At 35.5% G+C, this 71654-nt stretch overlaps 5 protein-coding genes across 11 annotated transcripts; all 5 read right to left on the bottom strand.

Annotated features, from left to right (window-relative positions):
* Positions 1–705: 705 nt before the first annotated feature.
* LOC131651667 (1-aminocyclopropane-1-carboxylate oxidase homolog 12-like) lies at positions 706–5799 on the bottom strand. 4 transcript variants are annotated; one of them, XR_009298474.1, is made up of 6 exons: positions 5561–5799; positions 4845–5390; positions 4404–4725; positions 3993–4262; positions 3475–3630; positions 706–978 (listed from the first exon to the last, which is right to left on the bottom strand). XR_009298474.1 is itself a non-coding variant. In XM_058921335.1 (5 exons), exons 2-4 carry the CDS (start codon positions 5381–5383, stop codon positions 4002–4004), a joined length of 1122 nt encoding a protein of 373 aa, XP_058777318.1. In that variant the 5' UTR covers positions 5384–5390; positions 5561–5799; the 3' UTR covers positions 708–978; positions 3993–4001. The 4 variants fall into 4 exon arrangements, 3 of the variants coding, with proteins under 3 accessions (XP_058777318.1, XP_058777317.1, XP_058777316.1); XM_058921335.1 differs by lacking the exon at positions 3475–3630 and having other exon boundaries at positions 708–978; XM_058921334.1 differs by lacking the exon at positions 706–978 and having other exon boundaries at positions 1075–3630.
* An 11167-nt stretch (positions 5800–16966) lies between these two features.
* LOC131651668 (1-aminocyclopropane-1-carboxylate oxidase homolog 1-like) lies at positions 16967–19450 on the bottom strand. The gene is made up of 3 exons (XM_058921337.1): positions 18419–19450; positions 17760–18081; positions 16967–17668 (listed from the first exon to the last, which is right to left on the bottom strand). Exons 1-3 carry the CDS (start codon positions 18943–18945, stop codon positions 17408–17410), a joined length of 1110 nt encoding a protein of 369 aa, XP_058777320.1. The 5' UTR covers positions 18946–19450; the 3' UTR covers positions 16967–17407.
* A 154-nt stretch (positions 19451–19604) lies between these two features.
* LOC131651669 (uncharacterized) lies at positions 19605–25277 on the bottom strand. Its single transcript, XM_058921338.1, has 4 exons — positions 25029–25277; positions 23484–24122; positions 20772–20818; positions 19605–20658 (listed from the first exon to the last, which is right to left on the bottom strand). Exons 2-4 carry the CDS (start codon positions 23650–23652, stop codon positions 19789–19791), a joined length of 1086 nt encoding a protein of 361 aa, XP_058777321.1. The 5' UTR covers positions 23653–24122; positions 25029–25277; the 3' UTR covers positions 19605–19788.
* Positions 25278–49299: 24022 nt separating this feature from the next.
* Positions 49300–52134, bottom strand: LOC131651670 (uncharacterized). Of its 4 annotated transcripts, XR_009298476.1 has the most exons (7): positions 51510–52134; positions 51133–51228; positions 50434–50655; positions 50179–50275; positions 50029–50095; positions 49870–49932; positions 49712–49787 (listed from the first exon to the last, which is right to left on the bottom strand). XR_009298476.1 is itself a non-coding variant. In XM_058921339.1 (6 exons), the coding sequence occupies exons 1-6, from the start codon at positions 51843–51845 to the stop codon at positions 49594–49596; spliced, it is 1008 nt and encodes a 335-aa protein (XP_058777322.1). In that variant the 5' UTR covers positions 51846–52134; the 3' UTR covers positions 49300–49593. The 4 variants fall into 4 exon arrangements, 2 of the variants coding, with proteins under 2 accessions (XP_058777322.1, XP_058777323.1); XM_058921339.1 differs by lacking the exon at positions 50029–50095 and having other exon boundaries at positions 49300–49787; XM_058921340.1 differs by lacking the exons at positions 50029–50095; positions 51133–51228 and having other exon boundaries at positions 49300–49787.
* Positions 52135–52288: 154 nt separating this feature from the next.
* Positions 52289–55651, bottom strand: LOC131651671 (uncharacterized). Its single transcript, XM_058921341.1, has 7 exons — positions 55495–55651; positions 55238–55391; positions 54081–54143; positions 53901–53948; positions 53740–53793; positions 52726–52786; positions 52289–52631 (listed from the first exon to the last, which is right to left on the bottom strand). Exons 2-7 carry the CDS (start codon positions 55373–55375, stop codon positions 52537–52539), a joined length of 459 nt encoding a protein of 152 aa, XP_058777324.1. The 5' UTR covers positions 55376–55391; positions 55495–55651; the 3' UTR covers positions 52289–52536.
* Between the last annotated feature and the right edge of the window lie 16003 nt (positions 55652–71654).

Raw genomic sequence — 71654 nt, forward strand, 5'->3', positions numbered from 1 at the left:
GGCTTTTAATAGGAGGTGTATGAGGTGGTTTGGAAATGCGAGCTTCCTTGTTAGCACTACTTTTGGATTTTGGTGTAGGTGAATCCGGGAATAAAGAATCAACAACTTCATGGTAAGAAGGAGTCTGCTTAGTTGACATGTCATCTTGGGTACTTTGCACCTTTTTAGGCGCACCTTTGGTTTTTACCGGTTGCGAAGGAGGTTTCAAATCGGTTGTTTCCGAAAAAGTGATTTTTCTCAACTATTCTTTTATGTACAATTTCATGGTGTCACCCGCTTTAGAAAATCTATCCATGATTACTTTCAACTCAGTTGTGATGGTCACATTGGATGTACCCTCCATTGCTGGTTCGTAATCATCAAATCAGAGTCTTTTCCAATGAATGTAGACTTCGTCCATGCGTATGGGAGAATTCAACTTCATCTTTTTATAAATAAGACAAGCACATGATAGTAGATTCAACATATTCAAAAAATTTAAATATTCAACACACAGGATGTAACACCTCAAATCGACCCCACAAACATTTAGGAAAATCAGAGTGTAAATGTCTCAAATCATACATCACATTTGAGGTGTCACAATTACATCGTAAAACAAATCATACACAAGCTCACATATATATATATATATATATATATATATATATATATATATATATATACATAGAAAGTAATACGGAGGAAACTCACATCCATTAAACATCAATACTTAAATAGTCATAATATCGCAACAGAACAGCATCAACAACAATATTCAAGTCATACATGCCAAATATGGGCAACTAAAAATTCAACATATCTCTGTAGGACATAACAACATAATCCAATGAGAGATAACAATATCCAAATGTAATGACAAAAATGACGAGACAACATGACATAGTCAAACAAGCTAGACGTCCCCCGAGTGCTACGTATCAGAGCATAGACACACCGACACGAGCTAAAAGGTAAACGGATACTCCATGTTGTTACCTGCATGTTAACAATAGAGGGTAACATTCAAACAGAAGGGATGAGATATCATTCATTATAAAGAAACGTATGATAATATTTAAAGCAAGAGAAAAGATCATACATTGGTCACCACTTCTCATCACAACACACAATACAACAATTCACATCACATAATCAACGTATGAAACGGAAACAATGTCAACAATTAACCATGACAATATTTGCAATTCACAAGTAAGATTCCAACACATCACGACAAACATCTCATCATCAAGTCATCGCATCACAACAAACATATCTTCATCAAGTCACAACAACATAATCAAATAAGACTCAAATACAATTCACAAGTGACTCGACTTATGCAAATGCATGTGGTACCATTTGAAGTAAAACTCCCACGTCTCAAAATTTGCCATTGAGCACATGTCGCTATTTGCCATCAATGCCTCGTCGCTTTTGCCATTAAGGCCACGTCTCTTTTATGCAATGGGTGTGACTCGATGAATGAAACATCCACACAAACATAACATATACAACAAATCACCAACATCAATTAAACATCATTACTTTTATAGTAATTCATCACTTCACAACCACGTCGCTATGTTGTAACATCATACAACAACACACCACTTCACAACAACAATTACAACATCAAACAAGTTCATTTAAAGAAATCTTCAAAAAGGTTCCCAAAGGTTTTCAAATCATATTTATTAGAAAGACATCAATTAAGGCTTCACGGAAGTTCGAACGACACTTAAAAACAAGTTACGGTTCAAAAGAGACATCATGTCCAAGTTTGAACAAGTTTTGCACAGCAAGGTCCACTTAGTGAACTGCGTAATCACTTATCCATCACCCAAAAATCATTCTAAATGGCAATTAAACACATATAATCACAAAATCTATCATCATCTATCATCAAACATCAATTAAAACACATTTCCAAATTAAAGATTCGTGCATTTTCATCATAAACCCTAAAATTCTACACACCATTCCATGGATACAACACACAATCAAAACCCCACACTAAACATCATCATACATCCCTTTAGCGTGAAATAATCCCACCCTTACCTTGGGATTTGGATTGAAGCCAACTCTAATCTTCAATCTCTTTTTCTCTTCTCTCTTCTCTTCTTTCACCAAAAAAATCCCAAATGAGCTTCTTATTCTATTTTCCTCTAAAACCCTTGTTTTGTTAAACCCTTACTATCTTCTAATTGCTAATGGGCCCTAATTAACACATCTCTAATGCTAGTCCTATCATAGGCCCAATAACTAGCCTAATCACCAACTTATGTCATATACAAGTAAAACTCAATTAATAACATAAAGCCACATAAGCACATATAAACACACTTAATCCATATAATTCATAAATAATAAAATAAAATACGAAATAATAAATATGGGTGTTACACTGGGTCCTGAAGTGTACCACATTCTTCGTATACAACTCTTATGTACATGAATTTAAAATATTTGTCCATGCATCCATTATCTTCTCGACCACAACATCGGATTTGATCATTTTTTCATCTTCATCATTTTTTTCTTGGTGCCAACTGCAGGTTTAAGCCTAGATCTCACATTTTTTGTTATATGATACCAACAAAGTAATGCGGTTGATGTTGGAAACACAGTACCAACCGCATGCATAAGGGCATTATCTCGTCAGTAACAATGACACTAGGCATATTTTGTGGATCAATCAGAAAAGTCTTGCATATTCCCAATGCCCATGTAACATGATCTTCTTTCTCAGATTCCAGAAAACTGAATCCTACCGAAAATGCCTTGTCCATAGAGGTGACACCAACAATTTATAGAAGCGGAAGCCTATATTTGTTGGTCTTGTATGTCAAATCATTTATAAGGATGGTCGAAAATGTGTTGAACAACTTGAGACTTTCTGGATGAGTCCAAAATATGTCACGAATAGTAACATTGTCTTCACAAGTTCTGTACCTTGAAACGTATTGGTTATCTTCCAAAAGTCTCAAAGTTGTTGCATTTCAGACCCCAGACCTCTTTACTCGATGTTCAATTGATAATGTTCATTGTATATCTGTCTGATATTTGAAATACTTTGTGGTTTTTTTCGTTTCAAATCGACAAGTATGTTTCTCAGCCCAACTTTGATTATCGATAATTCTGAAATAGATTCCTTCTCTTCTGCCTTAAGCTGACACACAATTGGTTGCCCTTGTAGCTTGGTATCCAATGCATGATTATGAATACCGCAAATGACACTAAAACGCCACAATTTAAACGGACACACATTTTTCTCGATATTGTGTCATCATGTTTAACGTCCGAACTTTTGAAACATATTTCTCACTTCTCTCGCATGCCATCATAACAAACGCTTGGATATGCACTTCCGAATAATATTTTAGAATTTTCAGAAGTATTTATATAGGGGTGACTTAAAAAGTTCCCATTATGTTTTACTAAGATAAGCTGACAATGAGATTTTAAAAAGAGGGCAAACAAGCTCACCTTACCAGAATACCCAAATCAGGTTCAAAGGAAGCCAATATCCACCAATTCCAACGCCTTCTAACAACAGAAGCCATTGATACCCACCTCCACTTTCAATTGCTGACCATGAGTATATGTGTTGATTGATGATACTATTTGTTGTTGATGTTTTTACTGTTCATCATTTAAATTGAACAGAATAATTTATTGAAAGGCTAATTAATGATTAGATGATTAATTACTCAACATGGAAATTAGTTAATCAATAAGCATTTTCTTACTAAATTTGAAAACTATTGAAGCTTTTCTATGAACTTAAACAAGTCACTGAACATTGGAACAATCAATCATACTTCCTCTAATTTAGAAGTTCTTGGTTATAATTCCATAGTTCAATCCAATTATTCTAGAAAATGTTAACAAGCCTATATAATTTATTTGTTTCAGTCTATAAAACTGGATACATATAAAAGCACAAACAGAAAATGTGACTTGTTATTTAGATAAATCATGGCCAGTAGTAAAATCATTTTCACCTGTTGAATTCACAACTTAAAAGGCTCTAAGTAAGAAGTTCCATCAAGGCCTTTTGCATAAAAATGTGCCAAGAAATCTTTTAGAGTGGTGTCTTTGTAGATAGGTGGGTTTTCTTCTGAAAGCAATTCCTTAATAGGACCATAAATCTTTGATACTCCTTGAATTGGTTCAGAAGAATTCACAAAGAAGCTTGCAACAGAAACTCTTGAGCCTATGTTCTGTGATAAGACTCGGTGAAAAACACTAACAAACCTGTCATTTGTGATAAGCTGCAACAGTATAAAAGAAATTGATAAAATTGTTGCGACGTAGAACCAATTATCAACATCAATTTTCAAAACATATAATCTATAAAATTCATACCAAACTTCGACTAATGAAAAGAGAGAACTATAACTTTAAAAACTTACCTGTAAAAGATCTCCAATGTTTACAACAAGAGCTCCATGTATCGGAGAAACATTGACCCATTTATTCTCGTGAAGAACTTGAAGACCGCCAAGTTGGTCTTGTAGAAGTAATGTGAAGAAGTCACTATCAGTATGCTTGGAACCGCCCATAGTTAGTTCAGGTTCAGGACATGGTGGATAGTAATGACCTAAAATAAATAGTCCTTCAGCACAATCCAACTCTTTGAGATAAGAAGGATTAAGTCCTAGTGCCTCTGACAGTAACTCAAAGATCTTGAAACCCAAATCTCTTATTTTCTTAGAATATTCAATCACAATATCTCTGCAAGTATGAATCAGTTCATCAACGGTTAAAATAGTTCAAATGAACATGATTACATGCCATACAATGAAATCTTATTTCTTATGATTATCAATCTAAATTAATGGTTAGTACATTACCTGCAGATTGATGGTATATCTTCTGGTTTGAAAGGATCAGGAGCAACAGCAAAACCGAATGTATCTCTCCAATTTGCAGCTTGGCCGCTAAACAAGGTTCCATTGGAGTAATATACAACTTTTTTCTTTATATCACGAGTGTAAAACTCTTTTCTGACATCAGCATCTTGTTCGTGAAACCTACGGATTCCATCAATCATTTCATCCAAGACAATGACGGGAATTCCATGATTTATCACCTGAAAAAATCCCCACTCGTGACAAGCACTTCTAATTTGGCCAATTACCTCTACGCGCAGAGCTGGATTGATGTGTATGTCTTGAAGGTCTATGATGGGAACACTCAAGTTGGAGTCACTAGCTGAGTTTTCACCGATGTCCAATTTCCCAGTATGAAAAATGCGTGGAGTCTTTGAAATCCCGGACTCCACTAAACCTTTGACGCCTGCTTTTGAATCATCAAAAGCTTTAACTTCAGCTTTGAAATCAGAAGTGAAATTAACGGTTTCCTCTAATTGGTCTGTGTTTCTTACTTCCATATTTTTGCTGTAACATAAAATGTGGAATTGAGGTAAAGAGAAAATGACAGGAAGGATAACTTTGAAAGTGGAATATAAATAGAAAATAATGAGGACTCTTATTTATTAAGGACATAATAAAAACATGGTAATTTGACTGATATGTATGATTAAAATAAAGATTGAGAAAAGTAATACCTGTTGAAACTTGTTATTGAAGCCAATTAATACTCACCCCCAACCTTGTGGCCAGAAAATAATCGTACATAACGTGAGGGAGAAACTCTTAGTGAAGTCCAGAACGGTGACTGAGAGCCATAGATGGTGCCACTGCCTGTTTGGAAGAATGTTTGTGGCAGAGAATCGTGTATGTTACCGATAAGCAAGTGTGAGAAAGAACTTATTTACTTATAATGGGGTTATTACACCAGCAATTGAAGTTATTTTACCTAACATTCTTATTTGGTCAAGTTGAAGGCTGTTGACATTTCGCTGATTTTTTAAAATCCGGATATTAATTAAAACAACACTGAAATCCTCTTTAGGTTTATTAAATTAAACGATATCTCAGTTCATTCCATAATATTTTTAGGTATTCGATTTGTGTCCGCTGTTTTCGGAGATATATTTTGTTGGATCACGATTTTAACAAGTTTGTCAGGTCAAGTCACGGATCGGTACGCTTTCTTTAAGACGTTCCGCGGTAGGACCATTCAAATATGGTATAAATACCATCTTAGTATCTGGAATAACGATCAGTCATAGTAATTTCTCAAACCAAGAGAAATTTCTATAATTCTCTAAATAGAATCCAAGAAAAAATTATACTTGATAATTTCTCAACTCAAATGAGGAGAAATTAACATTATTCTCTAAGGAGAATTCAAGAAAGTACTCGGAAAATTCAACGAGTAGAAAGAAAGGGGAAGAAGTTGTCGCTTCGACGATTCGAAAGACGCAGAGTTATGAGAGTGAGGAAGGAAAAACTCAAAATAAGTTTTTGGTGTGTTTTGGAATGAAACAAGTGACTTTCTTATATAACGAAGTAAATTAGCCAAGATTTCTAATCTAAGCAATGTGGGACTAAGGAGTTTTTTCAACTACCACACAATGTGGGACTTGACTTGGAAACTTTTTCAATTCATCTCCCTATATTGGAATATATACATAATGTTCCAACAATCCCCCACTTGAATTTAAAGTGTTTCAGAAGTAACGTCAAACGTTTCTAAGATTGTGCATAAGCAAAGGTGTCTACGACTTGAACCTTTGCGTAGCAAGTAGGATTTCGATTCAACAAGAGTGACATTATTGTCTTGAACTCTATCTCAGACATCAGACCCGCACACAACCTTTTCTTAAGGTGTATTCTTAATAGCTCGTGCTTTTAATGGCCCTGCACGTGTATCCCGATTTAGTGAAGGCTCTAGGAATTTTGCCTCGAAATTCCATAGGAACCGGCCTCAGTTTCACAATCACATAGGTGAGTCTATTAAGAGTACTCTTGTAGCCTAGGTACCCGCTCATATAGAGTATAGATCTCACTAAGAGTTTCTATTATCTCATCCTCTTATCACTTCAGGATTCATACTTCTTTTATTTATTTTAGCATGATCGTCTCGTATCACTCACAACTTGTTATTACACATTGAACCTATTTCTTGGGATCTCCAGTCATTTAGGTTGGGTTACCATCATGAGCAACTCACATTCCTATAGGCATTAGTCCCATCTTATATGATGTATTATAGACTTTCTCTCTAGCTAATCCTTTCGTCAAAAGGATTTGCTAAATTTTCATCAGTGCGTACATGATCCACTCTCAAAGCTCCTTTAGAGATACAGTCTCTAACAGTGTTGTGCTTTCTTCTAATTTGAAGTCTTTTACCATTATAATAATAGTTCTCTATTTTTGCAATAGTCGTGGTACTATCGTAGTGGATCAACACAGCTGACATAGGTTTTTCCCACAAAGGAATCTCAGCTAGCAAGCATCTTAACCAACTTGCTTCTTCACTAGCATTTGCTAATGCTATCATTTCAGACTCCATCGTGGACTGAGCCAAGATATTTTGTTTCTTTGATTTCCAAGATACAGCTCCTCTGGCTATGTTGAATACATAACCACTACTAGCTTTGGAATCATATGATAAGGTATTCCAATCTGCATCACTGTATCCTTCAATTACTGTAGGAAATCTATGATAATGTAGACCGAGGTTCATTGTCTTTTTAAGGTATCGCATGACTCGCTCAATAGCTCGCCAATGCTTATTATTCGGTCTACTCGTAAACCTACACAACAATCCTACGACATATACAATGTCGGGTCTAGTACAATCAGTGGCATACCTAAGACTGCCAATGATGCTTGCGTATTCTGCCTGCCTGACACTTTCACCAGTGTTCTTAAACAATTTCATGCTTGGATCATATGGTTTTCTCGATGGTTTACATTCAAAATAATTATATTTCTTTAAGATCTTTTTCACGTAATGTGATTGATCCAAAGAAATTACTCGTTCGGATTTTGTGAATTTGATGCCATGAATCACACTCGCTTCTCCGAGGTCTTTCATATCAAAGTTGTTGCACAACAATGATTTCATAACATTAACGGCATGAATGTTTGATCCAAATATGAGTAGATCGTCTATGTATAAACATATGATAGTGCAAATGCGATTCTCAGATTTGTAATAAACTCATTTGTCACTTTCATTCACTTTATACCCATTCAATATCATTAAGTTATCAAACTTTTCGTTCCATTTCTTAGGAGCTTGTTTTAATCCATACAAGGACTTATCTAACTTACAGACCTTGTTTTCTTGTCCATGGATCACAAAGCCTTTCGGTTGTTCCATATAGATTTCTTCTTCTAAGTCACCATTTAAAAAAGTTGTTTTTACATCCATTTGGTGTACTATCAAATTATAAATAGCAGCAATTGAGATAAGTACCTGAGTGGATGTAATTCTAGTGACTGGAGAGTATGTATCGAATAAATTTACATTTTCTCTTTGTCTAAAAACCTTGGCTATAAGACGAGCCTTATATTTATCAATAGTTCCATCAGGTTTTAGTTTCTTTTTCAAAACCCATTTACAACTGATTGGTTTGCATCCAGGAGGCAAGTCTACTAAGTGCTAGGTCTTGTTAGACTCTAGAGAATCTATCTCATCATTAATAGCTTATTGCCATAAGTCTGTATCCAGAGATGACAAAGCTTCTTGAAGAGTTATTGGATCTTCTTCTACATTATAAGCCACATAGTCAGGCCCATAGTCTTTAGAGACTCTTACTCTTTTACTTCGTCGAAGTTCTGTTTCTACATTGTCGTTGCTTTATGTGCTTCTTATCACAAGAATGTGACTCGATTGAGTGCCCCTACTATTTCTCGATTTGAAGGGAAATTTGTCTTTATAGAAATCAACATCATTTGATTCTATGATCACTTTTGCATTTAGGTCATAAAACCTATGTGCCTTACTGTTTGCTACATACCTAATGAATAAACATTTGTATGCTCTACTAGCGAGTTTAACTCGTTTCGGATCCGAAATTCTGACATAAGCTAGACAGCCCCAAGTTCTCAAATAAGACAAGTTTGGTTGTCTTTTCTTTAATATATCATAAGGAGAGATATTATTCTTTGACTTGGGAACTCTATTCAGAACATGACAAACAGTAAATAAAATTTCCCCCACCAATGCGTTGCAGCACCATAATTCATCATAATTGCAACAACAAGTTCAGTAAGAGTTATATTCTTTCTTTCTGATTTACCATTCATTTCGGGAGAATATGGAGCAGTCGTTTCATGTACAATTCCATGTTGTTTATAAAAATAATTAAATAAACTAGAATCATACAGTTTATCTATCACTTCAAATTCTTACTAAATCATTTTCAAATTTTTTTGTTACAAATTTTTAAACTTATCAATTTCATTCAAAAAAATATCATTCTTTGTGATGATGGTGTACAAATCTACCCAATAAAAGGACTAAATCTTGCCTTATTTGGAAAGAACGAAAAAAAACATAAACATGATTCTTTATAATCTCGGGAGTATACATGAGATCGTTCAAGATTAAAGTCTTTTCATAGGTGGACTCTATTCCACTTCTCCAATATCGACAATATTAGTGGTGTGGACATCTCCCAACAACACTTTCTTATCTTTAGTATTCGTGTATGTTTTAAACGTAACACGATCTAACAAACACGACGAGAGACGCCAGTGTTTATCCACCAACCATCAGATCCATCAACCATGTTAATTTCAATGATCATAGGAATAAATTTTCCATTATCCAGGCTAACCTGTGCATTACGGGCTACACCACGCTCAAGATTGCTTCTACATCTCATAGTCATGTGACTTAGTTTTCGACAGTTGAAACAAAGGGAAAACAACGTCATTTCTTTGGGGGTGGTGGTTGTCTAGTTAGAGCAATTGGGACCATAGAAGGGTTCCCATTCTTAATTCGGTTCACAATATTGCAGTTCTAATTCTTTAATGAATTTCCATATGGCTTCAGAACCACACCGAATTTCTTTTTGTTGTTTAAAACAACCAAGACTTTTCTTTTTAATCATGTCTCTGAAATTCTTCTTCAATGAGAATACTCAGTCTCTCAATTAAAAATTATTTTATTTGTAACAAAGTATAATTCTTAAAAACTTTCAAACTAAGGCGCAGTTTGTCAATAATAAAAGAAATTCAAATTGTTCAAATAAATACATACCTTTAATGATGGTCTCGTGAGAAATATTTTGAAGTTCGTGACTTTGATTTTCTACGGACCTTTCATCTACCATCTGCTACTTCATGTAGCTGCTAAAATCATTCTTCTGTTCTCCAGCTTCTTTAGTGTCATACTTGTTTTTCAGAGCATCTTAAACATATTTTAAATTATCACAGTTACTGTAATAGTCATATAGATCATTTGTGATTCCATTCAGAATGTTATAATCATTCTTTCTATAAGGTGATTTCTTTCCTAAGCTTGAAGTTGTTCGCTTTAATTTGTGCAACAGATTCAACTTCAACACTATTACGTGTTCCATTTCAATCCTCATATTTCTTTGAATCTTCAGATTTCTTACTATTAGTTTGTTCATTTAATCCAGAAGGAGCAACAAAATGTCCTCGGTCTTTTTTTGCCAACATTTGAAGTGACATCTCTCAAACATGAATTGTTTGTCAAAAATAGTATCCGCAGAAGTACCAATAATTTCTTCGGTAGCCATGACAATTCGAAACGTCTTAAAATTGTTGGATCACGATTTTAACAAGTTTTCCACCAAAGAAATTACCAGGTCGAGTCGTGGATCGGTACGCTTTCTTTAAGACGTTCCGCGGTACTGCCAAAATTATGCAAAACAGCTCTTAATAACCACGACGCCTCTAGGATAAAACAGCCCAGTTCTATACTATACGATTACTACTTGCACGGTAGATAATCGGTCTAGAAATACACCTTCAGATGGTACTAGGACCATTCAAATATGGTATAAATACCATCTTAGTATCTTGTATAACGACCAGTCATAGTAATTTCTCAAACCAAGAGAAATTTCAATAATTCTCTAAAGAGAATCCAAGAAAAAATTATACTTGATAATTTCTCAACTCAAACGAGAAGAAATTAACATTATTCTCTAAGGAGAATTCAAGAAAGTACTCGGAAAATTCAACGAGTAGAAAGAAAGGGGAAGAAGTTTTCGCTTCGACAATTCGAAAGACGCAGAGTTATGAGAGTGGGGAAGGAAAAACTCAAAATAAGTTTTTGGTGTGTTTTGGAATGAAACAAGTGACTTCCTTATATAATGAAGTAAATTGGCCAAGATTTCTAATCTAAGCAATGTGGGACTAAGGAGTTTTTTCAACTACCTCACAATGTGGGACTTGACTTGGGAACTTTTTCAATTCATCTCCCTATATTGGAATATATACATAATGTTCCAACATATTTTCAAAAGCATTTTTTTTATTTAGAGAAAAAGAGATATGCACTGACAGTGTAAAATATTTTTACACTATCAACCAATCACAATCATGTATCCAATTAAAACACAATTTTAATTTAAAAAAACTAATATGACATGACAAGTGTGAGAATTTTGATTGGTTGTATGTGTAAAGTTAGTGTACGCTGTCAGTGTACTACCTTTAAACTCATTTATTTAATATTGAATTGTTTCGTAGATGCATATACGGAACCATTTAAACAACGTTAAAAATTGTTTCATAGATGCATCTATGGAACAATTCAACATTAAATAAAAAAAGTGTTTCTGGAGATACACCTCCAAAAGCAACAGTATTTCTAAAAATGCACATGGTGTGTGAGAACTCCAAAGAGTGAGATGAGAGATTTCCTTAAATTATGAACACTAACCTCTATCCAGATTTTTTTTAATTAGAACCTCTATCCAGATTTATTAAAATAGTTATAAAACTCTCTAATGTTTAGTGAAAGTCAAAACCATATATATAATGTGTATTTTAAGTTTATATATTGAGAATCACGAAAAACAATGAAGCTTCTGCTCTTGACCTAACGCCGCCTCCCCGTGCTTTTCTTCACAACCAATCTGCTATGGAGGACGCCTCATTTATTTTCCCTAAAATCATACAAAATCATTCTTTCCCTAAAACTCTAGAGGATGACAATCCTAGTAACCAAGAAAAATGAAAACAACCAACACAACCTAACATTCAAACTAAACCAACTCCCACCAAAACTTTCGCAAATGTTGTTTCCAATATTTGCAATATACCTCAAAGTCAATTTCTGATACCATGTTTGAAAGGAGACAAGATTGCAATCACCATCTCAGAAGAGGAATACAAGATTGGCCTACAAGCATTCCGACATAACCTTCATGGTAGAATTGTTTGGCCCAGAGGTTTTACCCTGACAACTGTTGCTAGTATCAGATAACGTTGCTCTCTCAATGGTCGTTCCCTCTCCAAATGGGGGATAACCTCGCTTGGTAAAGGTTTTTACGAATTCTCTTTTTCCAACCTTGAAGATGCTCAGAGAGTAAGGTCTATCAGTTCATGGAACTTGAACCTAGGTACTCTTAAACTTTTCTCATGGACAAAAGACTTTGTGCCATCTAATGTTAACCAAACCTTTGCCCAAATCTGGGTTAAGATCCATGGTTTGTCGCAAGAATGCTAGAGACCTAACATTATTTTTGCTACTTCCAGTATCTTAGGGACTCCCATTTGTGTTGATTCAACTTCTAGTAAGCCCGCTTTTGATCGACCCTTCGATCATTTCGTTAGGGTCCTGGTTGATATAAAGTTATCTAAGGAACTAATCTATAAAATGCTGGTGGAAAGGATAGATTTTGCTTTCTTTGTTGAAATAGAATATGAGAAACTCCCATAACTTTGTACTCATTGTAAGATTATAGGTCATTCCTTAAAGGTGTGCAGGAAAAGAAATTTGACACGTGAGCCTGCTAAGGGAAATACCACAGGAGATAAACACAAAGTTTATGTCCCTTCTATAAACCACCAAAAATAAAATCAAGAGGATACAACAAGAAATATGGAGATTCAAAGACATAAACGAACCTGGTACTCAAGTTGATCACAGGAACCATCCAATTTGGAGAGTTGGTGACGCCAATAGAGTTGAATTCCTCCTACTCTATATTGTGAATGGCTAGGGTCACCTATATCACTATCCAGTTGTGGTTGGCTTCTTGGTGCTAGCGAGTTTTGTAAAAAGTTCTGTACGAGCATTCTGCTCACTAGGTATATAAATTATTTAAAATAATTTGAAATGTTTCTCTAAGTTATGCACCTTCATGGGGTATTTAACGATTTTAGCCACCTTCATATGATATCCGTTGACAACTCAATTGGCAATCAATTGATAATCACTATGCGCACTAAGATTCAAAATGCACATCTCTGTGGAGAGGTTCATTCCAGCAACAAGGGACTTGTATTTAGCTTGGTTATTACTATATTTTCTCTATAAGTATATTGATCAAGTGACTCCAGACACAAGTGAGAGTGAATTATAATATTCGAATTTCAAAAATAGTTTATACAAACACTTTGATTTAAAATGATTATGTTAGAAGATAGAAATATCAGATATGAAGCAATGAAATAATAGAAAAGAAAAGAGACATAGAAATAAGCAATGGAATTAATATAACAAAAAATAAAAAAATAAAAAGGATAGAAAAATCACACTAGAGATTAATCCTGACTCGGTTAAAACACTTAGCCTACTCAAGTCCCAAGAGTTTCCCTTATTTTTTCACTAAAACAATCTTGCGCTTTTACATAGGATTATCCCAAACAACCTTATTGTTTCGTGTCGACTAAAGACTCGAGACTCACTGCTCTACACTCCCCAAAGGTCAAATAACATGAGGCCCATTATCCAACCTGCCTTGTCAGGCCCAAGGTATAAATACCTAGGAAAAGGGTTTTTAAGTACACAATCTCTAATCTCCACTTTCATTATCACTATCTTGAACCCTAAACTGACTTGGGTGTTGGATTGCTAATCATGCAGGTACCTACCCTAGGTCCAACGTATCGGAGATAGTAAATACCGATTAACGGAATTGCATCTAGACTGATACCTCTTGTTCAAGAAACACCATGATCGCATCATACGATCTACATTGTCATCATATCATAATGTATCAAAAGCTTTGCTCCGTCGTAGTTTCTGTAATCATTATCGTTTATGGTTCTGCAATGGAACAAAGACGTCGTCTTTGGGAACCCACTTCTAATTACTATGATTTCCATGATTCCACGTTCGATTCTCAAATCTGAAGCCCGAAATATTTAAGGAATTGAAGACTCGAGAAGCCAAAATCTCATATCTACGTCGTTTGGATCTATCTAACTACGGCCTGACGCTGAACAAGCAATTACATCGACTATGAGCCGCCGTCAAATAACTCCGACAGACACCTTGGGGTCGAGATCCAACTTGGTGACTTTTCGGTCAACTGGGGCATCGACCTCAAACTTGGAAAAGTTGGTATATGGACACCCTCGGATCCAGATTCAGATTCGCAAAGATGGGCATTTGGGTACGTCTATCGCCGCATTCAGATGAACCTCCTGGTATACTTCATCAAATTCAAGCTAAATTCCATCACGGGCCCTGGCAACATCAGAAGGAATCACCTCTACGAGATGCGGCGAACCGAATAGCACCATGGTCGGTCATCTCCAGATCTCTCATCATCGTAAAAGCCTCGTGTCAGATGTCTCATTATCGTAAAATCCTCACGTCTTACTTCTCATCATCATAACGACAAGGGCCCAGTCCCAGATTATCAACAAGGATCTGGGACTACGAGATGATAAGGGATTTGCGAGATGAGGGGTAATCTTGGACATGGGGTAACTCAAGAGATTAGTCAGTTAGACAAACGTCTGGCTGGTGGATTAAGGAAGGGTCGCATGGCTCTTCATCCCGACTCCATTCCAAAGTGAAAATTAGAAGATCCACTGGGGTGTGAGTCTGGGAGAGGGGAGGCTAGTGTTGGATGGAGCATGCCAGGGAAGAACTACTCAGGAAACTCTGCACAACATAAAGCCAAATGGGCATCAAGGAACTGCCAACCTCAAAAAATGCGAATCAAAATCCTCTCGGGATCCTAGAAGATAACTGACCTCCAAAGGTATTATGAAGCTGTTATGAGCCTAAGAAAATTGGTCCACCTCAACCCATAAATCAAAGGTCGGACATCATCCCTAGTCAAGGGCTCGGTCCTCCAGATCTTCCGACCAGCGAATGAAATATATATATATATATATATATATATATATATATATATATATATATATATATTGCTATTATACTTTTGTTGTTCTACTTTCTGCCTTGTTCCCTCTTTAGGGCACCGAAACACTAACACACGTAGCAGCGAGTCGAGGAACACCCAATGCAGTTGATGTCCATATTAAAGATTCGGGAGTGCTATCGGAGACGCTTTGCTCGTCTAACTACAACAATCAAAACCCCTTGGTGATTTTCCTACGAGAAGATTCAAGGGTGCTGTTGGAAACGCTTAGTACGCCCAATTACAACAATCAGTTCCCCATAGCGCCACGTGCGTCTTCAGAATTCAAGGATGTGTCGAAAGTACTTAGTACACCTTACTACAACAATCAACTCCCCGCAGCACCTTGTGCGTCTTCAAAATCCAAGAGAGATGTATGAAACGCTTAGTTCTCCCGACTGCAACAACCAATTCCATCAGGGGTGTTCTGTGAGAAGTTTTTTCAAGTTTGAATACAACATTCAAAAACACCCAGTCAATGAAATACATGTTTTCACATGTAACTGATGCACCCATCCCTTTGAATCTAGCCAATCCAAGGGCGAGCGTGGTGAAGCTTGGAGACGTCCACCTCAAATCGAGCTTCTTCTCAAGGGTATGATCCTTTGTCACACGGAGCGCAATTCAAAGCATGGCCGCATCTAGTCAGTTTTATGTGCCTCGTCTATATGTTTAATTTGAAATATGACCATGATCAACTAGACTCATGCCTTATATATTAAGGCATAGTCGTGTGTAGCTGGTTTGACATGAATACTTACATGTACAATTGAGAGCATGAACGCCTAGAGTCGAGCTCATCTTTCACCAATTGATAAGTAAGTAGTGTATCATTGCTTGTTTGTCAAATCCAGCAACATACCGTGAGGGAGGATTGGAATTGATTATCAGAGTGTGAGGTGAGATTGAAAGAGTTAGGATTGCGTTTGAAATACTTTAGAGTAAGGGACGAGAGTGATTAAGAAACTGGATGAAGGTGCAAGACTTTGGAGTGTGATGTTTTTCAAATTTAAAAAAAAAACTACTGAATAGTGTGAGAAGTCTAAAAAGCCAATATCCACCAACTCCAAGTCCTTATAACCACCTACCTTCACTTCCAATTGCTCACACCTAAGACCTCACAACCACCCCAACCCACCCTTACATACGAGTCCATAACTTTCTCACATGATTTTCATCTCTCTTCAAATTACCACCTCAAAGGATAGTATTGTGTTGATTGATAATGTTATTTGTTGTTGATGATTGTTGTGAATTCTACAAATTCATATAATATATAATGTTTCTAACTATCAATCAATTCAATTGAATAGAATGACTGATTAAATAGTTAATTACTAATTGGATCATTAATTAGTCAATAAACACTTATTAAATTTGCTAGCTATTTAAGTTTTGGGTTAATGAACTTTTTCGTCCCTTTAAATATTTCAAATTTTATTTTTAGTCCCTTCAAAATTTTCCTTCAAGAAATCGTCCCTTCAAAATTTTTCTACCGAACAATTGGTCCCTAACGTCAAATTTCGTAGCTAATCGGTGACTAAAGTTGTAGCTAATCTCTAGCAAATTTGACGTTAGGGACCAATAGTTTAGACGAAAAATTTTGAAGGGACGATTTCTTAAAGGAAAATTTTGGAGGGACTAAAAACGAAATCTGCAATATTTAGAGGGACCAAAAAGTTCATTAACCCTTAAGTTTTTCTATGGACTTAAACAAGTCACCAAACAGTGGAAAAGTCAATCATAATGCATTGCATTCTTCTGGCCATTCCTAATCCAAGTATGATATTACTTTCAGTTTGTCAAAGCTACTAACATTCATCTCACTATTTCATTAGTTTATATTGCCTTACAATTACAACTAATTACACCAAAAAAGTTAATTTGCCTTGCAATATTTTATCACCACGGAGCTGTTATACAACTTTTTCCTATGTGAAAATTAGTGACACTCACTATCTTATCTCATACATGTAAAAATATAATCACATATTTCTAACTTAGAAGCTCTTGGTTATAATTCTGCAGTTCAACATGATTATTTTAAAAAATGTCAACAAGCATAGATAATTCATTTATTTCGGTCTAGGAAACTTGATACATATAAAGCACACTTACAACAGAAAATGTGTAGTTATATAGATAGATCATGGCCAGCTCCAAGAGAATAAGAATCATTTTAACATGTTGAATTCACAACTTAAAGGGTTCTAAGGAAGAATTCCCATCAAGGCCTTTGGCAAAATAATGTGCTAAGAAATCTTTTATAGTAGTGTCTTTGTAGATTGGTGGATTTTCTTCTGAAAGCAATTCCTTAATAGGACCATAAATCTTCGACGCTCCTTGAATTGGTTCAGTAGAATTCAGAAAGAAGCTTGCAACAGAAACTCTTGAGCCGATGTTCTGTGATAAGACTCGGTGAAAAACACTAACAAATCTGTCATTTGTGATAAGCTGCAACAACATAAAAGAAATTGATGAATCTTTTGAGACGTAGAAGCAATTATCAACACCAATTTTCAAAACAATAACTTTTAATACTTACCTGTAGAAGATCTCCAATGTTTACAACAAGAGCTCCATGTACTGGAGGAACATTGACCCATTTATCCTCGTGAAGAACCTGAAGACCGCCAAGTTGGTCTTGTAGAAGTAATGTGAAGAAGTCACTATCAGTATGCTTGGAAGCGCCCAGAGTTAATTCAGGTTCAGGACATGGTGGATAGTAATGACCTAAAATAAAGAGTCCTTCAGCACAATTCAACTCTTTGAGGTAAGAAGGATCAAGTCCTAATGCCTCTGACAACAACTCAAAGATCTTGAAACCCAAATCTCTTATTTTCTGAGAATATTCAATCACAATATCTCTGCGAGTATGAATCAGTTAATCAATGGTTAAAATAATTCAAATGGACAGATTGGTAACTGAAAAGCACTTTTGAACATAATTACATGCCATGTAGTGTAACAATTGTAAAAGCAAGGAAAATTGATTGTAACATATTGAACAGAAAAGCTGCAATGTCAACCCAAATAATTATGTTATTTATAACATATATGTTAAATAATAAATGTTTAGGATTCAATGAAATTTTATTTTGTATGATCATCAACCTATATATTCATAAATCAATGTCTAGGCATACAATCAAATCTGATTATGATTTGGAGAGTAAGAATCCAAATTAATGGTTAGTACTTTACCTGCATATTGGTGGTACATCTTCTGGTTTGAAAGGATCAGGAGCAACAGCAAAACCAAATGTATCTCTCCAATTAGCAGCTTGACCACTAAACAAGGTTCTATTGGAGAAATACGAAACTTTTTTCTTTGTATCACGAGTGTAAAACTCTTTTCTTATATCAGCATCTTGTTCATGAAATCTACGGATTCCATCAATCATTTCGTCCAAGATAGTGATGGGAATTCCATGATTAATCACTTGAAAAAATCCCCAATCATGACAAGCACTTCTAATTTGGCCAATTACCTCTACACGCAGAGATGGATTGATGTGGATGTCTTTGAGGTCTACGATGGGAACACTCAAGTTGGAGTCACTAGCTGAGTTTTCACCGATGTCCAATTTCCCAGTATAAAAAATGCGTGGGATCTTTGAAATCCCGGACTCCACCAAACCTTTGACACCTGCTTTTGAATCATCAAAAGCTTTAACTTCAGCTTTGAAATCAGTGGATTCCTCTAATTGGTTTGTGTTTTTTACTTCCATATTGAGAGGGAAACAACAACACCAGAATAGCAGTATTTTGCCTCTAACAAAAAATGTTGAATTTAAGTAAAGAGAAATGGGCAGGAAGGAACATTCAAATAGAATGGGGCAGAACAAGTCAATGATGCAGCCGCCATGACCAAGTAGTCAATTTTTTGTTTTTATATAAATACAAGATTACTTTGAAAGTGGAATATAAATAGAAAATAATGAGGACTCTAAATTACTAAGGACAGAATAAAAACATGTTAGTTTGACTTATATGTATAACTAAAATAAAGTTTGAGAAAAGTAATATCATAACTTACAAAATGACATGTTGAAACTTCTAAATCAAATTAGAGTTTTTGAATTTAACGTCACACTTTTAAAGCAAAATGTCCAAAATGACATTATAAATTAATTTCTAATATTACCACACTTTTCAATTTTTTTAGATAAATTAATACCATTGAACCACTGAATTAGCGGATGCCTTATTGGAATTCATTTTGATAATCTGTGTATTAGTAGGCATAGTTTATAACTAATCAATTAGTATTAAACTTTCATGTGTTAATAATATTGGAATAAGTTAACTCTCCTATGTATGCGTGCTTTCTCAACTAATAAACAAAACTAGATATGCTTAAAGTTCAACCAAAGATCAAAACTTAAGAAAGAAAAGTAAATATCAAAACTCAAATTAATAAAATAGGAAAATAATATCAACTTCCAAGTGTGGCTTCTAATAAAAGTGTAACAAATCAATATACAAAACCATACCGGGTTAGGAATCAATATCGTAAATTTTAGATAAACTACCGTGGGAAAGTCAGCTTCTGGATGTTCAGAATTACTTTGTTAACTTTCAATACTTGAACCGGCTTTCGCCTTCGAGTAAACACCAACTTCCATATCAGCTGAGCTGCCTGTAAACAGCTGTGAAGAATAGACCCCGGTTTTTTTCACCTTGCCTGGAAATTCTTTGTTTAAATTACCCTTCAATGAAATGTTTTTTATGATGCGATTTCGATTTAGTAGGAACATGGCATTGTGTGGCGGTAGAGCTCCTCCGACACAATCGCCTTCCTGTGGGCCGTCCCGTGTTCTTGAGGGTCCATCCTCAGAAACTGATTTGAACTTAGGAAAACTATTCCTCAATCTTAAAACACCTCGTTGATCAGGAGAATATTGCTCCTCTAATTTGACACACACAGGGCAAGGTGGTTCGATTTTCCTTGTCTTTGGTGTTGTCTGCTCCAAACATTCGGCATGAAAAACATGACAACAAGGAAGAACCCCAGCTGCAGGCATGTCTCCGCTTCTCACAATACGGCGCAAACTCCAAGGTGATCTTTGTGATAGAAATCTTTCACACAAGCCGCATCTAAATCCAACTGAATGAGTATGTGGATAAGCAGGTGTTTCTAATTCAAATGACTCAGTAATATCTGCAGAATCCTGACTACTGCTGGCATTACTTGAGCGCCGGCTACCTCTGAGTGAATTAGAAGTATCAAACCTTGTATAATCTGGAGCAGGAGAATCAAAGGCATCCCTAGTAGTTGTTAGGTCTGGAAATGACAAAGGATGAATGGGTTTAGAGATGAAAGAGCGGTGATTAGAGAAATTCCTCCGAGAGGACAATCGTGAACTTGTAGTAGACTCAGACTCGCTACTTTCTGAATGGGTTGAAGTGGAGCCTCTATTATTGGGATTTTCAGAAGTTCCCTGCACATATTTCATACCTGTTAGATGCCTATTTGTTGAAAGAAACTTGCATGACAAAATATTGCCTCAACAAATACAATTTCATTTTAATAGTCCTTGACCAAAAAATTTACCTCCTTAGCAGGTGTAAAAGATATCCGGCCTAAAGAAGGACAAGGATCTATTAAACATACAAATGAAAAGAAAGCGGGTCAGTAAGCAGAAATAACAATCAACAAGTTCATATTGAAAGAATATATACCAGAGTTATTAATCCCATATAGCGGAGCGGAGCAGCAGACCCCAAAAATGGAATATCGGATAGCGGGATAACTTTTTGGAATAATTATATGAATAATCTACCTATATGTTTAATGTAAGATTAAATAACTTTTTGGACTAATTATATGAATAATCTACCTATATTAATCCCATAATCAATATATTTTAAAAGAAAGGAAGAAAAAACAATGATATGAAAGAAAAAACAAACCTGAAAACGGATAGAAAATCAATGAATAGAGAAGATCAAAATAGAAAAGCAGAAAACAGGAGTAGAGAAGAAGAAGAATAGAGAGAAGCTTGAAGGAGTTGAGGCGGAGGAGGAGTTAGGGCAAGAGAAGCGGCGAGCGAGAAGCAGCGAACAGAAGAAACACAATGGAAAAAGGTGAAAACACGAATGAGAGAGGAGAAAACACAAACGACTGTAATAAATTTTCCAATTTTAAAATTTTGTAAGGGTAAAAAGGTCTTTTCGTACTCCTGCCCTAAAAGCAGAAAACCGCTCCGGGCCCGGAAGCGCTTCGCTCCTACAACCCGCTATCCCAGCTTTCTCAGCCACTATCGTAGCGGAGGGTTGCGGCACCGGGAGAGAATCCCAGGATAGCGCCTGGAGCAGCCGCTATTAATAACTGTGATATATACTACCAAACCAAGATGAGCACGCCAGTTTATTTAACTAAATGCATCACCCAAATAACCTTAGACATACAAAGCCAAACAATAGCAGACAAATTAAAATTTAAAACACCATTGAAAGCAAATCATTAAATTAGAATAAATCATGACCAAATACTGTACTATGATGCCAGATTTATCAATTATCGTGTTTCACTTTCTTGCCATCTTACATAAAACCGGTAAATTCAAAGAGATACTACTTCAGCCACATCTATCTTATTGGAGTAAGCTCTAACTCCGTACAAAATTATTCAAAATAAATAGTCAAAACTCCAGAGCCTACTTTGAATCGGGAGGGGGTAAAAAATCAAAAGAAAGAATCGTAAATCCTACTGAAACCATAATATTGTACTTATACATATGCACCTAAGTAAAATGATAGATAAAATCTCTAATAACAACATTAAATTAAGCCAAATTGCAAATTCATAATCATATCTAAAACATAGCATGCAACTTAATAAAAGTTTATATACAATTCCACACCACAAGTTCATAATCAGTCTACCTCTAGAAACTGCAATTCTAGATATCTTGGATATTAACATTTTGAACTGCTTGGGGGGTTTCTATCCCCTAATTAGAGTGACATTTCATTAATGATGTGACATTTCACTTTTGCGATATCTAATTCAGGAATGAACAAGAATAGTATAGTTAGGAAAGCTATCTAGTATATAACATTGACAATCTGTTAGACCTCTCATTAAAGAATATTGTGGATGGGGAAGAGAAGACTAAAACTGACATGGGGGAGTTTATGGAAGTTATGGTTTAGAATCTGTCAGTTATGTTTTATTCACTAACTATGTGTCAGTTATGTTTTATTCACTAACTATGTGTCAGTTATGTTGGCTGTTGGTACGAATAAATAGAAAGTGGGCATAGTGGGTTATGTTGGAATTATTGAGTGGTTAAGGAGAGAGACCCAACGCTTGAACATTTGGGAGGGGAGGGGTCAAGGCTCTCAAAACCTTGGAGAACAATTATCCTAGTGTTTAATTCTGAACTTAGATTCTGTTTGTATCAACAAATATCAGAAATTGTCCCAATTCTATTTAGTAAAGAACCAGTTTCTATCCGTCTTTCTCCGGATAATGACTAAACTTTGGAGAATGATGACCAAATTTGGATTTGGATGCTTCAATTGTAAATGATTTGGCTCAAATTGCAAAATCTAGTGGTAGTGGTTGCACTGACTGTGCACTTGCAAATTATTTGGAGGATCCCAATGCTGATATTAAAGAAGATAGAGCCTCCATTGATAAAAATTAAGATCATATGCCTATCCAAAATAGGGGGTGAGTAATGTCCTACATATTTAGAATTATAGTTTCTACTTTCTAGATGAATTGACCATGAACTTATGTTGAGGGATTGAATTTTGAACTTATGTTGAATTGTATGCTATGCTTTAAATCTTAATCTTGATAACCGATGTACAATTAAGTAGAAAACAAGATGGAAAATATGAATGAAATCATAAAACCTTTCATTATTCTTTATACAAATTTTTGAAAATAAGAAGGAAAAATTGCTGTAGTCCTTGGTTTAGTAGTAGAAACACAAGAAAAGTTGTTTTAGGTCCTTGTTAATTTAGTTGCGCTCTTAGTAATATTGGTATTTGGTCAACTTGGGATTTAGCACCTACTCTAGGGGCAAAAATAAACATGGTTCAAATATTACAAGAACTAATTTCAAGATGGACAGACCAATATTTCGGGGACTAAAATCAAACCAAGAACTAAGAAATTATTCATATGTTTCAGGAGGGACCAAAACCCAGAAGAAGAAAAAAAGGTTAAGGACTAAAACTGGAGAAGGTGTATAATATAGGAAATGCACCTAAAATTGGTGCTTTTAAAAATACATATATTAGGATTTACCTTTTCTGATCGCAGCCTCATAATCATCGAAACTTATTTCTTGTACTGCAGGAGGCACCCACTGAGGACCCTGAGAAATATCAGACGAACAATTGCTAACGAAAATTCCAGTTCCATCTGAAACGGAATAGTGAAGATCATATAGGTGGTTGCCTCTGACCAAAGTCATACTTTCTTTCCCATCTGATGATGTAGAAGATCCGTCATAGAGTTGATCATTCAAATTATAAGGCAGTCCTTCAGACTGGAATCTGAAATCCCACCTCGACGGAGGTGGTGAATAGCTCGTGTTAGTTCTCCAGTAAGGCTCATGCGAACCCAATGACCAGTCCCTGCTGTCAGCACTTGATCCATGTGGCCGTGAAGCCACACAACAAAGCGACCCCGTTTTAGCTATTTTTTCAGAATACCACAATAAAACCCAACCCCTAAATGCTTCAAATACGACCTATTTAACTAAATTGGAATTTACATACTCCAGTATATACTTTCAAAACAAGTCACAGTTGCATTCCGAAGTCCAGTGGTTTGAACACACAAAAATCTCAGTATTTGACGAATTCCACCTTTAACCAACATATCAAAACAGACACTAATATTAAACTCCACTTGCAACAGAAGTGATTCACCAAGAAAATCCTGCAATCAAAAGACGAGGAATTAATAGCATTCAACATCTAATAAACTATCCAGTCAAAAAATTATAATAAATTAAGGAGCTATGAAGTACGGATTCCGACACGGGCACCGGGACACAACCGACACAGTCACTATGACACCGATAATGTAAAAAATGTAGGACACTGACCCCGTTACAAATGTGATAATATTCGACTTTCATTAATCCTTCTATTATTTAAAAAGTAAAAAATACTCTAACCAAAATTAATGTTTTTAATTTTTCATTGGTAACATTGATTCAATACATGTTTTACCCTTTTAGGTGTGTGTGAGATTTGTCCAAGAAATGTATAAGGTGGTGTGTTAAAGCAAAAAATAAATCATTTGTGTGAATAATCCGACACGTATTGTATGAGTGTCATACGGGAATCAGACATCGATTCAAAGAATGTGAAGTAAAGAAGAAAAAAAAACAATTTTTTTGGCTACATTTGTCTAACTTTTCAGACGCTTGTCTGAATTTTCCGAGCCCACCAAGGAGGAAAGCAAAAATATAACAAATTTTTGGGAAGGGAAGCTATGTTAAGTAAAGAGAAACATCAAATTAGCAAACAAATTCAAAGAGTGACATCTAATTATAAATCACAGAAACATAACTATTTCAAATTCAATTAGTATTTAAAAAAAAAATTAAGCTAATAACTATCGCTAAAACACAACATTGGCAAATTAAGAGCAAATCCAATAACACTTACATAACGGCATAGAACCCCCAATTACGAATAAAGAAAAATAAAATCAGCAAACAACAGAGCATAATTAACAACAAAAATGAAACTAATTTCAATAATTAAAACAAAACAGCAATAAAAACTATAGAAAATACCAAAAAAAATTGCGGTGAGTTTCAATTTAGCAAGTTACCGAAAGAAAGCCCAGAAACTGTGATTATGATGATGATTGTGTTGTTGGATTGAGTGATTGTAGAAGCGTGTTGTGTTAGGAGAGGGAAGAGTAGAAAGTGGAAGTGTGAAATTGAAAACCCTAAGAAAGAAGATTGAGGAAATAGAGGAGTGAGTGGAAGAAGTGGGAGAAAGAAGAAGGGGAAGAAAGCAAAGTGGTTGCACAGCTGGCAACCGCTACTTCTGAATCAATTTTCTTTCATAAACCATTTCAAGTTTAAACGCGCCGTTTCCACTGCTCTATTTTTTTTTTTTTCAATGCTAAAGGTTTTTTTATGTTTCTTTTTAATAAAATTCTGATAATTTTTTCGAGTTTAAAAGTAGTGCACTAATAATATAAATTAATTTTATATATATAATTAATCAAAATTCTTACACTTACTTTAATAATATTAATTTTTTAAAATTAAACTTATATTTTAATTAAATAAATGATTATAATTGGTTAACAGTATTTTCTTAAGGCAATAATAGTAATAATAATTTTAATAACAAGTTTTTTTTGTTTTATGTAATGATAATTATATTAGTAACGAGAGGCAATAATTTTGTTGGTATAATCTTATCTTATCAAAACCAATAATAATTTTGTTGGTTTAACAACGTCACTAATTTAATAATGTTTGTTGAACTAATCTTATCTAATCATTCGGTTTTTTTAAGTAAGAAGAATATTCAATAATCATTAGTGAATAATAGAATTTGAAATTCATATATGTTATTGATAAAATGAAAATAGGGAGTGGTGTATTATATAAGATTTGGATATAGTGTTCACTCATATGAGTGCTATGAATTCTATGAATATGTTATTTCAAGAATATGTTACATTCTTGAAATATTAGATTGGAGATCAATCTCAAATTTTAACTTTGCATTTGAATATTTGTGCATTGGTATCCTGACAGATTCCTATCAAAATTAAATTGACATGTTCAATGAAAATGTTTGTTTAAATTTTATCTTATTTCATTAGTTGGAAAATGTAGTCTTTATGCGTTTGAAAAACGAAGAATTTACAGAGCTCCAAACTAGATTAAACGATTTATTGATGGTAAAAAAAAACAAAGAATTTATAAATATGAAGTATATTTTTAAGAAAATCAAATTACAATGTATACTAAAGAAACGACGAATTGTTTCAAACAGTGCAAGTTTGTCTATGTTAATATTTATGTAAGCAACATTTGTTTGAACAAATGATAATGTTTACATTAAAGCGATTATAAATGACGGGGCACGAGAAAATTTAATAATGTACAAAATATTACTATTTTGATGTATGTAACTTTGTATAATGGTATATTAGATGAGAATTCAACCATCGATGAACTAAGATAAATTGTATATTGGTAAAAAATTATTGGTGTGTATCATATTCTTACGAGGGTAGGGAATACTCAAAGGCTTTAATAGGTTTATGACAATTGTAAGGTGGTTAGGGTTTGTCCACGGTGACGAGAAGCCATGTATAGTGATGTTATGGTGGTTTTAGAGGACCTCCTCGCGTGTGGTGAGAGGCTTTGGGTATAAGAATTATGCTTTGGGTATTACGTGAATCAGCTACTGACCCTGACTTTTCTTTGTCTAATGAACGTCTTTTTCCACCTTTTCTCATATTTGGGCGAGAGGAATGTACTTGGGGAGAGGCAATACCTCCTGGAGGGCGACAAATGGCCGTCACCCCTCTACAGGCTGCAAGGCTCATGCTCTTGCTAGCACTTTTGCAAATATAACACTACATAGTCCCTCAAGCATGACGGCCTTTGAAAAAAGGGGAAAAGTGATTTTTAGATCATAGAGCGTAGGAGTATCTTGTGGCCCTAAGTTTCTTGACGGTATGTGCAATGAACCAGACCGGTTAGGCTTTAGGTTCTCAAGCAAAATTACATTAAGCCTGGTTAATGTGACCATGAGTCAATCAGGAAAAGTGTTGGACCTCTCGTGCAAGACTTTTTATCAAGTCCTTAGACAAGACTTTAGACTAAGCCTCTAAGGCTATGCTTCATTTGCATCCTCTAGGCGAGATACGTATGTTAGATCCCGCCTGAGGAAGCTCTAAGTCCCTCAAGCAAGAAGTTAGATAGCATGTTTGATGGAAACTCTTAGCCCCGCAGGCAAAGTCATATTAAGCCTGACAGATGAGACTATAAGTCCTTCAGGCAAGACGTTGGACCTCTTGGATGAGACTTCTATCTTATAATATATTTTTATGCTAATTTATAGTATATCTAAATTAATATAAAATATATATCAAGTATTCTAACATTAATGAATGGACCTGTAAATCGAACCGACCAAACCCGATATTCGCAAATCGATCGAACCGAATATTCTTGTTGCTTTTTGGCTTCCTGGTTTTTGACAATCTCGAAACATATTTTCTTTCTCTTTATCACTTAAGGTTTAAGGCATACTTTAACAATCTTCACCTTGACTTGAAACCATGGTGAGACTAATTTAACCATCAACCACATTGCTGCTCTCTACCATATCGAAACACTATTCAACAATATCCATAAAGTTCAAGATATCCTTGAACCTTGATCTTGCCACTTGCATCCACTTGTTTCCAATCACCTTTTCTTGCCTAGGTAATTTAACAAGTCCACAAGCATGGTTTTTTAACCATTGTTGACTCCACCTGCTTTCAAATACCTCTCTAAAGATCCTAATTTATGAGTTTAGCAACTCTTCAACCACATTCAAAGCATAACACATAAAGCTAGCATAATTGTGTCTTTCAGATGTTACAATATCCCTCCTTACCTTATCCAAATCAAATGATAATCAGAGGTCTTTATAACTATTCCCTCACTAGTACTAGTATCCATAGTAGGAAACTCCACCTCAAACATAGTTTTATTCGTCGTAGTTTCTAAAAGCTTTATCCCTTGGTTTTTACTCTTCTTCCTTTGAAAGAACTCTCTACCAACCAAGTAAGTTGTTTTGACACCAACCTTACCCCAGAAACTCAATGACAAGGCAGTTGTCTCATGCATTTTTATCCCTCGTCTTCGGCAAAATTCATTAAACTGCTTTGAAACAACTTTCAGGCAATCATCAAGCCTTGACCTCAAATCCCATAGGTTATTATTGTTATGAGAGTCTTCACTAGTTGATGATGAATGATCAATAACATTTAAACCTTCTAAAATTATAAACCACATATTTTAGATCCTTTAGCTATGATCACTTTATTATGCGAAATCTTCAACACCCCATGTTCAACTCTAGTACAATAGCCTAGATCACTAAACATGCTTATGGACAACAAATTCTGCTTGAGTTCTGGAATATACCTCACATTATTAAGAAGAAACTCATGATCATCGGGATTTTTAACTCTGATCATACCAATACATAAATCTCGCAAGCCTTATTATCACCAAGGCGAACTACTTTACCTTGCTCCAGCATCAAAGTCTCAAAGTATATTTTTGGACACATGTGATAAGAGCAACCTGAGTCTATGAACCAACTATCTTCAGTCTCCAAAATCGACACAACTAGTGCACTAGAACTCTCATAACTATCTTCATTTAAGCCAACCACAACTTGAACAAAATTATCATCGTCCTTTCTTTAAAGACAATCCCTCTTGAAGTGATCGATTTTTTTTACAATTATAGCATTTTAACTTAAAGTTGTCAAACCTCTTTGATTTGAACATTCCTCTATGTTCACTTCATACTCTTGAGACACTCAAGCCTTCACCACTATCATCAATCTTCAAATCTTTCGCCTGTGAAAATTCTTTGGATTTCACCGCCGTATGGACTTCATCCAAAGTACTAGTTGTCATACCCCAAAATTTACCTCCCACACTTCTCTCATAACAAAGGCAAGTCCAAATCTCAAAGATATGGCTCATTCAAATGATCCAGATAATTCACAGTCAACTGATTCAAATTGAAAGGTCAATCATAATCAAGGCATGATTCAAACCGTAATCATTGGGCAAACATCAAGTATGGGGTGCATAACCATCATTTGATCAAGAATTGATCATGATTCCATTAATAGAAACTCAGAGATGAACAAATACAAAAAGGTTCAAATTAGGGTTTCTTAGGAGAAAGTCAACCCAACTTTGACTGGGCATAACTTTCGTATGGAACATCAGAAATCCCCCACTCAAAGCCTATTTTGAAGGAAATTGGATTCTCTACAACTTTGTGTCTCACAAGCCAAGACCAAAATTGCTTCTTTTAAGAGATACAAAGCAAAAGATTACAGGTTATTCTCAGGCATCCTTCAAAAGCAGTCTTTTTCCCAAAGAGAATATGATCAGGATAAAAGCTTCAAATGAAAAATATGTTCCAAAGTGGCTTGTAGAGGACCTCTTGAGGTTTCTAAAAAGTATTAGAACTCCCGCATAGCTCAAAAATTGAAGGAGATACGCTTGATCAAAGTTAGGTAATTTTTAGGGACCAAATGTGAAAAAGGAGGGTTCAAATGGAGAAACTTTGCAAAAGGGCCCATAGTATTTTCATACAAACTTGGTCCACAAGCTATTAGCATGCCCAAAAACCACTTGCCACGAAAATTAGCATTATATTTGAATTAATATGTTTTTTATTTCCTTTTTATGATTTAGTAAACACTAAAAATCAAATATTTTGTTAAAATCTGATTTTTGTTTGATTTCCAATCAGAATTAATGATCAAATATAATATAATTTCGTGCACATTGATTGGAGAAGGAAATTAATACAAATTGGGCCAAAAATAGTAGCTTAAAGTGCAAGAAATAAAATCAATTTCTCAAATTAGGAAGATTGGATTTAAGTGAGGTTTTGGACAAAGATTTACCCTAATTCTATTCTCCTATAAGTAGTAAACACTAGCCAAGAGACTAGGGGTCGGAAAATCTGCAGAGAAGAGAACTTGCAAGAACACAAAAATTCTCCAAGAAACTCAAGATCGGTTTCAGGGAATTAGGTCGTTTCATTCCAATTTGAAAGTTGCAATAGCTTCGTTGAGGGATTAGGAACGTGTCTGGATACTCGCGCTTCATCAGCACCCCCAGAATTGCCTCCAATTGTTCAAGGTAGGTCTTTCTGAATCTTGGATCGATTGGCATCGTATACTCATGTTCATGTTGTTTTAATTGTGTGTTTGGTCTCTCCTGATCGCTATGATTGATTCTGGATCGTTTGGTTGAGTTTTGCGCGCTATAGAGTGATCGGCCATTAGAGGCCGATCCAAGCTTTTAGGGTTCGTTTTGGGGGTTTCTTATAGGGATGAAATTAGGTCAAAATGAATATATGATCAAATTCGCATGGCTGAGACGAAACGATTTCAAGTGTCGCGAAATATTTATGTGAATGCATGGCCTATTCGTTATTTTTGTAGTCTGGTTTGCTACGTAGGGAAACATAGCAAAATCGTAGCTAATTGTACCAGGGTTGAAGGTCTGTGCGAGGAAGATGATGAGGTGTCCTCATCCTATTAGCCCGTTTGAAATTTCGCGCGCGTGTGTCCAGTTGTTCCTTTGTCTTTTTATTTATATTGTTGCACTCATATCTTGGACAGCATAAGCGCGCAGCTGAGTTGGTTGGGGGACGCTGGTTAAGCCTAAGGGTGTGGGTTCGATCCATGCACCCTCACATATATTTTTTCTGAATTTTCAAACTCTGATCCCATGCGCCTTTAGCCATAGACCTCACCATAGTCCCTCAGGATCCTGCCATCCAATCTCCATCAAATCTAATCCAACGCTCCAGATTTAATGCCTACACAATATACTCTCCATATAACCACACTGAATAAAAACTTAATAAAAATCTAATTAATTTGTTTTCTTGTAATTAAAATATTAGTTTTGATAATTAATAATTATATTAAAATTATTTTATTTATAGAATAAAAATATGACATTTATATTTAAATATTTTTAATTTGTTATTCGCGCCGATTAAATCGATTAATCGCTGTGGTTAACAATAATTTCAATTAAAATACCATTTTAATTAAAATAAAAATCAAACTAAATTCGATTAAATGGCTGCAATCATCTTATTGATTGTGGTGATTAATCTTGCCTCATTATTTAATTTGTTATTATTTGTAGTCGTGCTAATCGATTATGAGAGGTAACAATATAAAACGCGAAATTCATAAAATAATAAAATACAATAAGTTGTTGTTAGTGATAATCGAATTAATCGATTTGAATTGGTAACAATGCAAATCCTTAATCTTTTAACTATGGTGATCAAACCTATTGATCATTGCGGTTAATTGTGCCAAATCACGGTTGTACGCCCTAAACCCTAATAATTCTAAAATCCATTCAAATTACAAGACAAAACAAACTGCGATAGGCTAACTAAAAAGCCTCTAAGAAATACATCTCTAATCAAATTCAAACTTTAAATGGCGTACAACCCTTCCCGAACTACGTAGACTCTGATCCTCCCTAAGGAGGTACGTAGGCACTTGGCAACAAGGCGAGTCCCCCTCTTCAAAATCTCAATCATGTCATTATAATTTTGTTTGCCACATTTCTTTACAAACCCTGCCATGCAACCCTAATCTTTGAACATTAGCCTTTAGGAAAGGGCTGAGGGTGCCTAAAACCTTCCCTCAGCCTGATTATAATAACTTACCCTCAATCTCTTATCTGTGTAGGGTTTCCTATTCGCCCTTCAGAATAGGTGGCGACTCGAAAGCTGAAATTTTTAGGCAGGTTGCTACACTAGTATCTTCCTTAACATAAATAAGGGCATCCTTAAAGTGCTCAAAGGATCTGGGTAATGAGCTCAACAAGAGTACAGTCCTGTCCTCATCATTAATCTTCACTTCAATACTCTCAAGATCATCAATAATAATGTAAAATTCTGTCAATTGCTCCACTATGTGTTTGCTCCCCACCATTAAAAATGAATAGAATTTTTGTTTTAGACACAACTTATGAGCCAAAGACTTTTTCATATACAATGATTCAAGTTTTTCCCACATTACAACTGTAGTTTGCTCCCCGACGACTTCCCTTTGAACTTTATCCCTGAGGCACAAGATAATGGCACTTCTGGCCTTATCCACTATCACAGTCTTCTCGGCTTTTGTTAGTCGTGTAGACATTGATGCCTCACTTTTCAAAGCTTCAATACACTTTTCTTGAGTTAAAATTGCTTGCATCTTCACTTTCCACAACCCAAAATCGTTGTTTCAGGAAAATTTTGTGATCTCCCATTTAGCCATGGTGCTCACTTGTAAACAATACCACTTTCCTCATGGTGGACGCCACTTGTTGTGAAAATTCAATTCACACCAAGAAATTTGATGTGTGGGGAAAAACAGTATCAACCAAAATAAATGTCCTTGAGCAATAATAACCTACAAGACAGTGAATTTTGTAGAATAAGATAAAATAAGGCGAGAAACACAAAAGGTTTGTTTACCTATTTCGATCAAATGATCTACGTCTGAGGGAGAGAGAAAATCTCTAATTCATTATACTCGAAAATTTGTTACAAGAGATTACAAGAAAATAGCCTTCCAAGTTCCCAAGAAAAAACCTATTTTCTTCCCAAATGTTTCGCAATCTCTCCAACTCTTAATATAAGAATCACAAAAACCCAATGTGTAAAGATGTATTTCCCAATCTTCTTAGGTAACTCCAAAGGTTTCCCCAAAACCCTTGCCCTTCTAAGTTTTCCATTGAAATTTCCTAAACCCTTATTTCCCCCTTTTGCTCTAAAACTTTAAAATTGTCACACTATAATAACACATGAGATACAAATTTATAATTGCTAAAAGCCAACAGATCTATAACAAAGCCAAAGTAACACATTAATTGTTAGAATAAAATATCATGAGTATATTATAATATCTTTTTATATTAATTTATAGTATCTCTAAATTAATATAAAATATATATCAAATATTCTAATAATAATGAATGGATCTGCAAACTAATCGAATCAAAATCGATATTCGCGAACCGCCCAAACCCGACATTCTTACTATTTTTCGGCTTTCTGATTTCTGACAATCTTGAAACATGTTTTCTTTCTATTCATCACCTAAGGTTTTAAGACACAACAAACCTCTTCATCGATCTTCCATGATGCATGTGGGTTGTTCATTGTAGAGGAATTTCGTTGAAGGCGTGAAGCTTGGTAACAAAAGACAAATATATGAACACAATGGTGAATAATGCATCAATGAAGATGCAGATTTTTCAGAAGATGATGATGTCTCATTAAACTCAGAAGAATCCTTCATCCCTCCATCGCCAGAAGAATCAGAAGACGAAAAGAGTGCTCAGAGAATAGAAGACATTTATGAGCAATTAATGAGGGAATCAAACAATTCTCCAGTATTGAATGCAGCCAGAAATGAGTCAGTCCAGATAGGGCAAAGGAATAAGGAAACGGCGCAATTGTCAGGCCAGGGTGGAACGCAATTAATGAGGGTTGATAGTGATAACGGCGGTTTAATTGCGGAGAGAGAAGAAGCAGCCAACGAGGAAAGAGTAATAACCAAGTGGAAAATGCGGAAGCAAATAGAACAAATAATAATGGGCCTATCATACAAAAAAGAATAAAGAGACTAGAAAAAGCCTATATGTCAGTTAATAGCCAACCAGTGTTGGATGGGCCGGGTACCAAAGATCCAGATGAAGAAAAAGGATTCAACCCAATGAAGGAAAACATCTGTTGTGCCACAGAGAGTCTTAGCGTGCCAAATCCCAACAAAAACCCATGGAGACACGATTCAACTCAACCTAAGGAGGATATGAACCAAATAACACATGCAGTAGATGAATCACATAATCCAAAGCAAGTCAGAAGCGAGGAGCAGAGATCACCCAATCAAGACAACAGGGAGAAACTTCATTCCCTAGCCAAAGATGTCGACAGGAAATCTGGGGACGAAGAGAAAAGCGGGGAGGGATGGAGATCAAGCATCAAATCAAATGAGGCAGCCCAAATATACAAAGAAAGAAGAAAGAGAAGATGGTCAATACTGAAGGACAGAAAGATGGTGAGGAGAATGGGAAAGAAGGAGAGCACTAGCTGTAAATGCAGTCAAAGACCTCATCAAGTAAAAAAGGTTAGTACTAAATCTGACATCATACTGGCTGATAATGAGATAGAAAGGAGAAATTGGGTTTTAATTCATGGGGATGCAAAGGAAATTGCAAGAGACATATGGGACTTGGGAAAGGAGTATGGCATAGTTCACAAAGGAGAAGAAGGAGAAATTCTCCAGGAATTAGTAGTCAGGATGAAGGGGAGAGAAGGTAATCCCTAAAGAGTTTGGGGAGTAACAGGGAGAGTGATATGTTCAGTAGTGATGATCCTGATAAGTTATAATGTTAGAGAGTTAGGGGGCCTAGCAAAGAAAAATGAAGTACAGAAAGTAACCCAAACACATAAACCAAAGGTGATGTGCATTCAAGAAACAAAGATGGATAGAATAGAAAGGAGTCTATGTACATGGTGGTGGGGGAATATAGAGTGTGACTTCCATTTTAAACCGTCGGAGGGAAGATCTGGCGGTATCCTCACAATCTGGGAAAGTAAAGATTTATGCGTTAAAAGAAGAATAGTTAAGGATCACTACATTTGGTTGACCGGAGAATGGGGAGAATCAAAGATACTAGTTAACATTATGAACGTATATGCACGTGCGAAGCTAATAGAAAGAGGATATTGTGGGAGGAATTAAAAAATGAGATTCAAGCAAGGAGCGAAGAGAAGTGGTGTGTGGTTGGCGATTTTAATGCGGTTAGAGAAGAATCTGAGAGAAAAGGAAGAAGCGAAAACTCAAGAAGGGGTGAGATGGAAAATTTCGACAAGTTTATCACAGATGCAGACTTGTTGGATTTACCCCTACATGGAAGAAAATATACTTGGTCTAGAACTGGTGGATTAGCCATGAGCAGATTAGATAGAATATTAGTAACAGAAGCTTGGGACAGACAGTGGCCTGAAGGTAAACAGAGCAGCCTTGCCAAAGGATTATCGGACCATTGTCCAATCATGCTGAGAGAGTCAAATTAGAACTGGGGACCAAAGCCTTTCCGTATGTTGTCTAGCTGGAGGGATGTAGAAGGCTACCATAATTTCGTTAGGGAGAGATGGAGAAATATGTCGGTGGAAGGATGGGAAATGTACGTCCTCAAAGAGAAGTTAAAAAAGATAAAAGAAGCACTTAAGGAGTGGTACAAAGATCACACCCAAGGAGTGGCACAAAGATCACACCCAAAACCTTGGAGAAAAAATAAAGACAATCAAAGAAGAGTTAAACAGGCTTGAAAGTAAAGAAGAAATCGCGGGGCTGTCAGACGAAGAAATCAAAGTTAAGAGGGAGAAATCAGCAGAATTACACCAGTTATCAAACTTAAATTGCAGCATCCTTTGGCAGAAGTCAAGAATCAAATGACTAAAGGAAGAAGATGCAAATTCCAAATACTTTCATGGATATATTAATAAAAGAAGAATAGATAACAAAATACTGTACCTCGATGTGAACGGAAGAAGGGTGGAAAGAGTGGAAGATGTGAAGAAGGCCATATTTGAACACTTTAAGGAACAATTCTCGGTAATTTCGCTGATTGGATGCATATATAAGGTAATTGCCAAGATTCTATCAAACAGGTTAAGAAAAGTGATGGGATCAATCATTTCAGACACACAGAGACCCTTCATTTCAGGGAGACAGATTATGGACGGTATGCTAATTGCTAATGAGATAGTTGATGAGGCAAAATGAAAGAAAAAAGAAGTGGTGTTGTTTAAGGTAGACTTCGAAAAAGCATACGACACAGTGGATTGGAAATTTCTAGAGGAAGCAATGGCTAAGATGGGATTCCATGAGAAGTGGAGGAGATGGATTTCGGAATGTTTAAAATCAGCTTCGGTTTCAGTTTTAGTGAACGGAAGCCCCACCGAAGAATTTAAGGTAGGCAGAGGACTGAGGCAAGGGGATCCGTTATCCCCTTTCCTATTCTTAATAGTTGCAGAAGGTTTTAACAAGCTGATGAAAAGAGCAGTCGAAATGGAAAAATTTTATGGCTTTAGATTTGAAAATGGAAAGGAAAGCTTCTCTCATCTCCAATACGCAGATGACACGCTAATTTTTGGAGAAAAGAGGTGGAGTAACATAAGGAGCATAAAGGCAAATCTCGCATTATTTGAAATGATGTCAGGATTGAAAGTCAATTTCCAAAAAAGCTGCCTTATTGGTGTTAATGTATGTCGATGTTGGCTTCAAGATGCAGCGAAAAGTCTGAACTGTAAGGTTGGCTCCATACCGTTCATCTACCTCGGGATCCCTATAGGTGCCAGCCCAAGATCCTTGAAAACTTGGAAACCGGTGGTAAATGTCGTGAGAGCTAGGTTATCAAAATGGAAACACAAACACTTGTCTTTTGGAGGTAGAGTGGTTGTGTTAAAATCTGTCTTGTCCGCAATACCCGTCTATTTCTTATCCTTCTTCAAAGCTCCGGTAGGTATCATCTACAAACTCGAATCACTTTTTAAACATTTCTTTTGGGGGGAAGTGAGGAGGCGAGGAAAATTAATTGGATCAAATGGGATAAAATATGTAGACCTACAGAAGAGGGTGGGGTGGGAATAAAGAACTTGAGAGATTTTAATTTCGCGTTACTAGGCAAGTGGGTTTGGAAAATTAGGAAGGAGAGGAGTGGTCTATGGATCAAAGCATTGACGGATCGATACGGTGGTACAGAGGGTATTCTTAGAACTAGTGATAAGTTTAGTTCATTATGGTGGAAAGACATTTGTACTCTAGACATAGGAGCTCAAGAAAACGCTGAGGATTATTCGGTGAAGGAGAGTTATAATGCGCGACGAGCGGAAAATAGAATTGATACCTCTAGAGAGTGGTCTGAGATTTGGCTCAAGTCGGTGCTGTGAATACAAGATCACACTCACAAAGATGTTTTTGATTCATGGCAAACTCAACAAGCATACAAGCAACAAGGTACAAGCAGAAGAACTCAAAGAAAAGCAAGCTTTGGTCACTCATAACAGAGCAGGTCGACCTACTATGCATACAGGTCGACTCAACACAAGCAAAATAAGAGGAACTCAGAAAATCAGCAGTCAGGTCGACCTACTCCCAACACAGGTCGACCTAAAATGAAGAAATTTACATATCATTCTGCTAGGTCGACCTACACAACAACTAGGTCGACCTAATCTGAGAAAATATCCCCAAAACGCATCTGAAGTGGATTCTGGTCGACCTACTTCTTTGACAGGTCGACCTAACTGGGAACAAATGACATCCAAAGGATATGCAGCTCTGTTAGGTCGACCCAGCCCTAAATTAGGTCGACCTATTTGATCAAAACTGACATCCAAAGGATATGCAGCTCTGTTAGGTCGACCCAGCCCTAAATTAGGTCGACCTATCTGATCAAAACTGCCAAAATTTCTGGTTTTCTCTGCATCAACTGAAAAGCTCTCATATATATTGTCCAAGGTTCAATTATTGAAAACAACACCAACGACTGAAAGATACACAAAGGCTTCTCATCTTCGTTCTTCGTCATCTCCAACACAATTACACATAATCATTCTTGCGTTGAGGGTTAGTGATCTAGTTCGATAACGTCCATGGAACGGAATTGAAGATTCCTAGTGGGTGAAGATTTGTGGGGTTTTTGGTGAATAAAATCCGAGGGTTTTGTCCTCTAAGATAGGTGTTTCTTGGGGGTTTTTATCAAGAGGTTTCATCGAGGATCCATCTGAGTGTGAAGATTGAAGAACAAGGGTTCAAGGCAATTCAAGACACTGCAGAAAAGGGATCAAGTGAAGCTCTTGGATCACCTTGATCTGGCTAAAGATTAAGGGGGAAGAAGATTCAAAGGATCGACAAATTCGGTTTATTGTTTATCTCTTTGTTTTCTTCTTTGTATATACTACTTTCAACATTAATGGAAGATTTCCCAATTTCAATTTGGAATTGGGGGCAGACGTAGTCGTAGCGAGGACGATCGACGAACTGCCTGAACAAATATCGTGTTCTTGTCGCTTTTATCTTTTCATTTACGTTATGTTCATATTTGGTCATAATTGCAAAATTGATTAACGATTCAAGTGTTAAAATTGTGAATTAAGGTTCCGCATAAACATCACAATTCACCACATCTTGAATCATCATCAACTTGAACATTATCACCAAGTGTTTGTCTTTTTGCTTATTCCATTATTACTGCATTGCAAACCAAAGTTTGTCAATTTAGAAGTTAATTGATTTTCAACTGTGAAACGTATTGATTCGATAACATATCACTTCATCGTTAATCTCAATTATCTTGTGTTTTGTCACATATACGACCCTTGCAATAACGGTCCGGAATAGACGCAAGTCAATTCAGAGCCGCTTTCGCTTTAGTTCGAAATAATTCCGAAAAACTCTGTGAGATCTATTCACCCCCCTCTAGATCCTCAAGCCAGCGTCTAACAAGTGGTATCAGAGCCTGGTTTATTCCGTGCTACGTGAAACACTTATTGGAAAGATGGCTTCCGGACCTAAAGGGGCTCACAATAGAGCTCCAGTTTTCAACGGTGAAAACTATGGCTATTGGAAGGATTGTATGTGTGTCCACATCAATGCAATTGATAGGAACATCTGGACAGCTATTGTCAATGGTCCATTTCAGATCACCATGACAAATGCAGCTGGTGCAGTTGTTCCAAAACCAAAAAATACTTGGGATACTGAAGATGAAAAGAGATATGCATACGATTGGAAAGCGAGAAACATTCTAATCTCAGCTCTAAGAGTTGATGAATACTATCGCGTTTCCCATTGTAGATCCGCTAAAGCTATGTGGGACACATTGCAAGTTGCCCACGAGGGAACGGATGATGTCAAACTAGCTAGGATCAATACGTTAACTCAAGAGTTCGAACTCTTCCACATGGAAGATGGTGAATCCATCGAAAACATGCAGAAGAGATTCGTTCACCTGAAAAATCGGTTAAATTCTCTTGATAGACCTGTTTCCAATGCAGTTGCTACTAACAAAATCTTAAGATGCTTGAACAGGGAATGGCAACCCAAGGTTACAGCAATAAAGGAAGCAAATGATCTAAACACCTTAGACATTACCACTCTCTTTGGTAAACTAGAGGAACATGAACAACACCTTAAATGCCTTGACATGCATGAGAAAAGGGCAAAGAAAGAAAAGAACATGGAGAAAGAGGTAGAGAAGAAGTCAATAGCTCTAAAAGCTTCAAGCTCCAAGACCTCAAGACAAGAGCTAGAGGATAGTGATACAAGTGATGACGAAGACTCCGATGATGAGGAAATGGGACTGTTTGTGCGAAGATACAACAAATATCTAAAGAAAAATGGAGCAAAACATTCTGACAAAGGCTTGATCAACTATAGAAAGCAATCAAACAAGTTCAAACAAGATGACGACAACAAAGGAAAAATCAAAGGCCCTTGCTTTAATTGTGGGAAAGCCGGTCACTACAAACCGGATTGTCCATACCTTAAGAAGGAAAAAGAGAAGAACCAAAGCAAAGGTCATAACAAATCTAAGAGAGCCTACATAGCATGGGAAAGTGATTCATCTAGTGAAAGCTCATCAAGCGATGAAGAAGAATCAGCAAACTTATGCCTTATGGCTCATCAACACAAGAAAAAGAAAGCTGTAAGTCATCTTAAACCTGAACTCATAGATAAGGTATCTCACTCTCAACTAAAACTTGCTTTTGAAGAATTACATAGAGATGCAATTGAAGCTTTCAAACTTTTGGCCTCAAATAAGAAAATCTTTTCATATCTTGAATTAAAAGTTGAGAAAACCGAAAAGGATATGGAAGCTTTAAAACAATCTATGCTAGACATTCAAAAGGATAAAGTTGAAATAGATCCTACATCATGGTTTGGTTGTGAGACATGTCACATTTGGCAAAAAGAAGTAAGAGATCTAAAAGCCAAGTTAGACAAGGCTCTACAACCAAAAGTGACCTTTGCGGTCGATCCAAATAAGTTCAAAAGATCGTATACTCCTTTATATAGTAAATACACTTTTGTACCAAAAGTATCAACTAGCAAAACAGCATATTCTCATCATATTACCTGTCATTATTGTTGCAAAAAGGGACATACCATTGAAAAATGCAAATTTAGGAGAATTTTAGTTCCTAAAGGAGTATTTCAATGGTTGCCTAAGTGCAACAAAATGTGTACTCACTACCAAGGACCTAATGAAAATTGGGGACCTCCCTCTCTAAATTAATCTTGTAGGAAAAATGTCTTGACATTGCCGAAAGGTTGTGGTTCCTTGATAGCGGATGTTCAAGACACATGACGGGAGACCTATCTCTTTTCGTTGAGTTTCAAGCAAAGAAAAAGGGGTATGTCACCTATGGAGATAACAATCGGGGAGCCATACTTGGTAAAGGAAGTGTAGTACACGTGTCTTTTGATGAATCTTATACAAAATATGTCGAGAAAGGTCTTTCGTTTAATGGTGCAGGTCCATCCACTGAAGACATTGTCAAAGATAAGGAAGACGAGAATGAAAGTATTGTAAAGAAAGATGCTGAGAGAGAGAAAGATGAGTCTCATGATGAAAATGAAAAAGAAAGCATCTCAAACAATGAAGAACTTCCTAAGGCCTGGACAAATTTGAAAGACCATCCAATTGACAATATAATAGGAGACATCTCAAGGGGCGTTACAACACGCTCAAAGATAAGTAACTTCTGTCATCATTTTGCTTTTGTTTCACAAGTTGAGCCAAAAAACGCTAAGGATGCATTACTTGATGAGCATTGGCTAATGGCCATGCAAGAAGAATTAAACCAATTTAAACGGAATGATGTTTGGGACTTAGTCCCTCATCCGGGAGATCATCAAGTAATAGGCACTAGATGGGTTTTTCGTAACAAACTTGATGAAAACGGCGTTATTACTAGAAACAAAGCTAGATTAGTTGCCCAAGGTTATAATCAAGAGGAAGGTATTGATTATGAAGAGACATACGCTCCTGTAGCACGTCTCGAAGCTATTCGTCTCTTACTTGCCTATGCGTGTTCTAAAGACTTCAAACTATTCCAAATGGATGTTAAAAGTGCCTTTCTAAATGGCTATATAAATGAAGAAGTCTATGTTGCTCAGCCACCCGGCTTTGAGAATTACATGTACCCAACTCATGTTTATAGGCTGAAACGTGCTCTATACGGTCTTAAACAAGCCCCTCGGGCTTGGTACGAACGTTTGAGCAAATTTCTTCTTAGTCAAGGGTACTCTAGGGGTAAAGTTGACACTACTCTTTTTATTAAAAGAAAAGATAAAGATGTTCTCTTAGTCCAAGTTTATGTAGATGATACTATATTTGGGTCGACTAATGCAAAACTTGTCAAAGATTTTTCTAAGCTTATGCAGAGTGAATTTGAGATGAGTCTCATGGGTGAGCTAAATTTCTTCCTTGGCCTACAAATCAAGCAACTCAGTCATGGAACGTTTGTGAATCAAACTAAATACTGTACGGAGCTGCTCAAAAGATTTGGAATGAGTGAAGCGAAGGAAATTGACACACCTATGGCAACAAATACTAATCTAGACAAAGATGAGAAAGGTAAAGAGGTTGACGTGAAATTGTACCGAGGTATGATAGGTTCACTATTGTATCTTACTGCCTCAAGACCAGACATTATATTTAGTGTGTGTATGTGTGCAAGATATCAATCTTGTCCAAAAGAATCTCACTTAAAAGCTGTCAAAAGAATTCTGCGATACTTACGTGGAACTACTACATATGGCCTATGGTATCCAAAGGGAAATGAGTGCCATTTGGTAGGATTCTCCGATTCAGATTTTGCTGGCTGCAAATCCGATAGAAAAAGCACCAGTGGAACATGTCATCTATTCTCAAATTCATTGATAAGTTGGCATAGCAAGAAACAAGTATCGGTTGCATTATCTACTGCTGAGGCAGAATATGTAGCTGCTGGAAGCTGCTGTGCACAAATATTATGGCTCAAGCAACAACTTCTTGACTTTGGTATTAAGCTTGATCGTATACCTATCATGTGCCACAACACAAGTGCCATAAACTTGAGTAAAAATCCTGTCTTACACTCACGCACCAAGCATATTGAAATAAGACATCACTTCCTACGAGATCATGTAGAGAAATGAGATGTTACATTTGAACATGTAGAAAGCAAGAAGCAACTAGCCGACATCTTCACCAAACCTCTAGCAACGGAGCAATACTTCAACATTCGTAGGGAATTAGGGATACTCGATATCTCTAATTTGGGCTAATTACGTTTGTTCTCTCTTAATATTATTCCTTTACTTTATATATATATTTTTCTGCTAACATTTCTCTTAGCGTAAAGGTAGTTCATTATCAAGCCAGGCGTCATTCCACATTGACTAAAGGCTGCCACTAAAGTTGACACCTACATATTGAGAAAGCGGTAACGTAATTGTTGTTCACTTCCAAAAATATTATTGATACTATAATATGCTATCAATTAACATGCTTATAGTGACTTCATACATATATCTCTCTTGCTCATATATGTGTCTCATCTTTAATACACCTTTAAACATATTTGGCTCTCATGCTATCACTATCTACCTTTTATCTACTATACTATGAATGCTAGCGTTTTATCTATGTTTCTCTCGTTACTCTCCTCTTCTGTTTTTCTTGTATCTCTTTTGATGTTGTCAAAGGGGGAGATAGATGCTGAGTGTACGGGGGAGCTCAGCTGAGTAAATAGATGCTGAGTGTACGGGGGAGATTTTACCACTTATTGCCAAAGCTTCCACTACCGGTTTGCCATCATCAAAAAGGGGGAGTATGTGAATACAAGATCACACTCACAAAGATGTTTTTGATTCATGGCAAACTCAACAAGCATACAAGCAACAAGGTACAAGCAGAAGAACTCAAAGAAAAGCAAGCTTTGGTCACTCATAACAGAGCAGGTCGACCTACTATGCATACAGGTCGACTCAACACAAGCAAAATAAGAGGAACTCAGAAAATCAGCAGTCAGGTCGACCTACTCCCAACACAGGTCGACCTAAAATGAAGAAATTTACATATCATTCTGCTAGGTCGACCTACACAACAACTAGGTCGACCTAATCTGAGAAAATATCCCCAAAACGCATCTGAAGTGGATTCTGGTCGACCTACTTCTTTGACAGGTCGACCTAACTGGGAACAAATGACATCCAAAGGATATGCAGCTCTGTTAGGTCGACCCAACCCTAAATTAGGTCGACCTATTTGATCAAAACTGACATCCAAAGGATATGCAGCTCTGTTAGGTCGACCCAGCCCTAAATTAGGTCGACCTATCTGATCAAAACTGCCAAAATTTCTGGTTTTCTCTGCATCAACTGAAAAGCTCTCATATATATTGTCCAAGGTTCAATTATTGAAAACAACACCAACGACTGAAAGATACACAAAGGCTTCTCATCTTCGTTCTTCGTCATCTCCAACACAATTACACATAATCATTCTTGCGTTGAGGGTTAGTGATCGAGTTCGATAACGTCCTTGGAACGGAATTGAAGATTCCTAGTGGGTGAAGATTTGTGGGGTTTTTGGTGAATAAAATCCGAGGGTTTTGTCCTCCAAGATAGGTGTTTCTTGGGGGTTTTTATCAAGAGGTTTCATCGAGGATCCATCTGAGTGTGAAGATTGAAGAACAAGGGTTCAAGGCAATTCAAGACACTGCAGAAAAGGGATCAAGTGAAGCTCTTGGATCACCTTGATCTGGCTAAAGATTAAGGGGGAAGAAGATTCAAAGGATCGAAAAATTCGGTTTATTGTTTATCGCTTTGTTTTCTTCTTTGTATATACTACTTTCAACATTAATGGAAGATTTCCCAATTTCAATTTGGAATTGGGGGCAGACGTAGTCGTAGCGAGGACGATCGACGAACTGCCTGAACAAATATCGTGTTCTTGTCGCTTTTATCTTTTCATTTACGTTCTGTTCATATTTGGTCATAATTGCAAAATTGATTAACGATTCAAGTGTTAAAATTGTGAATTAAGGTTCTGCATAAACATCACAATTCACCACATCTTGAATCATCATCAACTTGAACATTATCACCAAGTGTTTGTCTTTTTGCTTATTCCATTATTACTGCATTGCAAACCAAAGTTTGTCAATTTAGAAGTTAATTGATTTTCAGCTGTGAAACGTATTGATTCGATAACATATCACTTCATCGTTAATCTCAATTATCTTGTGGTTTTGTCACATATACGACCCTTACAATAACGGTCCGGAATAGACGCAAGTCGATTCAGAATCGCTTTCGCTTTAGTTCGAAATAATTCCGAAAAACTCTGTGAGATCTATTCACCCCCCCTCTAGATCCTCAGGCCAGCGTCTAACAGGTGCCGTAAAAAACATTGTGCCTAGTGTGGCGGCTGTTTCACAATAGGCTGCCAACTAAGGATAATTTATTTAAAAGAGGAGTCATAATTCAGGAGAGTAACAAGTGCGCGGGTGGCTGCGATGTAGTTGAAACAGGCTCTCCCATCTTTTTTGAGTGTTCTAGTTCTGCAGGTTTATGGTCTCGTGTTATCAGGTAGTTTAGAGTGCTAGCGGTGCTGCCTATAGATGGCCGGGAGCATTTCTATCAGTTTGGTGCGCTCATTGGGAGTGAAAGAAATACAGTATTAAGAGTTAGAACGGTATGGTTCGCGTGCATATGGATTATTTGGAAAGCAAGAAATAAAGTTATCTTCAAGAACAAGACAACAACAGCGGATCAAATGTTTGAAGAAGTGCAAAGGATGGCTTGGTTCTGGTTAAGCAACAAGCAGAAATCTCTCCGATGTAATATGCTACACTGGCATCAGAATCCAAGGAGAATTCTGAGTTAGGCTTCGATATTGGGTTCAGGGGGGAAAGCCGCGGTCCAGGACAGTTGTCTCGGGCTTTGAGTGAAAATAGGGTCTCAAAACTGAGTCACATTGGTTATCTTGCAGCTCTTCGTTCGAATCATACCATTTCTAGGGGGCTGTGGAGTACATGAATCGAATTGAAAACCAACGATGGTTCGGCTTTGGTATGTCGCGAATAAGAGATTGGTGCAAAGTCTCCGTTGTCTGTGACGTGTGTGAGTCGAAGAGTAGCGACAACCTGAGCACAAGAGGCAGCGGTTCGAATCTAGATATCGAGGTTGCGGGGAGATATCAGTATTTTTCTGTTGGAAGAGCAGAGGCAGGAGTGCAAATTTCATTCCCATCATCATTGTCAGTTTGGCTGCAACTGTTAAAAAATTCAAATGTTGAACCAGTGGTACTGCAACATCATGCAGTCAGTACATTATTGTTGATGCATATGCTATTGAATCTGTTTGTTAGATAAGGAATTTTAACATGTATTAAACTTATGTGTAGTAATGGTGGTGAGTGCCTAAAAGGGAGTAGTTTAGTGGCTTGGTTTTTCTGGTGGAATATTTATTGCTTGTAAGTGAAGGGACAGACTATGTATTACTGCTGAACCACCTTATGCACTTCTTGTGTCTGGGTTGTTCTCTTAATATATTTTGCTTTTTCCAAAAAAAAAAAATTGGTGAAACATGATTACAAAGGAGTCAAATGGTGAATCGTGATGATGATGAAGGTGTCAAAACGATGAAGTCTTTCACGATGGTGAATGATGAGGTGTGATATAAAACACATGTTTAGGAATTTTTAAAAACTAGGGTTCAAAAAGAATGGTTTAGTGGAAACAAATGGATAGATTTATTTCATTACTCAAACTTTTTAATTTCCAATAACATTATAATTAATCTTAAATATAATCAATATAATTATCAACATAAAATGATTTTTAAATGACATGTCATACTTTTTTTTTGAAAGTGGGGCCATACAAGGTTGTCAGCCTCGCGAATCTACTCAAACTCGTAAAGAATATATAGACTCGACTCACAGACTCATACGAGTCTATGGAAAATTAAAAATAACCTTTAAAAACTGTAAGTAACATATATGACACACATCTATTTATATACTTGTAAATGCCTCATATATGACACAAATTTATATAATAGAACACCAACTAACATCAAAATCTACATTTCATACTCCATAACAAAATTAATTCCTTCTTAATTGAATATAATAGAAAAGTATATAGTTAAAAACTTGAAGTACTAATTTCTTCTTAATTTCATACTACATAAAGCAAAAAAAAAATCATAAAACAAAAATGCTAATGGACTAAAACATCCATATTATCAGCATTATCTTTATCAATATCTTAACTATCATTACCAAAATCTGCATCAGATGAAACACCTTCTTTATCATTACCTAAAGTTGGATTGCTTGAAGTTCCACTTCCACCTAATTCAACAATTATACCACCACCACTTTGCTTAACATTAGTAACAACAACATCATCTACCAGAACATTTTAACAATAATATCATCTTGTTCAATATTAACTTCAATTTGTACATTTTCTTCATTAGAATCATCAACTATCCATTCATCATCTTAATGAATATCTTCAACATGTTGCCATCTAATATACGTCCGACTTCTAGAAACATTTTCTTCTAGTGCCTTTGGCTCTAGGACTAGGAGCAGCAACATGGTCGATTATTTTGCTCGAAAACATTTTGAGACAGAGAGCTAGCAACAAAGAATAAGTTGTAACAAAAAAGAAGGGAATAAATACATAACTTCAATAAAAAATGCAAGAATGAAAACAAAAGCCATTAGAAACAAAACAAGGTTTAATGAATGAAAAATCACATACACCAAGTGAAACAATGGAATTAAATCACACACACATATAAATTAAAGAATCACAATTCAAAATTAATGAATAATTACAATTAAAAAATGCATAATTCATACAATCAAGATTTAAATCACATACAAAATTAATGAGTAAAGAAGAACATATAATGAAAATAACATAAAACAAGTGAAACATACAACAAGAGTAATTACTGAAAGATTCAATTTCATGTTATAATGTAAATTTCATTACTCAAATTTTATATGTGGAGTTCAAAATAATCTCTTATATGCTTGGAGAGAAAACATCCAAGTGAAACATATAAGAGAACAATTACACAATGAAAGATTGATTTATAGCACCGCACGCAGTAAACGGAGCAAGAACACAAATAATCGCAAATGAATACAACAGAGCAACAACAAACAACTTTACGAAATACGTAGCAAGAAATAAAGAGAACATAACAACAACAAACAAATTTTTGAAACACATAGCAAGAGAACAAAAGAGAAAGAGAGAACATAATGCGAACCTAAAGAATAAGAGACGATCACGAAAACAATAAGAGACAAACGCGAACACGCCATCAATGAAAGGAGGAAGAAACGCCAATGAAGGAGGAGACTCTCCCAAGACGTCATCGACTGGTCATTGTTAAAGGAAGAGACTAAGAGATGGACATATCTAATTTTAAACATATCATCGTATAAGCAATAGATAAAGATTTTTTTAAAAAAATAATAAATTTTAGGAAATTTGGGTCATTTGTGGGTTTTTTTTTCAAAAAAATAATAAATTGTGAGAAATTTGAAAAAACATATAGATTCGTAGACTCGCTAGTCTATACGAGTTTGTATAAGTGTACATGAGTATATCAAAAAACGATTATATGCACGATTCTACTTGTTTTTGGCTTCCTAGACTCGTAAACTCGTATGAATTTACAAATCTACTCGCAAGTTTGACAACCATTGTGCCACATAATCTTTATCATGTCATAAATTGACGTGTCAACTATTTTAGAGGGGGACAAAAATATCCAGAAATATGAAAAAGGAGACTTAAAAAGCTGATTCTTTTAAAAGAAAAAAATGTTAAAGAAAATTAAAATAAAAAGACTAAAATTGCATTTAAATCTAGAAAATATATATGATTTGGCTTTTTGAAAAATTAAGAAGAAATTGAGAAGTGCCGCTTAAAAATAGGTGATATGACATAGGAGGAGGTGATAGGTTAACTCAAGAATGTAACTTTTGATTTAATATATTATAAATAGATATTAGTAAGATATCCGTGCTTCCGCAGGGGTAAATTCATTTAATATTGAATAAAATTTAATTAGATACGTATAAATTAAAAATGAATGGTTTAATTATAAATGAAAAATGATCATATAAATTCAATTATATTAAATAATCATATAAAAAATACTATAAGATGGAGATAATAAAAATGAAATATTAACATTTAAAAATAAAAATTATCTCTCAATTAATAGTAATTGTTGATTAAAATAAAATAGCTACTATGTTGATAATGACCCGTGAAATAAAAAAAATTATTTGATGCGATATAAAATATATTTAAAAACAAATGTAAAATAAACAATAATCATGGAAATTTAATTGTATTAAATAATGATAAAAAATCGTGAGATTGAGAAAAAATAAAAATAAAGATATTATCTCTCAAATAAAGACAATGATTGATTAAAATAAAATAGACATTATGTTGATAGTGACCCGTGAGATAATAAATAAATAGAGAAAAAAATTAAAATGAAAGTAAGAAAGTGTGAAAAAAATGTGAGAGAAATTTGAAATTTTAATTAAGATAGAGAAAATGTATAATGATCGATTAAAAAAATTAAATATTGAGTTGATAGTGACCCGTGAAATAATTAAATATTTTTGGGGATAATAATTAAATGATCGATTATTAATATTTTTTGTGATAATAGATAAATGTAGAAAAATTAAAATGAAAGTAAGAAAGTATGGAAAAATGAAATGTGAAAGAAATTTGAAATTTTTAGTAAATATAAAATTTAAAAATAGATTATTAATATTTTTTGTGATAATAAATAAATTAAGAAAAATTAAAATGAAAGTAACAAAGTGTGGGAAAATGAAATGTAAAAGAAATTTGAAATTTTAAGTAAGAGAGAGAAGATGTGTGTTTGGGAGAAAAAGTTGAATCATAAACATGCAATTGACACTTGGCAAAAAAGTTGATTTTCATTGGACAATAGAAAAGTGGTTGGGTGATTTTGTTAGTTACTATTTTGTCCAATTTGTAGTGTAATGTTTTTTAGTGGAGAAGGTAATTTTGACAGTTTGGTCAATTTCTTAGTAATAGATAGAAAGTAGAGTAGATAAATAGACTAGTTTTCTATTTTGCCATCGACATATTCTATTATTTTCTAGTATAATAGAATATTCTCTATTGTAATTTGTGCTACCGAAGAAAACAACATAAACTAAAAACTGAAAATTTGAACACCAGCCAACATTCACTCTGTCATTTTCTGTTATTAATATTATCAGCCATAAAGCACTGCACAATTATTCTTATAACTAGCATAAAATGAGCATAAAAATTCTCACCAACTATACTAAAGGTAACAATGCTTGAATCAAATCAAACTACTCCACAATTCCATTAGCTTAGTTGGTTAATCATTTAACCTCTCATGACTAGAATCCTTTCAAAGCAGCCGAACCGCAGCATGCTAAGAAGAACAAAGACACAATTTCAATCCTACTTGTTGGCTATTCCATATACATGAGGATTTACAAATGTAGCATTTGATAAGATTGCCATGTCAAGCTCAACACTTGAAAATCCAGCTTTTGATATACTGTCTCCTGTTTCTCTGGATAGATGACACCCATCTGCAATCGTCTGTTGCAGTGGATCAAGAACTCTCTGTAAAAATCGGAGAAATGTTCCATCTGTATCGCCAAGAAAACAAACCAAAATTAAGCTATTTGTTACTCCGTTTAAAATAGCGAATAAAAAAAGTTGTTTATGCACCTTTTGCAGCTACGTGTTCCACAAACACATACACTCCACCAGGTCGCAACACCCTCATCACTTCTGCATACATAGTGCAATTTAAAAGTTAAACAAAACATCGACCCTAAGGAAGCATGTATTTGACTGAGACAAATATTTTATAAGGCTCTATTTTACCACGATTTAACAGTGACAAATTTTGAACTTTGCGGTAGCCCGTGTTTCACGCCCTCAAAGACCATGACTACAAGTCATACCCAACATTCTCATAATATGCCAAGGTAAGCAAAAAATTTGAATAAAACCAGAAGGCTAAGGTTTCTTCACCTTTAAGTGTCAGATCAACATCTTTAACAGAACACAATACAAGTGTTCCAACAACTGCATCGACCGAAGCGTCACTTAATGGTATAACCTCCCCAACCTAAATAAAGCAAAATTTAAAGATCAATTAACACAAATCAAGTAATAATCACTTAGACCATAAATTCTCTATACCATGGTTCCTCAAAATCCTCATTCTAAAGAAAGGATTGTAACTTATATAGCTTAAAACCAGTAAGAATAAGAAACACTACATACAGCATGTATAAATTCAAAATTTGAGTGTGGAAATCCAGCCGATGTAGCAGAAGACCGAGCATACTTCTCCATCTCTGGATTAGGATCAATGCCAATAACATGCACATTAGAATCACTTGCATAATAACTGAGGTTGGGACCAGTTCCAATGCCAATCTCCAAGATTTTGTTAGCCTTCTTCTCCTTCAAGATATTGAAGATTTGAGACTTGTACTGACCAACCTTACAAGAAAATATCGCAAACCTCACTTCAATGCAATGACAAGAAAAAACATAAAACCACCCAAAAAGAGAGTTCAGAGAACAAAAACAAAAAGTGAATACTCATTTTAGTCCTTTAAATTTTAAAGGTCGAACAATTATACGTATGTTTGGTAATTTATCCAACTAGCAAATACCAAATTCCAATGTTATTTTTAACAAAAACAAGAAGCTGCAAAGTGTAGCTTCTCATCAAACGCATGTCCATATGCTTGCAAACGCAAAAGCAAATGGGCCATATGTTCTTGAAAAGAACGAACCGAAAGACTAACACACTCGAGAGTGTCAATTTCAACAATAATTTTGAAATTCCATGGATTTGAAAGACCGAATTGTGTAACGGTACAATTTCACGAAAGAAAATGGTCATTCAGTCCATAATAAAACGAATTTAAAACAAAACCCGCCCTATATAGATGAAAAGAATGAAGAATAAACCTCAGCTTCATAAGATTTAGTAAATGAATTCAGAACCCAAGCAAAGAACTTTTGATACCAATCAGGTTTAGGTGGGTGAAACTTGTTAACCAAAGCCTACACAAAAGAAAACATTTCCAGTGTCAGCAAAACTCAACTTGTGTTTGAAAACACAAAAGCACAGACATCAGAAACACGACTCAACTTGTGTTTATTCAAACACAAAAGCACAGACATCAGAAACACGACACTGACCCTGACATGTTTAAATTAAACATAATCACAAGTATCGGTGCGAGACCGACGCACTCAGACGTGGACGCACATTTTTTCAAAGACGTCGGTATTACAGATAAAAAATTTGAAATATATTTACTGTTACAAAGAAAAAGAATTACTGTGTAGTCAGAATCTGAATTTGTGGCTGTGGCAGACTGTGTGGTTGCTGTGAATGTTGCAGTTGCAGCAGCTTCAATGAAGTGCCTTCTTCCACATAAGCATGGTTTGGTGGTGGAGGAGGTGGTGGGTTCCAGCGAGTCATCAAACTCAGTGGTGGTGGTTGTGGTGAGTTTGTTTGACTCGACCAAGTTAACTCGTTTTTTGAGCATGGTAATAATATGAGAGTTGTTGTGGGTGTTTTTGATAATAGCTTTGGGTTTTGGGGTGAAGGAATGGAATGATGCTGTTGTACCAAGAATAGGAGAATTAATAAGATTCATTACAAGAGTAGTCATAATATTGAATTTGAAAGTTCAACGTGTTGAAAGGTTCAATGGGTTGGTATTTGATTTTCCAGCCTCTGGTTTTTGAAACTTTATAAATTAATAGTTTTTTTTTTTTTTTAGAATTTGATATTTGGATATTTAAATCATCAATTGTCAGACACTTAAAGTCAAAATAGTGGTTTAAAAGGAAAACAAATAATTTGGTAACTTGATTGTTTAGGGATGTTTAAATACCAAATTTTCATGATACAAGTAGTAAATGATTTATTAAGAATGTGGTCAAAGATTTATGGAGACCTTTGATTTAAAGAAAATCTCTTCAAAGAATTTTTGTTCCTTATGAATTAAGTATGATGCTGACTGTTTCTTTGTAGGGCATCCTAGCAAGTTTCTTGCATTTATTTGTCAACTAAAGAACTCATTCAATTAGATGCACCAACATAAACATCATACTGTTAAGCATCCAATCTTATTTTAGATAACTATCTTTTGTTTGTAAAACATGAAATATTACAACTGGGCGCAATAGTTCAGGATCTCTCTCACTGTGCAATCCTAGCACATCATGAAATTCATGGTTACAACCGCTTCAAACTAGTTATTAGCACAACCAACTCTAATATGCATCATCATTTGCATCTAAATTCAGACAAGAAACCACCACTGTCAAAATGCAATCTATAGCTCAAACCCGTAACTACTAATGGGAACTTTGATCTTGAGCAGCATCACTCTTATCACCGGCAACATCTTCAGTAGCAACATCGTCAGCAGAACTTGGATCCTCCCCGTCAACTGTCAAAGAGGAAATATACCACAAAACAGTTATGTTTTAACGCAGATCTGAACTTTATAGAATACAAGAAATGGACCTGTCATTTGCACATACCTTCAGAACCATCTCCTGGAGCATAAGCTGAGCGCCTTGATCGAGCCTGCTGATGAGTTGGCTGAATACCAATGTAGGTAGGACCCCAAGACAGGGTACAGAAAACATAAAGAGCAATATCAGCAAAGAAATTAAAATTTCAAAGAGATGCATAGGAAAATGCTCATTGCAATTTATCATTTATTAGCAATGTAATATGTAATTAATCGTAAAATCACATTCCCTGTTCAGATCACATGTTTTCTAAAAAAAAAAACTATACTGTAAACCTAATGAAAGGGACTTCGACAATGGTTACAAACTATTACTTCTGTTGAAGTAAGTTGCATAGCACATCTGTGTCATTGTAGAGACGTGTTCTGCACAACAAAATCCATTCTTCATGATAGTTTTGAAATTCAACCTCAGTCTATTTGGCGGTTCAAAATTATTACAAATACAATAGATACATTGTGTCAACCGCACCAATGCAGAAATGAATAAACTTAGTCTATATTTGGATGAAAGTTTGCAGACTTAAGTTTGATTGAACTAACTTAGATTAGGAAGCATCGTTTGGAAAAGCAGCCCAACCGCTGTTTTCATTCCAAACTAAGTTTGATCTACTTTGAAGGCTGAAATTGTTCATATCTTGCTGTGCAAAAATAAGTTGGGGAATTCGATAGCAATCAAAACACACTAAGGACCATTTAGATTTTCATATTTGAGCTTACTTACAGATATAAAACACTTGTGAGACTATTCGGTAGAACTTATGAAAATAAGTTATGACACGTATATAAGTTGTTTCCAACTTATTTTCATGAGCTCTCAAGTATAGCTTATGAAAATAATGTATAAATTATATGAAATCAATTTGACTTTTTTTAAAAAATTTTTTAATTATAAAAATAGCTTATACATGAAGACTTGTATGATAAGCACTTGCAGTATAAGCGTTCATTTTAGTTGTTTATCCAAACAGAGCCAAGTATTTATGTGAACACGAGTAAAAAAGTCAACAGATAATTTTACCTGCAGTTTTGGACGGAGTGCTTCAAGTGGTCCTTTAGGCTTTTGTGCTCCTTGCTATATCAGTAATCATCATATAGAGATAAGACAGAGATGTCAGGCATCCAAATGAAACATGTTGAAGGTTACATCGAAACTTTAGTAGCATAATGACCAGAAAATACCTTCCCCAAAGCCCAATCAGCAGAATCAAAATAAGCACGTTCATGATCCTGTCAAAAATGAATTTATTCATGAACAAAAGTCAGTTTAAAAATACATTTCACACAAACACATATATTGTCAAATGATATAGCAATACAGGAAATGAAACGTTGAAGAAGCAAGAGATAAAGAAAAAGGACCTTGGATATTAGTGGAGGCTTCTTTGGCAATCTCCCTCCATACTTTTTCTTTACAGCGTCTTCCTGCAGGAATGGATTTACAGCAAATGATATATCGAATCATAACAATATATTGTGAGATTTAATGCGAAGAATAAGTATAAATGAGGTAAGAAACCCTTTATAATGCTTCCCCAATGCTTGAGGAGTGATTTCAGTAATATCTAAGCTTACAAAAAACTTAGTACAACAGATTTTTCATCAACATATGAAAATAATATTATCTTGAACTGATGCAAAAACTTAATTCCAATCCAAACATTTCCTTTAGATGTAATATAAATAGCAGGCCTGTTTCAAGGATCCTTTAACTTAATTTTAAGTTCCAATCAGTTCATTTATCTAGATTAAGAAAAGTCCTTCATCTTTTATAAATGACAACACCGTAGGATAAATAGCTATTTCCCGACCAATACCTTGAAAAAATGAAATTACCGGTTTGAAACTTTAAATCATGTTAAATAACCAGATGAATTTTTCCCCAAATAGCCAATAAGGTTTGCACAAGATTTAAAAACACAATATGGGTTGTGTGGAGTTAACAAATTTGATACATCAGGCAGATTTGTAGTTGTTGAATCGAGATCAAATGATCTAAAGTTCAAGATCAGTAAGTTTAATTTAAAAAGATCAAAATCTGCATTAAATTTGAGCTGTCCAATCTCGATCTCGATATGCTGAAATTTTTTTGAAAGCTCGACTAATTAAGAGGAGCAATCCCATCGCCCATGTGCAGGGAAGCCATTGAAAGCCAGATCATGGCTATGTATGGACTCTCCCAACACAAAAATTGTTAGCACCTAGCGGAAACCTCATGCTTTTAGAGGAGCATGAGACCTTGAGATTCGAGCACACTCTCCGGACTCAAACCTTTACCGCAAATATGCTAAATGGCTGTATGCGCAGTTTCTAAAAACACTATCATAGACCTATCTTTATTATATCAATATCAATGAAATTAATATCCAGATACATTTATTATTCAATGAAACAGTAAAGATAACTTAATTTTTTTAATCCAATAACATAAAGAACAACCAACCCCAAGAAATCAACATTCTCAAACTACAAAAAACTCATTCTTGAAAAATAACAACGATGAAGCAAAAAACAATTACCTCTTGTTGAGAAGAGGGCATTGAGTTTTCATTATCTGCAACTTTCTGAGAATCTTTGAGATCATCCCCAGAATTATTATTATTATTATCACAGTGAACTTGATTGTTCACATCCTCAATATTATCACCATCTGCCATTGCTTAATCTCTCTTTCTACATAGATACCAAAATCAATTGTAAGATTCAAATACGGATCAAGAAATTGAGTATGATGAAATGAAACGTGATTAAGGATATGAAGAAATTGCATCGTTACCGTAATGCAAGAAATGGAGTATTGAAATTGCGATCTTGGTTTGAGTGAAAAGAGAAGAAAAAAGTGAGAGATTGCTATGTGACGAGCATCTCGAACTGCGTTGCGACAAAGTCACGGTGTATATATATAGGAACGAACTAGAACATACATAATGATCGATCAATATTAGTATTAAATAAAAGTATTTGGATCTTGCAACTAGTTGCAAAAGAAGTCGGCAAAAATAAGAGTATATATTCGGTGAAATTCTAATTATGTCCCTGATTTCGGGAATTTTTTTTTAAATATCCAATTTTTTTAATAAAAATTACAAAAATAACAAGATTTTCAAATTATTTACCAAAATGTTTTTTTTTTTACTTTTAACACGTTGTCGCCAGGGGGTGGCGACAACGTTTTGGGCCTAGGAGCTGTCACCAGTGGGCCTGGCGCCTCCTTTTTGTTGTTTTGGTGTTGTCGCCACCCCCCCTATTTTTTTTTTCATTTTTTTTTTGTTATTTTTTTTCTGGGCTATTTTTTTTCCTAATTTTTTTTATATAATTTTCCCCCCTATTTTTTCAACATTATTTGTTTATATAATTTTTGTTGTTAATTTATTATCCAACCGTATTTTTTTAACTAATAATTTGATTTCATTTCATTGAAAAAATAAATTACAAAGACACATAACACCTAAATACTATGTTGTGGAGCTAGCACCACGATTAGGACATTTGTTCCTATTATGTCCTACCTTACGACATATACTACACTTCCTCTGCATTTTTTCAGTTACATCCATCTCGGTTCTAATACGCCTGCTGTTTGGTCGACCGCTTTTATTCCGACGCATTAAATCGTTATGCCAAACTGTTTCCCCCTCGTACACAGGCCAATATGCTTCCATTGCTACCACCGGAAAGTAATTGTCGTATACGTTGAGCAACGTTGATACCTTGTAAATTTCGGATACCAAAGATAATGCATCAAAGTGAGTATGTGAACATGCTGCAAGGACATGGGAGCAAGGCATGCGATATGCTTGAAATTGGCCACAGTCGCACCAACGATCTGGGATATTGACGCGATACTGTTGTCGTGGAAGTCCCTGGTTGTGGTCAATTGTTTCCTTTACACTGAAGGTGTGGCCATGACGGTCGAACTCGGTCACTCGATGAGTGTTACCCTTGGCAGATTCCTGTTGTATATATTTCATACACACATCGCTGTAGACCTGTTGTGTTTGTAACACTGAATTCCACCGCTTACCTCTTGTGGCGAACAGAGTTGCCATCCGAAAATACGTAGCACTAACCAAGGCAGTTACAGGTAGGTTTCGAATGCCTTTGAAAACCCCGTTCATTGATTCCACAAGATTTGTAGTCATGTGACCCCACCTAGCCCCATCGTCGTATGACCTAGTCCATCTCGCTCTGTCAATACCGTCAATCCACCTCCCTGCATCTGGATTTGTCAACGCTATTTCTCGGCGGTAGTATTGAAATCCAGGTTGGTTTAAGGCATACCCCGCGTTCACCAAGTGGTTCTTCAAAAATTTATCTTTGATCTCTCTCATAAAATTTTGTGCTATATGCCTAATACAGTAGACATGCTTAGAGGGGGGTTGTGCCAACCATTTGCCGGATTGTTGTATGCGCTGTCAATAGAAGCGTGTCTGTCTGAAATCAAACAAAGGTTAGGCTGTGGAGCAACTCTAGCTCGGAGATTCTTCAGAAAGAAACTCCAAGCAGCAGCTGTTTCTCCTTCTACCAGAGCAAAGGCTATTGGAAAAATGTTGCTGTTTCCATCCTGCGCGACCGCCATCAGCAAAGTTCCCTTGTATTTCCCATACAGCCATGTTCCATCAATTTGAATAATCGGCTTGCAAAAACCAAAACCGATGATGCATGGTCGAAACGCCCAGAACAGTCTATGGAAGATTCCATTACCTTCGAGAGGGGTTCCGTCTTGGGACAGTGCCGGCAGTGTCTCCAAAATAGTAACAGTCCCAGGTGAATACAATTGCAGTGCAGCCAGGTAGCGAGAAAGTTGTTGGTATGATTCCTCCCAATTGCTGTAGACTTTTTCAATTGCTTTCTGCTTAGCTAACCAAGCCTTTCTGTACGAAGGTCTGTATTTGAACACAGAAACGCAATGAGAAATTATTGTCTTCACCTTCAGTGATGGGTCAGTTTCGACAAGAGGAATGATGGTATGACATATCATGTCATGACTGAGTTTTCGATGATCTTGCGCCATATTAGTGGTGACGCAGGTGTGGCCTTGAGATATCGAACGTATCACCCAGGCATTAAATTTCTTTCTGAATGATGCCTTCAGCATGTATCCACACTCCGGGTTTTTACACAAAATAGTCACTCTCTCTGGATTTGAGCGATCAGCTTTAAAATCAACACAATTTGCTAAGTGCCAATTTTTTATAGCCAACATACAATCATCCTTCGAACGAAACGTGTCACCCTCTTTTAACTCCTCGTTTGACCGCATATATGGATTGTAGAACATATCGGACGATGGCTCGTCCTCTCCCAAATTAAGTGTTGTGAAATGTGCTGGAGGTGAGTATGCATGTGTATCTGGTATTGGATCCGGTACTGGAACTTGTTCGTCATCTTCGGAGTCACGATTCACCAACTCGTCAACAACATCTTCTATTTCAGTTTCTTCGTCCATGGCATGTTCGGGCTGTTGTTCGTCATCAACAACAGGATCAATAACCTGTGACTGAGTCATTTGTGAAGGAACAATTTGTTCGACCACTATGTACAGTTCCAGATAATCGTAACCAAAATACTCATGGGTAAGGAACATGTTTTGAACCTCTATGTCATTCGTTATCTGTGATTGATAAAACTTGACCGAGTTGTTAGGTTCAACTAGGGGTTGTTGGTAAAATATTTGCGAGACTGGTTCTCTTATTTTGGATTCGATTTTCCTTTTTATATAAGAAAAGTCCGCCTGTCTATTTAGAGCAAAACGTGTTGAGTTGGTGTTTCTAAAAATAAAACCGTTTGTGTCGCACTGGTAAGTCTCACCGTTCATATGAACACGAACTTTGTATTGTGAGGTGGATGCCATAATTTAGATATGTGTTTGTGAAAAATAGGAGGGATGAATGTTTGTGAAGTTTAGGTATGAAAGAAGAAATGTTTGTGAAATTTAGGTGTGAAAGAAAAAATGTGAAGTTTAGTTCTTATAATAGATGCACCACCTCTTACACAATACTAATGCATGCAAGAATACATGCAATAATTCTGCACAAGATTCAAACATGACAAGACTAAACCATGCCACAATGGAATCTCGTCCCCACCTCTTACACAATACTAATGCATGCAAGAATACATGCAATAATTCTGCACAAGATTCAAACATGACAAGACTAAACCATGCCACAATGGAATCTCGTCCCCACATTTTACACCAGCATGCATGCAACAATACAAAGTCTGAAACATTTAAATGTGACAAAACTAATGCATGCAGGCAGTCGCCAGAGGCGGTGGCGACAACATTGATTTTTTATAGTTGTCGCCAACGGGGGGTGGCGACAACATTGATTTTTAAGAGTTGTCGCCAAAGGGGGTGGCGACAACATTGATTTTTAAGAGTTGTCGTCACCGGGGGTGGCGACTTGCTTCGTGTTAAGTGTTCAACCGTTGCATGCACTTGTCTTCTCACAATTAATTGTGGCAGACTTTTATTGCACCAAACACATTTAATTATGTTTTGTTTTGGCTATAAATAGGTCCCCATACTTGTTCATTTTCTTCATCACCAAAGAACTATCATCAAACTTACTTTCATCAGAACAACTAGTTTTCATCATCAACAAAAATGTCTCTCCTAACAATGGGTGAAGAGCATCGAGGAACCATTGCAAACATCGCCGATTATGTAAGTTTGAGTAAATTCAATTTATTTATGTTCTAAACACTTAAATTTTCTAATAATATTTACTAATTTCAAACATTCAAATACTTATGGTTCATCATTTTTTTTATAGGATTTCACGAGATTCAGAACCCGTGCGGGATCGATAAGTCCACCTGACCCTTGGATTGTGCCTTATCTTGAGCGTGCGGGGTTTGGGAAGGTAATTAATTTAATAAGCACCTCAATCGATATGAAATTTATATTAGCATTGTGTGAGCGTTGGAGGCCTGAGACCCATACTTTTCACCTTCCAATCGGTGAATGTACCGTCACTCTAGAGGACGTCTACATGTTATTGGGTCTCAACACAAATGGAAAAGCTGTGTTTGGAAATGTCCAACAACCAAACGCTCTATGTGTAGAATTGTTGGGTGTTGATTTAATAGAGGGTGAGGGGCGACAAAGAGGTAGGGGCCAAGGTATAAAGCTTTCTGGCCTTCAACTAGCTTATCAAGGCCTGGTGTTGAATCGATACTCTAGCGAGGAAAGTAAACTATTTAAAACTAGAATGTATATTATGTTGTTATTTGGTAGGTTTCTATTTCCCGAAGGCACTGGGAATAGTGTTAATTTTATGTACTTGTGTCTACTTCAGGACATCGATGCAATTAAGACGTATAGTTGGGGTTCGGCGGTGTTGGCGTACCTATATAGCTCTTTGTGCAAATGTGCAAAAAAGGATAGCTGCACATTTAGTGGATGTGCATTCTTGCTACAAACATGGGGATGGTGGAGAATGCCGGTATTAGCCCCAGCAAATCCGCACATTTACGTCTTCCCTTATGCGTCAAGGTAACTTAATGATCTTATTTTAATTACTTCATTTTTTTCCATTATTAATTGTAACTATATTGATTTTTATTTTTGAATGTGTTTAGGTTTAATGCCCCCGGGATGGACTACACCAAAACGCCAGTAAACAAAATCATTTTTTACCGCCAACTATTGGATCGATTAAGACCCCAAGATGTAACACCACTAAATATTTCCATCTTCTAAATATATTTGTAAAATTAACTATTTTATATAATTTGAAATTAATATTTTTTTTGTTGCAGTTTCTTTGGAGACCTTACTTGGGTTTGGACCACGTACCCGACCGTAAAGAGGCAGCTGTTTGGACGGCAAAAACACCCATCATAAGGTTCACCACTGTGGAGATGCACCCAAGTGACCGTGTGAAGCTCCAATTCGGCATGCATCAAGGTATCTCTGACCCCCTGAGCCTGACTCTTTGGGACGTTGGCATCTGGCGAAGGTTAGCGAACAGTGGTACGTAGAACATTGGCAGACGTTTGCTAGAGATCAACGTAAAATATGGGCTAAACGTTCCAACACTGTTTTACAATTTCCTGTGGCGCCGGAAGAAATGAAACCAACGCCTGAATATGTAAACTGGTACAGATCAGTCACAAATCCCGAAATGTTTGTGTATGCCCCTTTCTATTTAGCTGACCCGCGAGAATAACAACCATATTTTGGAGGCCAACAACAACAACCACCTATTTACCAACAACAACAACGACAACAAAATTACCATCAAGAACAACCACCACCGTCTTTCCAACATCATCAACCACCACCAAATTACCAACAACAACATTACCCACCACAACAACAACCACAACAACAACAACAAAATTACCACCACCAACCAATCCACCAACAAACGCCTTTTTACCAACAAGAACAACAACAATCCCAACAATACCATGTCGGTAGCTCTTCCAGATCACAATTCCTAGACCTCAATGTGGGGGGTTCTTCCACATCACCACCACTAACCTCTGACATGGGCATACAAGAAGAATACCCGCCTTACAACACATTCGACCAACCAACATCACAATACCCCAGCCAACCATCTAACTTCAATACACCACCACAACCAATCTATTTTAACCAAACCTAATCCACCACCAACTTCCAAAATCCAAACCTCCAGGCCGCACCCACTAGGAGAAATTTCAACCCACCTAGACAAAGCTTTGACGGGCATGCGGGCACCCGCCTTTCCTATAGCGGGAATACTAGAGGTCAAGGACGGCTCACAGATTTTGTAGACCCGGAATACATTGAGGGGCCGTCGACTCAAACACAAGAGGAACCAAATAGAGGGGGGCGTCGCAGGAATAGGGGAGCACTACCGACTCGTGACCCTTCTACACGACCTATTAGACAACCTGAATGCGGATCGTACCATGGTCCACGTGGCGCTCAATAATTAGGAATTTAATGTATTTTGTGTTGTTTTTCATTTTAATGTATTGTGTGTTGTTTTCCATTTTAATGTATTTTGTATTTTGGTAATGTTTAATTTATTGCTATTATTTTTCCAACTTAAAAAAAATAAAAAAACAACTAAAAAAATAGTATAAAAAAATTGGAAAAAAAAGAAAAAAAAAATAGCCCAGAAAAAAAATAACAAAAAAAAATGAAAAAAAAAATAGGGGGGGTGTTGTCGCTAGGGGGGTGGCGACAACACCAAAACAACACAAAGGAGGCGCCAGGCCCACTGGCGACAACTCCTGGGCCCAAAACATTGTCAACGTGTTAAAAGTAAAAAAAAAAACATTTTGGTAATTATTTTGAAAATCTTGCTATTTTTGAAATTTTTTTAAAAAAACTGGATATTTAAAAAAAAAAATTCTGATTTCGGTGATGCATATTAAAAAATATGTTTTTTTTTTTTAAATTTTTGGAGTTTTATCTATGGAAGTATTAAAAACATAGTGAACGTTAAAAAAATTCAAATTAATTCAGTTCAGAAAATGTTCCGTAATTATATCTATAGAACATGTTAAAAACAGAATGTTTCGTAGATATACCTACGAAACATTCTGTTATATTTTAAATCAACAACATTTCACTCCAAAACGCATTTTTTTTAAATCAAAATATAGTACATCAAAGTAATATAATGTAAAGGCAATGGTATATAGTACACAAAAAGAATAAATCGTTTAAATCATCCAAATAGTGTCATACATAAAGTACATCAATCTAATAAACATACAACCATCAAAATAATCTGCATGATCACTACTGTGTGTGCCAGACAACATCTTCATCCTCTACTTTACCTATCGCGCCACCTCTGCGTCCACCACCTCGTCTGTCAAATACTCTGCCTTTACTGTCAAGTGCCCCACATGTCTTGGCATGATGTCTACGGTACAAAAATGCCCCATCTGTCACCCTCGCGATATCATCAAGTATACGCTTGTGATCAGACTCCTCAGGGGAGAAACCACTGTCAATGTCTGCCCGCACTATCTCAAGTATCTCACGACAGCGAGGAAGAACATCATGTGTGTGGTCCAACTGTGTGTGGCCAATACGGGATTATTTTAATTGAAAGACTTTTATGTGTTATGTACTAAGCCCAGAATTGAGGCTGACTTAGAGGAATTGAAAGTTTCTGAGTGATGATTTATTTGTGTCGTGTATGAAGCCCAAAATTGAGGCTGACTCTCTGAGGAATAGACTTTGAATTATTTTTGTCTTGTATAAAGCCCAAGACTGAAGCTAACTCATAGGGAAACTTCTTGTATAAAGCCCAAGATTAAAGCTGGCTCTTTTTGGGAGATTAGGATACTTCTTGTATATAGTCTAAGATTAAGGATGACTCGACTGAGGAATGAGTTTTGAAAGACTGTAATTTGAAAGAATGTTTGACAGTTTGTTTTGGTGTCTTGTACAAAGCCCAAGATTGAGACTGACTCTACTGAGGAGAGAATTTGGGAAAAGATTCAGAGATTTGAATCCTTTTGACTGTTGGAAGATGATGTAGGTGACAGAGACTACTCTATGTCTCTAATTCCAAAGGGGTTGACTCAATACAGAGGATTGAGAAATACTTGGGCTATTGGATGTCTGAGTTGAAGAGCAGAATTTCTCATAGGGGTTGGCTAAAGGTAGCTAAAGACTTGTCCTATGTTTATAAGAAACCTGATGGGTCCTTGTATACAAGCTCAAGAGAAAGCTAAGGGAAATGTTTTTAAGAAGCCTATGGGTCCTTGTATTGTAAGCCCAAGAGGAGGCTAATCGAGGGTCCTTGTTGTAGCACAAGAGAAAGATATGTTGGCTTGCCTAATTTGGCTCTAAGCAAAAGGAGTAAAAGGTTTCACCGGGAAATAATCCTCTTAGGTGGGTGTGCCCAATTTTTGATTTAAAGGTTTTCAAGATGTTTCACCGGGAATAATTCATCTTGTGGCAAGAATCTATGTTGTCTAATTAGGAGAGGCTTCACCGGGAAGTAATCCTCAATTCCACTCATAGTCCTATAATATATATATATATATATATATATATATATATATATATATATATATATATATATATATATATATATAGTTTATTTGTCTTAGATTTTTCTCTGACGGAGATCTAAGCAGTGTATATATATTTTATATTTGACAAGTATATAACAAATATAACAGGTATGACAACTATATACAGTAAATATTATGACAAATATAACAAGTATAAAAGATATTACAATTATAACAAGTTATGGACAATAATTTAAATATGAATGCAAAGAAATATTTTTGATGTTTTTTTAGATGTTTTATGAATGCTTTTTTAGATGTTTTATGAATTATCTGTTTTATAAAGGAAAAGAAAGTTGTTAGGTCTTACACTCTAACTGAGATCCAGAAGATTTATTTTCTGTATGAACAAAAGGTGTTGGGTCTTATACTGTAATAGAGGTCCAAGAATCTGAGGTGAGAAAGAAAGGATGGGATTTATACTCAAAGAGAAGCCCATTGATTTGAATAAAAAGAAATGAGGAGTTTATTTGAAACAGTTGAAAGTTTTGATTGAAAATAATTGAAGTTTTGATTGAAAACAATTTGATGTTTTGATTGAAAATAGTTGAAGTTTGAAAAAGAAGAAGAGAAGTTTGGGTCTTATAGCTCAGAAGAGAGGCCCAATGGTCTAAGAGCAGTTTCACCAGGAATAATATTCCCATAGTACTAGAGTGTTTTGAAGAATCAGATGAAAATATTTACAGAAGAGAAGGTTTGGGGCTTATAACTCAAGGAGAGACCCAATGGTCTAAGAGCAGTTTCACCGGGAATAATGCTCCTCTTAGTACCAGAGTTTATAGAAGGTGTTTTGAAAAACAGATGAAAATATTTACAGAAGAGAAGGTTTGCGACTTATAACTTACAGATGAAAATATTTCACCGGGAATAATGCTCCTCTTAGTACCAGAATTTAAAAAGAGGGATGAGTAAGTTTTTTTTACAGAAAAAAGGTCTAAAACAAAAAATATGTACAGAGGATGAGGCTTATACTCAAGGAGATCCCCTTTGATTTGAAATTGAATTGTATATATTTAAAAGTTGAAGATGAATAATAAAAAAGGGGTTGGGTCTTACACTTTTAAAAAATCAAGAGGCCCAATAATTATGAAAGAAGTTTGATTTGAAAATATGAAGGGTTTTGTTGACTGCAAACCCTAAGCGTCTGTTTAAATCGAGAGTTTTGCAAAGCAATTTTGAATGACAAGGACAGACTAATTAAGGTAAGAAAAATTATCTATACTAAATTAATACTTAATTTTTATTCACATGATTATTTGAAATTGATTAGGTTTAGAAAAATCAAAGAAAAATCATTAAAAGTATTTAAAAAATATACTAAGAAAGATCAATTTTCAACCTAATAAAATATATTAAATAAATAGTATTTTTTTTGGGTTTTTTATATAATCATGAAATATATATCTTAAAAGACTAGTGTGCAAAAAATCATTTGAAAAGAGTTAATTTTAATAGGTGAATTAATTAAATGAGGTATGTGAAGAAAATAGTGAGAAATAGTGGTAAAAAAAAGGTTTTGGTCTTGCAAGGGCCTGAACCCACGCCCTTGAAGTCCACCACAGCTTAAAACATAACCAACTAAGCCACGCGCGTGGCTTGAAAGAGAGAGAGGTTCAATTTGTTTTAAGTGAAAATAAGTTTGAAAAATGAAATGAACAAAAGGTCTGAGGGGGGGATCAAACCCCAGACCTTGGACAAGAGGAGACTATGAGCGCATGTGTGGTCTTGCAAGGGCCTAAACCCATGCCCTTGAAGTCCACCACATCTTAAACATAACCAACTAAGCCACGCGCGTGGCTTGAAAGAGAGAGAGGTTCAATTTGTTTTAAGTGAAAATAAGTTTGAAAAAATAGTTTGAAAAATGAAATGAACAAAAGGTCTGAGGGGGGGATCGAACCCCAGACCTTAGGCAATAGGAGACTATGAGCGCATGTGTGGCCACTAGGGCAGACGATGTATTCATTTAAGATACACACACCATTAAACATATTTTAAAATTTTTCCCTGAGTTCAGAAAATGGCGCGCCATGGCCATCTTCATCTTCAACCTCTCATCACTCAAATTTTGAATTTCCATCTCCCTCATTTCTCAACAATTTTCAAAGATGTAAAAATAAAATTCACTCGTTTTTGAACAAGGAACACGATGGTGGTACTTAATTGTATTTATTTTAAGTGTATCTTAAGATTATTTGTATGAACAACTAAGAACCCTAAAACGAAAATTTAATGTGAAATGACATATATGCATGAATTCATTCAATTGATTGAGGGATAATGATCCCTATGTGTGTAGAAACATGATGGTATTTCATTTAATCATTTATATTGCATGGATCATAGGGTTTCAAGGTTTGAGGATTACCTTTAAAGTGCGAATCAGATTCTGAGTTTGAGGAGTTACGTAAGTTGTATGATGATCTGGATAGCTCCTATGATGTTGTTATAAGGTGCTTGAATGCTTCAATTGCCTGGAATACCTCCTGGATTGCTCTGCTCGACCTCAACTGCATCAGCTCTAAGTTGAAGGTGGAGATGATGATTCTGATGCTACAGAACCTCAATGAGAACTTAGATCACCTTTACATCATCTGTAGAGAGTGTAAGAATACTCACTTTCAAAGGATTATCCCATGTTTGAAGAATTTGATTCTTCACACCATGAAAACCTTGAAAAATAAGAAAGGAGGGAGAAGAGAGAAAGAAAGAATTATGGTTGCTTTAGAGTGAATTTGAATGAGAAAGAGCCCCATATTTATAGGCAATTGAACTGAGATGACCTTGAGAGTAAAGATTTTGAGTTTGATCAACTTGGTGGAATATTCTAATTATGCAATGATGAGCTTCTTTGGCCATGGTTTAATTCCAATCCTTTAGCTCCCATTTTCTCTAACTTTCAGTTTGATTATGATGTTATGATGCAATATAGTTGCTAATTTGGAGATAAACTTGGAGATTCATTATTTGGTAATCATTTCAATTTTGTGATCATTACTTTTCACATGGCATATGAATTTCATGGTACTTTGATATTCTCTTGAAAATGATCCAAGAATTGTACCACTTGGTCTTGGCTGATAACTAGGTATCAACATGTGCATAATTGGTGCAAGACTTGTGCAAAAACCGACCATGGGCAAAAGACTAGTTATGCATAAGACTAGTTCATGAAGTCTTCTTTGAAAGTTCATAACTTCTAGTTCAAGTAACATCAAACCATGTTCTAAAGATTTTTGGAAAGCTTAAGTGATGTACTTCAACTCTCTTGTTAAGGTCTTGGAAGGATTCATCTTGGATGTTGGAGAAAAAAAGTCTTGGAAGTTGGAGAAAAAGTTGTTAAAAAGACTTAGAAATTTTTATAAGTGTTTTTCGAAGGAACTTCATGAACCCATATCTCTAAAATGGTTGATCTTTTAAAGAAAAATTATATGTGACAAAGTTGTTCATTGGATCAAGATCTACAACTTTCATGTTGGAAGATTTTTCAGTTGCATACTTAAAATTGGAAGTTACTTGCTCATGAAGTTATGACTAAAACACTTGAAAATACTTAGAATTTTTCTAAGTCTTTGAACTTTCCAACTTTGACTTTTGTTGACTTTTTGATTCTTGGTTGATTTTCTTTATTTTCTTTGATCAAATTCCTTCAATAATCATATGTGAATGATTTTGAACCTTGAAGACCCACAGTTGACCAAAATTTTCAAAAGTCAAAGGCAATGTTTAAACAGTTGACTATTCCAGGTGAATTGTATTCTCTTGAGTTTTAAATGAAACAAGCTCTCCTAACCAAATGAGTGATATGAGTGGCTTATGATGAAGTATTGGAGACCCTTGAATCATGATTTGAGCAATGGGATTTTGTCTTGGTCAAAAGTCAACTCCTCAGGTAAATTAGGTCAAAAACCCTAATTATGCGCCAGATGAAATTGGGAGTTGTTTAACTTGAATTGAAGTAAATATTGCATTAGGAATTGATGGAGGAATCATTTAAAGATACTTGAGCTCTTTGGATAATGCTTTTAAGCTTTATGAGTCTTCCCAAGTGAAAGTCTTGATTTTAGTCCCTAATAGGCTCCAAACCCTAATCTGGTGCCTTTGATGAACTTGAGGCTTAATGCCTTGAGATTGGAGATCATGTGTAAATGTATGAAGAATTCTAAGCACTATGATTAATTTGAGGATTACTTCAATCATTGATTGATCCTTTGCTTGGATTTCCTGGCTGGTAACCCTAATCTAAGTACTTGGTGAACAAGTGACTGCTTTGGGTATTTGCTTTTGAATTGATTGAGTGTATGAAATGCCATATGATGTGACAAATATGGGGGTCAAAAATTAGGGTATGACTGGTAAGTATAAATTGTTCAATCTCATGTTCCAGTAATTTTCAAAACAAGATTGCAAAATTTCTAGATGACAAGTCTTTAGATTCATAAATCACAGTAACTTTAGGTTGTCAACTAGGATTTAGGTGTCTAAGAACTTTGCTAATTAAATAATAAATTAAGTTTTGTTCCCAAAGTTCATAGGTGATAAACAATTTGAATAAATCGTTTTTCCATGTTCTGAATATTTTCCTCAAGTTTCATTCTAAACAATTCACACTTATGAGTCAATGTGTTCATTCTAGTCAATTTTACCCTCATGGATAACTTGACAGGTGTCCCATATTTCTTTTGTATAATTATAGTGAGAAACACTCGACAATATCGAGAAAGGTAATGATAATAATTTTAGCTTTCATACTATATTACACCTTTTATTTATCCTCTTTGGTCCAATGACCTCTATGTTTTTTTCCACAACAACTTGAACTTGATGTGTGAGAATAAAAAGATTATTTTTTAGAGACCGAGATATCAAAATTCATCCCCTATATAAAGATGTTAATTTCTCTTTGTAATAAGCATACATCTCTCTATTACAGGACGAGGTTTTGTTTAGTGAATAGTTTGAAGTCACCCTACTTCCCGAGACAATTAGTCTTATAATCGGAGTTAGGCTCTGATGCCACTTATTGACCTAATGACTCAAAACACAAGAAAATATTTGATTTGTGTTATATGATTATTGACAACTTTTTTCGCAAAAGATTGATTTTTAGGTTGGTCAACTTTAAGAAACAAGACAAACTATAAATTTAAGCGCGAAAGATAAAATACTAAAATATAAAATAGTAGAGTTAGAAACAAGACACAATAATTTATACTCTCGTTGGACTTTAAATCACGTGACCTAATTAATTCCCCCAGAGTTTTCCTTTGAGATTTTCTAATTGGCAAGGATGCTTCCTAACCAATTAGTTAGTGGCCAGAACTAATTTAAATAAAGGTTTTACAACATATGAGATTTGTAAAATCATTTTAAGTGTGTGTATCTTGTGTTGTTACTTCGAGATTTATTCATACTTATTTATATATTATTTATCCTAAACACATAAAATTACAATCACACACGAAATCAGGTGAACTTTCACAATTTTAATCCCTTTTAACTATTTTTACTCTCAATATTGAATTCTTCTGAGTTTCGTTTTTTGATAACTATTTTCTTTTACTTTGATAAAGAGTCATTGAAATATCTAGTTTTCAAATTAGTCACTCGTGTGAACCAAATTGATATTGAATATATGGATTTAGTTGAACCTGACAATATTATTACTTCAGTGAAAAAAATATGGTACTCCCTCTGTGATAAGAAGGAAGACATGAGGCCCAATAGAACAAGAAAGAAATCAGTTTGGCTTAAGGATTTTTACAATTATTAGGAGGGGTGCAATTAATAATATTTTTTATTTTGTTTCAGTTCTAGTTTCAGCCAGGCCCTGGCCCATAGTATTCATACAAACCTTAGTATTTATATTGTATTGCTGTCTTGTTGAAGTTTATGAAAAAATATGATCAAATTGTTTTATGTTTATCTTCTTTAATAGCTTAGATTTGAGTGATATTATAGTATAATCTATCATTGCTTGTTCTCATGGCTACTCCTAAACCCCCAACATTTCTTCTCGAGAAATCGTTGAAGAAGATGTCCAAATTAAAACAGGAAGGGTTTGTTGTGAAGTACCAAACTAAACTTAAAAAATTAGGAAACCAAGTTGCTGGCTGTTGAGTGCTAAATTGTTGTGAATTTGAGTGTGAATAATTATCACTCACCGTCTTAATTCATTTTCTTTTCGTCAATAAACCTCAACTTTAGTGTATATTCGGTATAGCTTACGTTATAGTGTATGTATTTTGCTATCGTGAAAAAATCATTGAGTTTAATTGTTTTATCTTATTTTTGTAGGTATTCAAGCATTGATATTTATTCATTTTTATATAGATCATTGAATAAGCTCTCCAAATCTTCAAATCATGCACAAATCGGAGTTACGGTTCTCAAGATATGGCCGAAACAATAGTTGAAATTTTCAATTTGCTGTCAGTTTCCCCCCGAGCTCGCCGAGCGAGCCAAAGGTGACCTAGAAGTGTGCAGAAGCATGAAAAATGATGTTATGAACACTAGGCGTAATATTTTCTAGCCGTGCGAAATTTCCTGGGTAGAAACACATTTTAAGGGCAAAAACACTCATTTTTTAGGTATGGATAATTTTGTAAAGTGCTAACGTGAGGCAAAATTTGTAATAACTCTTGTATCAGTCCTCAAGAATGTTTACAAAGTGTTTTTTGTTTGAAAGTATGATGTAAAAAATGTTTTGTTTTGATCGTTTGGAAATGTGATGGAGAAAATTGTTTGAGCAAGTAAGTTATGAGTATTTACCCTACCTATTTGTCTTTCCTATTCTTTTCCTTTCGTTTTAAGGGAAAGAAACTATCCATACCATTAGTTGGTAGGAAGTCCTTTCATAGGATTTTTAGGGTCATCCTACGGTCATCGTATGGTCATCGAAGGCAGCATTAAAGATACTTTAGCACTTTTGAAAAGACTATCATCACTTTATTGTAGGGTCACCGGGATAAGATCATATTTCGTAGGCAACACGAGGGTCATCGAGGGACTATTATCTTTTGTATCGTAGGGACTATGATGATTTTATCGAGGGTCTTTCTGCTTAAGTATCCCTATTTTCGAGGAACATGACCATTAATCGTTTAAGGCAACAGAGAGAGAGAGAGAGAGAGAGAGAGAGAGAGAGAGAGAGAGAGAGAGATAAAGAGAGAGTTACCCTAAAGGTGGTGTGTGCAAAGTGTGTTGTTTTCAGTTATTTGATCTGGTTGTTTAAGGTTATATATTGTCTTGTTTTTATTCTTGCCATACAATCTTATTAGCATACATCTAACAGTTATATATATACAAGTAAGTACGGAATATAAAAGCGAGAAAAGTAAAATGCGGAAAACGAATTCCTAAGCTATTACATCGTTTTGGGGCAATTACATTAAGAAAATTTTACGAGAAAGTAAACTAAATTATTACAGGGTTTTGGTGTAGTTACAGAATAAATTTGTTAGAGAAAATAAACTACAATATTATTTTTATACATGTCTTATACATTTTGATAAAATTGCAAGGAATAAATAAAATAAAATGTTAGGAAAAAAATATTTTAAAAACCTAGAAATGCTAAGTAAATATTTTTGTACTTTTTGATTTTAAGTTAATGGTAGAAATTATTAAGAATCCTAAGTTTTCTTACTCACAAATTAATTTAGATGTCAAACTTATGTCTACATTAATTTTAATTAAAAAAATCCTATTAAAATTAACTTACTTAATAAACTATACACTATTTTGTTGGGATTTTATTAATTTATATATTTTTATTTTTTTATTTGGTTTTTATTATAACTAAAAGAAAAAAAAGGTTAATTAAAAGAAAACAAGAAAAGAAATAATAAAAAAAAGGCGGCATGGGTCACCACAATGAGGGGTGGCGGGAAT

Source organism: Vicia villosa, linkage group LG2 (genome assembly GCF_029867415.1).
Source record: "Vicia villosa cultivar HV-30 ecotype Madison, WI linkage group LG2, Vvil1.0, whole genome shotgun sequence".
NCBI classification, from domain to species: domain Eukaryota; kingdom Viridiplantae; phylum Streptophyta; class Magnoliopsida; order Fabales; family Fabaceae; genus Vicia; species Vicia villosa.

What these genes read in the sequence shown, in the direction of transcription:
- LOC131651667 (XM_058921335.1), bottom strand. Translation starts at nt 5,383, where the DNA reads ATGGAAGTAAGAAACACAGACCAATTAGAGGAAACCGTTAATTTCACT. An exon ending in GATATACCATCAATCTGCAG is followed by an intron (nt 4,726 to 4,844) that starts GTAATGTACTAA and finishes TCATACTTGCAG; the next exon opens with AGATATTGTGATTGAATATT. An exon ending in ACATTGGAGATCTTTTACAG is followed by an intron (nt 4,263 to 4,403) that starts GTAAGTTTTTAA and finishes ATACTGTTGCAG; the next exon opens with CTTATCACAAATGACAGGTT.
- LOC131651668 (XM_058921337.1), bottom strand. Translation starts at nt 18,945, where the DNA reads ATGGAAGTAAAAAACACAAACCAATTAGAGGAATCCACTGATTTCAAA. An exon ending in GATGTACCACCAATATGCAG is followed by an intron (nt 18,082 to 18,418) that starts GTAAAGTACTAA and finishes TCATACTCGCAG; the next exon opens with AGATATTGTGATTGAATATT. An exon ending in ACATTGGAGATCTTCTACAG is followed by an intron (nt 17,669 to 17,759) that starts GTAAGTATTAAA and finishes ATGTTGTTGCAG; the next exon opens with CTTATCACAAATGACAGATT.
- LOC131651669 (XM_058921338.1), bottom strand. Translation starts at nt 23,652, where the DNA reads ATGACTTTGGTCAGAGGCAACCACCTATATGATCTTCACTATTCCGTT. An exon ending in TGAGGCTGCGATCAGAAAAG is followed by an intron (nt 20,819 to 23,483) that starts GTAAATCCTAAT and finishes TATGTTTAATAG; the next exon opens with ATCCTTGTCCTTCTTTAGGC. An exon ending in CTTTTACACCTGCTAAGGAG is followed by an intron (nt 20,659 to 20,771) that starts GTAAATTTTTTG and finishes AAATATGTGCAG; the next exon opens with GGAACTTCTGAAAATCCCAA.
- LOC131651670 (XM_058921339.1), bottom strand. Translation starts at nt 51,845, where the DNA reads ATGACTACTCTTGTAATGAATCTTATTAATTCTCCTATTCTTGGTACA. An exon ending in ATTCAGATTCTGACTACACA is followed by an intron (nt 51,229 to 51,509) that starts GTAATTCTTTTT and finishes TCTTTTGTGTAG; the next exon opens with GCTTTGGTTAACAAGTTTCA. An exon ending in GGAACACGTAGCTGCAAAAG is followed by an intron (nt 49,788 to 49,869) that starts GTGCATAAACAA and finishes TTGGCGATACAG; the next exon opens with ATGGAACATTTCTCCGATTT.
- LOC131651671 (XM_058921341.1), bottom strand. Translation starts at nt 55,375, where the DNA reads ATGGCAGATGGTGATAATATTGAGGATGTGAACAATCAAGTTCACTGT. An exon ending in TGCCCTCTTCTCAACAAGAG is followed by an intron (nt 54,144 to 55,237) that starts GTAATTGTTTTT and finishes CCATTCCTGCAG; the next exon opens with GAAGACGCTGTAAAGAAAAA. An exon ending in AGCCTCCACTAATATCCAAG is followed by an intron (nt 53,949 to 54,080) that starts GTCCTTTTTCTT and finishes CATTTTTGACAG; the next exon opens with GATCATGAACGTGCTTATTT.